Source organism: Neopelma chrysocephalum, unplaced genomic scaffold, assembly GCF_003984885.1.
Source record: "Neopelma chrysocephalum unplaced genomic scaffold, ASM398488v2 Primary Assembly neopelma1_69, whole genome shotgun sequence".
NCBI classification, from domain to species: domain Eukaryota; kingdom Metazoa; phylum Chordata; class Aves; order Passeriformes; family Pipridae; genus Neopelma; species Neopelma chrysocephalum.
This window is the reverse complement of record NW_020897729.1, coordinates 9,916,950-9,989,038: the sequence shown is the minus strand read 5'-3', so window position 1 is coordinate 9,989,038 and position 72,089 is coordinate 9,916,950. Positions and strand designations below refer to the sequence as shown.

General features: G+C 41.4%; 2 long non-coding RNA genes across 4 annotated transcripts; both read left to right on the top strand.

Moving 5' to 3' along the window:
• The first annotated feature begins 16,649 nt into the window (after positions 1–16,649).
• Positions 16,650–37,693, top strand: LOC113968900. 3 transcript variants are annotated; one of them, XR_003534675.1, is made up of 4 exons: positions 16,650–16,696; positions 16,978–17,105; positions 22,459–22,625; positions 37,604–37,693. It is a non-coding gene; the product is annotated as an uncharacterized LOC113968900 (long non-coding RNA). The 3 variants fall into 3 exon arrangements; XR_003534674.1 differs by having other exon boundaries at positions 16,672–16,736; XR_003534673.1 differs by having other exon boundaries at positions 16,693–17,105.
• Positions 37,694–43,035: 5,342 nt separating this feature from the next.
• On the top strand, positions 43,036–61,877 carry LOC113968901. Its single transcript, XR_003534676.1, has 3 exons — positions 43,036–44,647; positions 59,565–59,634; positions 61,485–61,877. It is a non-coding gene; the product is annotated as an uncharacterized LOC113968901 (long non-coding RNA).
• Positions 61,878–72,089: the final 10,212 nt, after the last annotated feature.

Here is a 72,089-nt window from a genome sequence, read left to right as displayed (position 1 = left end):
TTGCTCCTCTAGTGAGCTGGTAATAATGGATAAAGAGATAATGGATAAAGAGATGCTGTGATTCCTGAAGATTTCCTAACAATTTTTGTGGTCACTTGTTCCATGGGATCTTGTTTACCTGATTTCTGCACTTCACAATCAATAAGAGCCATGTCTTGGTATTTTCCTGTCTCCTTTCTGCTGTTTCAGAGCTGTAATTTCTCCCAGTGCACTTAAAAAAAATCGTCTTTTTCAAAAGCCATTTCTTGAAGTGAGAGGTGAGAAGTTGCTATTTAAAAGCAGGTTTAAATTCCAAGTGAAAAACGCTTTACTGGTGTACAGCAACCTGAGATCTTGCAATACCTTCAGCTGCTATTTCAGTCTCTTCTCAGAGACTTTAGGCTTCATCCTGGAACATCCCCGGAGATTTGGGAAAGCAAATACCAGTCTGCTCTTTATAAATGTAGACTAGAAATATATTTCAAACCCAAAAGTTAAGCTGGCAGTATCAGGAAAAGCTACATTTAATACACTCTGGGTGATTTTTTTTCAATGGCAGCTCTTGATCAGATCATTTCACTATTAATTTTGACTGGGCTGAGCAAATATTCTTTAATTTCGGTGAAAACTCTGTATGGTTTCACACATTCCATGACATCTTTCCCAAGGGTTGCAGGTGTTATAAACACCTGATTTCATTCTGGATAGTTTAGATGCTTTATTAGTTCAGAATCAGCTGATTTTAGAACAAGGTAAAGGAAATAAATACACACTCCAATTTCTGCCACTGATTATACTCTCCTTGGCCTCTTGTCATCCTATTTCTCACCCATCAAATGTCAAGGACTTTAAAGCAATGTATTAAAAACCCATGTAAATATGTGTAGAATTGTTCTGTGCTCCAGCAGATCCCTTTGGAAGAGGAATCCACATGTAGGACTCTGAATTTGGGTGTTAAATCACCAGGTTCATATTGAGTTGTGCAGTAAATTTGAGTCTTCCATCACCTTGGAGGATTTCAAAACTTGCTGCAAACAATGAAATAATCACCGTGAGTGGAGTTTCAGGTGCCCCTTGCCCATCCCATCACTTAGATGTGAGTGAATTAAGGACATAAAGAGCTGATTGTCTTTCCCCTTGAGCTGCCTTTGCGAAGGGATTAATCTGATTTCTTTCATTGGATCTCTGAGCTCCACTCAAAGACATCCTGTGTTTGGAGAGGAATGTAAAATTGAGGAATAAATCTCATTCTGGTGTCTCCTCCCAGCAAAATCAACTCCCCAAGTTATATTTAGCAGAGGGAGATGCTGCTGAAGTAGGGAAACAAATCTGTCTGGGCTTTCAGGGGGGCTTGGTAATGATGAAAACTGATGCCTTGAATGCATTTTTGTTTTTGGTTTTGTGCTCTCTGGCTTTATAAACCCTTGAAAATTGCTATAAATACAGCTGGGCACAACGCAGCATAACCAGAGGAAAGCATCAAACTGTCCTCTGTATTTTACAGTCCTATACATTTCTTTGAAATGCTTGTTTAAAACATGGATTTCTCCTTGCATTTCTGTGATCTCCCAAACATGACAGGCAGAAGAACAAGGGACTGTGAGGGATTGTCATTCAGATCTGGAGTGTCACCAGTCTGAGAGAGAGGAGCCCAACGGGGTGAAAACAAACATTCAGCTGCATAAAAAAGAAGTAACGGGGTGAAGACAAATATTCAGCAGCATAAAAAGGAATGTTTTGACCCCTTCATGTGTCAGTCATTCCTGCTGTCCGTGGTACAGGAACACACCTGACAAAAGGCTGAGTTTTATTGTTCCTTTCAGCTGCCCCTAAATAACCTTTGTTGTTGCAGCTGCCAAGATTCACCTGATAAAACATGTTTGGACTCTGTTAATCATCCCTTCTCTGGAGTCAGAGAAGTGAGGAGATAGTTCATCTTTTCTGAAGGGGAGAGAATAGAAATTAAAGCCTTTAAGTGTGTTGTGAGGTTGGGAAGCTGTTCCACGCCCCGTTTGTGTGATATCCCAAATTACAGCATCACAGAATATGCTGAGTTGGAAGGGACCCAAAAAGGTCATGGAACAAGGGACAGGTAGTCTGGAATATTTGATAAACTGGGCAGTCTTCTGGAATTAAGGGGGACATTCAGCCTAGAAAATAAAGGATATAACCCCCTCTGGACATGTAACCCTATGTCTTGATCTTAAAAATTAAGGAGCTCTTTGCCTTCTGTGAGCAGAGCTGTCCTGAGGCCCCACTGAACACAGGGATTTTGAACACAGGCACAGATGAAAAATGTATTCAAATGATGGATTAAAACTTCCTCCCTCATCTCCATCAAGGTTCCCTTTTGTCTCTCTGCTTATTTCCTGAAATTTAAATAAAATTCCATGTCCTGGTCTGTGGGACAATTTGCCCTTTTGAGGCCACTTCTCCTTGGTGGTTTTGACATTCAAGGCAAGAATTGGACCTTTCTGAGGGTTGGAACACATCAGCTGAATTAGATAAAGGTTTTATTAATCCTCTCAGGCAGGTTTCAGGAGCCCCTTCAATTGGCAGAAGAGATGAGGAGGAACAAGCTTTACCTGCAGGTGCAATTTCTGGGATTGGGATGAAGGAAGAAATAAATGACAACCTCTGGTTGTCCTCTGGCAGCGCCAACAAGGAGTGTTTCCATTTTCCTCCACCAGGAAAGACTCAGGAGAAGGATATTTATTAAGTAATATCGACTTATCTCATGAAACCTTTTATTTTCCTTGAGAAACTTCTTTAATCTCACTTTAGCAGTTGGATTATCTAATGCTGGAGCTTGTTTTCCTAGAAAATACAGTTGATATTTATTATGGATTTTAAATTGCATGTGCTGTTATTTCTCCAGATTTCCCTCCTGGCCACCTGCCTTTTTTTTGATTCCACATATCTTTGTGAAATCTTCAGAAAACATTCCCCAAAACAATAATTCTGTAGGTAAGTGATGGCAGTTATTAAAAAATGACTCTGCTTTAGTTCCTGTCAATCCAGGAACACGTTGGATGCTGACACCACCCTTAGATGTGTAGCTGGAATGGTGACATCCACATGGATTCTCCAAACCTTTAACCCACAAACTGATTTCTCCTGTGGTGATTCCCAGTGATTTAAAATACACTTAGGTGTGTTTAATTGGTTTTGGTTAAGACCTGAAATTACGAACTCTTCTGATGCAAAATTTAATTTAATATTGTTGCTGAAAACGGCTTTTATTTTTTAAAATGTCCCTAAAAATTATAATTAGATGCTACAAATGGCCTGAGAAAGGCACAGCCCTGTGCTGGGTGATAAATGAGAGGGAAAATCATTGGCCAAGCACAAATCAGTGTCCCAGGGGCTCGTGTTGGACTCACAGCATCATTCACAGCCACGTGTCCACTTTTCTCCGTGTGAAAATTGCTACTGAGAGTATTTTAATCCTTTCTCCTCTGATCCCTTGGCACACACAAAGGGATTACTGCAGTCCTTTAAAAGACAGCTTTTCCTCTCACTTCCATGTGTTTTCTTTCCACTCCCATGTAAAAAAACCCACTATATTTTAGCAGGGATCAGAGCAGTGTGGAAACACTCCATGGAATTCCCTTCCCTAGTGCTTTGATCTGACTTGCAGATGAGAGAGGGATAAACAGGCATTTCCCAGCCTTTTGCCCACATTCTTACTTGCAAGAATAAGGCATTGTGTGTAAACAGTGGATCTGCTGGTTAGTGGATTATATTTGCATAAATAACACAGAAAAATGACTGTTTATCTGGTTTCCTCCTCCCCTACTTCCACAAAGCCACACTGAATCTCAGTGCATACCTGACTTAAAATATCAATGAATGTTATGGAGCAATTAAAACAATTAGAGTTATTGTTTTAAATAGGAGAAACACTTGTGAATATTGCCTAGGTGTCCATAAATAACAATATTAAGCGAACAACAGCCTGTTTTCCTGTATAATGCTCTGTTTGTTGTCCTGTATCTGCTGTTATAAATCATGCAGGATGTTCCTCCAGCTCCTCAGGTACTCAGAGGCAGCTTTTGCCAGGTCAGGAGTTCAGGAATTTGCTGTTTGCCCAAAACATCTGGTTTACATGCTCACCTTCACCCCAGGTGAGTGATGGCACAAGGGAAAACATCATTATCTTTGGAGCTGTGCTTGGTTATTTGTACAGGAGCCTTGGCCTTATTGAAAAACATGAATATTGCCAACTGCAGGCAGTTGGAAGAGATGGGATGGCAAAAAAAAAAAAGTGTTTGTGGAAATAAAACTTTAAAGAATGAATTCCAATGACTTTTTTCTGTGCAGCAGAAGAGGGAAGGCGAGGGATGGAGTGCAAAGGGTGAGACTGTTGCAGTGGAATAATCCGAGGGCTTTAAAGGAGAGGCTGTAAAAGCAGAATTTGAAGGAAGGGAAAGGAAGGGAAGGATTTCTGTTGTAGAAACCGGTGGAAAATGGGAATATTTCAGCACAGGCACTTGTAGAAAAGGGAAATGTTTGCAGAGGGAAGGGGCTGATGGAACATTTCCAGCATCGTGGTGTGACAGGAGACATGAAGCTGCTGCCCCCACGGAGGGCATCCATGGTGCTCCATCTCCATGGGCAGTGGGAGTCACTTGTAGGGAAGGGATTATGGTGGGAGTAAGGCCAAAGGTCTGGAACTCTGAGAAACCTGCGTTAAAATGTATAATTTTTTCTTAAAAGGACAGTTATTTCCCACAGATTTATCTCGTTTGCATGGTGAGCTGCTCTGCAGGAAGAGCCCAGGCATTGTTATGTTGCTGTGGAACAGAAGAGCTGCCACGTGTCAAAAAAGGTCCTTTTGTTTCCCTTTATGTTCCTAGCAATGGCAATTTGGCCTCTTTGTGTGGGTGTGGCTGTTCAAGCTGATGTAGGGATGGGAATGTTGCTCTGACCACCCCCACATACACCCCCCAAATCAGATTTCTTGGAAGTTTCCTATTCCCTGCATGTGTTGGATCAGCCATGTCCAAAACCTTCCCCATATTTACATTCCTTTGTTCTGGTCTGTGTTGGCTCTGTGAGGCTTCTGTCACGCAAGAGACCTGGCTCTGGGATGTCCAGGAAAACCTCTTTCATCTTGACTTGGGGAGGAAAGGATGGAAGAGAGAATCAGGGCAGGAAGAAGCTTTGATTCAAAGCAAAGGTGAGGCTTCGCTTTCTAATTGCTGAAATAATTTAATTGCATTTATCTTTACAATCAGACCTTCACATTTCATTTTGGCTCGAGCAAAACAACCCAGACTATCAGTACATGTTATCTTTTAAGTCTCATTTCTTGACATCCTTGTGTTTCTTTATTCATTTCCTGTGATTTCATGACACAGCAGAGCAATGGAAAAAGTGCTCTTAATGGCAGCTTTCATCGAGCTTAATGTCTTTGTACTAAATTCAATTTAGGATTTACAACACTTTCAGCATTTTGCAACTAGGCTCTCATATTGTAGCAAACCTGTCCTTTTGGTAGTACAGGTATTTCCCTTGTTAGCTCGAGCCTGTGGTTTTTATGTTTTGATGTAATGAATCGGTCTAAAGGCCAAAAATGCTGTTTTCAGGTTCCCCTTCAGCTGCTGACCGAGGAATAAATTTACTGGTGTGCAAAATGTAAAACAAGACTGCAATAGAAAAGGTCTGAATTCTCAGGAGCCTGGAGAAATGTGGCATTGCAGCCTCGTGCCTGATTTTCACAGGTCTCAGATGATCTGTGGCAAACTCTTAAACGGGGATAATGCAGAAAATGGGCACTTGGATTCTTTTTATTCCAAATTTCTCAGGTTGTAAAATCCAAACTGCTTTTTACACAATATTTGTGCCAGTCTCTGACTCGATATAAAGAAGGAATGGGAGGAAATGGGATCAGCCAGGTTCAAACAGGAGGCTCTGCTGAAGTTCCCAATTATTAGATTAACACAAAGATATATGAAGAATATCTTGAATTCTGCAGTGCATCCATTACTTGTGCCATAGAGTATTTCCTTCAGTATTCCAACTACACCTTTCAGGAGTTGACTTTAAGATGACAATTCATCTCCAAAATTTAGGGAAAAAAAAATCAGAAGAAGATAAACCAGGAGAAGTTTATAATTTGGCAAAGAGGAAAAGAATAGGTTTAGAAAGAATAAATCCCACTTTTCCCCCATTTCCCCCCCCTAAATATCACTTACTCTTCAATAAACAAAAACTAGACTAGGAAAGCCTGTTAGCCTGGTGAATAATTTCAGTATTAAAGTGTAACCGTGCTTTCAATTAATTTTTATTCCATGGTTGGAAAAATCTTGTGGACTGATTCTCATGGGAATTTTCTCGGAGTTCCAGTCTCCAGGATCCTTTATCATGGATTCCTCTCCACTCTTCAGCAGCAGTTGGGCTGCAGTGAGTCAATGTGTTCACAGTTGGATGGGTGTGGGCAGCAGGAATTGCAGGAACTGGGATGTGGGATGGACAGACTGGATGTGAAAACACACACATCAAAAAAAAAAGGGCTGAGAAGGGACTACAGAACTCCACAGTTGCTCCTCGTAGACCAAAACACAGATTTTACACCAAACTTCACAAATATTCCAGCTGGCAGAAACAAAAATTCCCACCAGGAGGGGTTTAATTTGGATATTAGGAAAAATTTCTTCCTGGAAAGGGTTGTCCAGCCCTGGAAGGGGCTGCCCAGGGCAGTGGGGGAGTCTCCATCCCTGAAGGGATCTAAAAGCCATGTGGATGTGGCACTTGGGGACATGGGTTAGTGGTGGCCTTGGCAGTGCTGGGTTAAGGGTTGAATTGATGACCTTGAAGGGCTTTTCCAACCTAAACCCTTCATTTTTTGACATAACATCACTGGGTTGACATCAGTCATTGGTAAAAATCTCTTTTTGGTCTCCTGGTGAGGATATAAATCAGGAATAGAAATTTAAACACTTGAATAAAATGCTTTTCCAAAGGACCTTTTGAAAATTTAATCCTCAATCTGAAATTTAATCCTTCACCTCAGTGAAGGTTTTGGAGGTGGGAGCAGAACCAGGCTGGAAGCAACCACTTACTTTGAACTGGTGGCTTCAAACTCAACCAGTTATTTTGAACTGTGAGTGATGAACAATTCTGGAAATAACCTCTTTCTAAAGTTTCTAAAGAAGTGTGTGAATACAGGATACAGCAGAGATTGTGGGGATTTTTTGACTGTTTCTTTTGGTTTTGTTTTGTTTTTCCAGAAATTTCTACCCCATACATTTGAGGACCAAACTACACCTCTGGGCACTTCAGGTACAATGCACAGAAACAATTAATTTTTTAATGGGAAATAATGTGGAGTAATGCATCATTACTGATTACCCCAGGAAGAGTTTATGGCACTTTCAATTTTAGCCATTAATAAACAGGCTGATCATTAACATTCATTTCCGAGGAGTGCATTCGATATCCTATTATTGAGTTATTATTGCATTATATTATTGAGTTGTTATTCTGAACACACAGCCTGCTAAGTGTGGTATTTAATTGTAAATTACTGCTTCATTGCTCCATGCTCTAAAACCACAGGACAATATTTCACAGTTTTAGTGGTTTATATCTTAAACTTTGGGGTTTGTCACCACCTATTTATGAAAACTTTCTTTTGTTAGGATCTGGGTTGCTGTTCATTGCTTCTCTCTAAATCATGACTTTGATGAAACCTGTAAGAGTTAAAAAATGGGAGGGTGAGAGTTTAATTCTTCTTGAAACAATGTGTAATGCTTGGAAGAATCACTTGTACCAGGAGCCTTCATGCATGTTCCCAGAATGGCTTTTAATATAGGAAAAGTGAGGAATTTAAGAGCTGTTTCAATCCAGCTTTTTGTGGAATGGCAAACTGATTATCTCTTGATTGCTAAAAGCACGATTTTAACCCGCTGAACAAATCTACTGTTAATATTTTACTGCTTATATAAATGTATATCACCTTATAAATGAGGAATTTCCATTTAGGATCACGTTAATGGAAAAGTTCAGCTTCACAGTCAACAGGATGATGAAAGTCACAGGGTTTCAGACTTTGGTTCCATTTAGGTGTTTGTAAAACTCAGTGACTGGGCCCCAAAATGACAACAGAGCCCCTGGAACAGGAGCTGCATTTTTGATTCTTGCAGTCTATGAAAACAGGAAATTTAGTGTGGGGAGATGTTAAATTTCTGAGCTTAAATATTGGTTTTGCATCTGCATAAGGGAATATAGAATTCAGTCTGCCATGTGAAGGTCAGGGCTCTGAGCAGCTCTTGAAATCATTCTGAGGTGGTTGTTGTTCAGCTGGGGGTGTGGAAGGAGTTTGTCCTCTGGGAACAGTTCTTGGCTCTTGAGAGGGGTCTGGGTCACCCAACCACACATCAGCTCTGTGCCTTTGTCTTGGCTGTCATTCCAGCTGGGAAGGATGTCTGTGGAAAGGGAATTTAGGGACTTATATGGGAAGCTGGTGTGATGGGTGAGTCAGGAGAGAGGTTAATCTCAGCCTAACACAAACTGTCTTGTCAAGGGTAGAGAATCACGGGATGGTTTGGGTTAGAAGGACCTTAAAATGCATTTCATTCCATCCCTTCCATGGGCAGGGACACCTTCCACTAATCCCAGGTTGCTCCAACCTGGCCTTGGACACTCCCAGGGATGGAGCAGCCACAGCTTCTCTGGGCAACCTGTGCCAGGGCCTCCCCACCCTCCCAGGGAAAAATTCCTTCCCAGTATCCCACCTAACCCTGTCCTCTGGGAGTGGGAAAAGTCTAGGAAGTTGATACAGTTGACACTTAGATTTCCTCAAAGAATATTCCCAGGACTGGAGATCCCAGGAGAAAGAATCCTGGGATCAGCAGGGAGAAGGAGGAGCTGTTTGTGGAGCTCAGACCTGTATAATCCTCACTTTTTGCTTCTGCCTTCAGTGATTACAGAGCTGAGGGCAGAGGAGGAGCAGGAAGGAATGAAGAGGAAGGGGGGAAGTAGATGGTTCTGGTCATAAAAGTTGCAGGAGAGCCACAACTTGTTTTACTGATGTAAAATTCCCTGGGGCCCTCAGTGACTTCAGTTCTTAAGAGAAACCTTGGAGATGTTTCAGAAAGGGATATTCTTCTAAATGAAGTTATCTGTCTGTGGAGTGCTAAATATAGATTTCCTCTCTGGTGATTTCTTTAACTTTGAGCTTGCTGGCTTTGGTAAATGATGTTTGAAGCTCCTGTTTTCTGCACCACCTCCATGGAAGGTCTGTTACTGAAAAACTTGGGATTAAGAGAACAAGAAATATTTTTCTTGGATTTCCCTTTTTGCAGGAGAGGTTGTTCCTGCTGTTCTGCCACTTCAGGATCTGTTTCCCTGGGAACACAGACATGGAAAAAATCTGCTGACATAGTTCTGCAAGGGAACCAGGCTTTTGTTGCAAAGGTGTCAGTGTTGTGAGACTTTATTGGAAATCTGGGAAGATTTGTGTCGTGCCTGGCAAAGGCCTGTCCCAGGTGGTACGAGGTGGCCCTGAGGTAGAAAATAGAGCACCCAAAAGATGTTCAGAGCATCTCCTGAGGGATTTTCTGCCTTTCTCCAAACACCACAATATTTCAGGATGTAGTTTAAGACATGGGACAACTCTGCTTTTCCCCTCCAGACAAACTGAGCTCCTTCTTCCCAAGGTAAACTTTTGGAAGCCTCTTGTTTGGGTATTCTGTACATAATAAATGCCCCTATATGCCAATGACAACACCCCAAATGGATTAGTGATGCATCAAAGGTTGTTTCTGGCAGTGCAGTGGCACTCACAGAAGCTCCTTCCCTTTTCAGGAGCCTCAATTACTTTTCTGAAACCACTGGGACATCGCAAGGATAATTCTGCCTTTCAAGAAATCTCTCTTCAAGCTTCCCACTGATGGAAACCCCGTGTTGCTGAAAGGTGGCAATTAATCCTTAAACAAAGACAGATTGCTTGTCATAGGTTCCTGCTGGCCCAGTCACACCAGAGCCATTTCTGGCTGCTCAAATCTGACTTTCTGATGATATTGTCTTCCTCCATCTCATAAACATCTGACAGACATTTTCTTCCAAATAGGAATTTCTCTTTCATTTTGCCATTATGGCAGCTCGAGGAGGTGTTTTTCATTTCATAACAACATCCCTGAGGGCAAAGAGCTGATAGTGAGACTAAATTCCCTAAAGCAATTTCCTTTGCTATCCAAACCCTCTCCTCCTTCTATTGGTGCAATCAGAAGTGGGAGATGGATAAAAGCTGCTTGGTTACAAGTTCATCTCCTGTCAGTGCAGGAGTTGTTCTCTGCAGTTTATTTCTAGTGTTTTGACCAATCTGTTATTTCAAAGTTTATTGTATCTGTCTGTTCAGAGATAGAAGTTTCTCCTCTTAGTCAGCCTAAATTATCATCTTCCTTATTTCATCCCTTTTTTTTTCCTTCCTCTCATTTCTACTTTCTTGCAGCTTGAAATTACAGAACCTCACACCTTTAATACTGACAGGAAATAAGTTTTTTTTATTGGAAAGACAACAAATTGAGGAAGTCTCATGCAAAGTTTTTATTTCTATATCTTAAGATAAATCTGGGTATGAGACATAAAAGCTGCTGGAGAAAAGAGCAGGCTTAGGATCCTGGTGTCTCTGGAATTGTTCTAAGATACCACCTCTAGCTGAGCAATGTGTAACAAATTAATTTGGCAACTGTTGGCTTCTCCACGGGTTTTGTAGGGTTATTTTTTGTGTTGTGTGTGATGAACATTTGCTGTCCACTGCTGGCTTTAATGATCCACTGGAAAAGCAAGAAGTGGAGGCGAGTTTTAGGCAATTCTTTCTCCTTTCCCTGTCATTCCCAGTGTTGGCAGCTGTCAAACCCACACACCAGACAGATCCTTGTCAGGAAAGGGAATCAACATTGCTGCCTCTGGAAGAAGGAGTTGTAGGATTTGTCCCCAGCCATGAGCCTTCAGCTGAGTCCTTTTTTGGAGCTGCATCCCGAGGTGCTGGACCCTGGGAGGGAAAGGCAGGGGACAGAGAAGTCCTGGCACGTTGAGAAGCCAAACTTTCTGCACAGACAGCAGTGCTGTGGAGAAGTGGCTGCTTTGGGAGGTAGGAAGAGGTTAATAAGCACTCAGAGAGGGAGGAAGAAGAAATCAAAGCACAAAAAGAAAATCTTGGTCTATCTGCATCAATCCTTTGGTGTTGAGTTGCTGGCTCTGCTTGGCCTGCCCCCTTTTTTCCCCAGTCTATTCATAGGGATGTATTTAACACTTCTGTTTGCTTTAAAAACCAAAAGTACATCAAGGCTAAATATAAGCATCTCTCCAGCTCTTTGTTCTCTCTCACAAAGGCTGTAGCTAAGAGTCTTCACTCCCTTGCACCTTGAGATCCTAATTACACGTCAGATGAGGTGTGGGCTGCTACCACCAACATCAGAGGAGGATTGGCTTTGATGTCTTACACCTGAAATCACTGCCAGAGGTGCAAGACAGACTAATACCTCCCTGTTTATCTCAATGCAAAGCTTTCTGATTAAAATATTTGAGTGAAACAGTGCACTGGTGATACATCCCTTGATTTTTAATATACTGCTTTTATAAAGTTTATAAAGGCAAGTTGATCAATGGTCAGATGTGAGAGCTTAAAGGCAATTTGAAATTTTAGTTCAATAATATTTGTGATAAAGCTTTTTATTCTCATGGAAGAGAAAACTTTATACTTAAGGTAAGTTTAACATTTTTTTCCATCAATTAAGCCAATGTATTTTCCATAAAATTTCTGCAATGATATCCACTTCATTGGAGGCTCTCTCATCAACCTGTTTGTGGGGATTAAAGCTCAGCAAGTCCAGGAACCTTGAGACTTTGTTCTCTGTGAGGAACCTTTCATTTAAAATCCCTTAACGCCCTTCTGCTCTTCTGTGGAAATAATAAATAATAACAGAGATCCTTATAGATGTTATTTTTCCTTTGCACAGAACCTGCAGTACTACAGGATAGTAAAATATGCCACTACAGGGACAAACCCCTTTGTGTCTTGATAAAACATCAGGGTCATCCATGTGGGATACATTTATTGGGCACTGGGGATAAACCCTGGAATGTGTCTTATAAGGAAATGTGTCTTGTAGTAAACAGGTTTCAAAGAGTTGTTCCAGAGCTGCCACAATTTCAGCTTTGAGCAAAGAATGCTGTAAATATCAATTGCTGTTATAAAAAGCAGTAATTGTGATTTCCAGGAGTTTTACTTTCCTATTTTATCCTGCTGCTTGTATCCAACCAAGAGCAGTAGCAATATAAAAATACATGGATTCATTCAAATGCTCACTAATACACTGTTTAATTCAAATTGTTCTTAAATAGCTTCCTAAATTCTATTTCATTTTGTTATTTTGGGATTTATTGCTGCTTTAGTTCATAAAGCTGCTGGATTCCAAAATCTGAATTACAGTCCCTCTGTTTTGCTTTTTTTTTTACTACAAGAAGTTGTACACAAGTATTCTTGATTACTTTCCTTTAGTTCCTCATGAAATAATGAAGTAACAGCTTTTTATGCCCTATTTAAAATTTGAGTGCCAGCCAAACACTGTTTTAGCCTCCATTTCAAGTGAGTTTGCTCATCCTGTATTCCCACCACATCACAAACCTCCCCTCACTATCTTTGCTGATCACTCCAGAGATTCCCAGCCTGGGAAATCAGTGGTCACGCTTCCCTAACTCTGCTTCCCCCAAGAATGTAACCCTTAGGAAATTCATGCCTTGAGCTCCTATTCCCTGATTTCCAGAGATGTATAAAATTCCAGGAGCAGATGGTGTAATTTGGAAGGTCACCACTCAAGGAGGTTGGAAAACTTCAAGTGAATGTTTCCATGCTCTACAACCTCATTGACTTTTGGGTAAATCAAGTAAATTTACTTGATTGATCTTAAGCTTGTTTTCTCTCTGAATGGTCCTCTGAGTTTTCAATGAAAGCCGTAAAAGGACAAGATTTAGTTTTAAGTCCTGATAAATAAGATTCCTGTTGATGTAAAAGGACCCTTCACCCTTTTTGGGGCTCCTCATGATGCCAATGTTTGCTCTTCTGGCAACGTTCAACCGAAGTTGTGCAATGTAGTATCTCCAATTTGAGTCACACGAGGTAAAAATAAGGCTGAGTGACTCTGGAAATCAAAATCTGTCTGTGATGGTTCAAAGGATGGGGAGAAAACTGCAGAACTCAAAGTCACCCTGTTCAAAACCGCTACAAGACTGACAAAACACGTTCTCCCTCCACCATCCTCTCTCATGATGAATTTCTGAGAAATTAAAAGCAAACAAATAAATTGAAAGCTAAAATGCACCTCCACAGATCCTATTTTTTTTTGTTATATTCCCTAATCAGCCATGGGCTGCTGTTGCAAATGAAAAACTTGGGTTATTGCTGTGAAAAGAATCTCTGCAGAGAAAACAGCGAGTTGTTGAGATCCAAGGAACGGTGCTTAACTGGGGCTGTAAAACGAAAAGACAGTCAGCAGCAGGGAGAACATCATTGTGAGCTGGGTTATTATGCTCATATTTGAACATTAGCAAGCCTTGAGATGCAAGATGTGATTTCTAAACACCTCCATAAGCCTGAGCTCTTAAAACTGGATTCACTTTTAGGAGGCACTGCAACATCTCCATCCCCCAATGACTCACTCGGTCTTCTTCAGCCTTTCCCTACTCCTCTCTTATTATGGTTAAATATTATTAAGAGTTTTATTCATAACACCTCTTTTTTTCTTCCTCCTGTGTCTTCTGAGATGCTTCTATATGAAAAATGGCCTAAGGTTTAATACTGTGGTTGGTATTTTGTAGGATATTGTTCCATATTGTGTAATACGTAGTTGGTGTATATTTTGTCTTGTTTCCAAAGTCTGTACTTTAAAGAGCAGCTCAAAAAATTTGTCATCTGGCTCTTGCAATAAAGCTGAATAGATATGAAAATACTCCTACTGATGTCTCTAGCAGTACTTTTAACAATCTTCCTTGATTCTCCAACTTTCAAGGTCAGTTCACTCCTTATTTATTGAACCAAACTTTGTGGAGCTCCTCTGAACAGAGCAGCGACTTGGGATTCTGGTTGATTTTCTCTTTGTTCCAGAACAGTTTTGCCTGGGCTTTAAACCCACCTGAGGATAAGAAATCTATTCTAAGCCACGCCAAGGACAGAATCTCCTCTGCTTGTGCTGCAGGGAGAGGGTTAAAATGCTCTTTGTGCAGTGGGTTTGCTGTGACTCACAGTTCCCACCGACGCTCTGCCGTGGCAGGTTTTCAGTGCCTGCTACAACTCTTTCTCTTGCTTCTGTTGGTTTCATCCTTTCCCTTTTGTGTTTTGTGTTTGAAGGGAAGGTCACAGAGCCTCTCATCTGTGTGGGCTCCCAGCAGAGCAGGAGGGAGCCGAGTGAGAGCCCGGGCTGAGCCGTGCGGGGGGACGGAGGACGCGGGCAGGGAAGTTCTAAGAGGAACAAAGAAAGCTGGAAGGACCCAGAGGTTTAAGCCACAACCCTTTGGAAGCAAGAGGTCAGCCAAAGGTTTAAAATTGTATATAGTTTTCTCCTGGCTTTGATGGAAAGTTCTTTTAAAGCCCAGCTGGAAGAAAGGATTCAAAGCGATGGGAGGGTTTGCAGGAGCACTGATTTTTCTGCCTTATCATCAGTATTGCACACTTTGCAAGACCTGAAGTCTTTTACTTTGCAATACCTGAAGTCTTTTACTTTGCTCCTCAGAAGTCTGTGGAGAGAGGAGAGTAAATTATTCCCTACAATGACAAATTGACTGTGTGAGCAAAGTGCACACACAGGAAATTAATTATAGCAACTTCACCTCCGAAGATTTCCTCCTTCCTTCCTCCGCACAAAGAGAGGCTGGGGAAATGTTGCCTCTCAGAGCTCCCAGCACTGTCAGGCCTCCCTTTGTGCAGCTCCACACTGTGCTTTGAACACAGGGATGTGGAGAGGTGACACTCCCTTTGAGCTGAGAATGTCTCCACAACCCCCAGGGCTGAGGGGACCAGCAGCAATTGGAATTTTTATAAGTAACACAATGTTGGTGAAACACGTTAAATATCTCCCCTTCTCATTTAAAAATTCGAATCATAGAACCATGAGATGGTTTGGGTTGGAAGGGAACTTAAAGCTCATCCAGTTCCATCCCTGCCATGGGCAGGGACACCTTCCACTAGCACAGGTTGCTCCAACCTGGCCTTGGACACTTCCAGGGATCCAGGGGCAGCCACAGCTTCTCTGGGCAACCTGTGCCAGGGCCTCCCCACCCTCCCAGGGAACAATTCCTTTGTAATATCCCATCTAACCCTCCCCTCTGTCATTTTGAGGCCATTCCCCCTTGTTCTGTCATGTACAAAAAACATCTCAGGACTCTTTGCACAAAAGCCTCTGCTTTGGCAATTTCCATTTCTTTACCTTTTCTCCTTTATTTTTTTTGGTAGCGGAGTTGCAAAAGGGTGATACTCTGACATTCTGTAAAGGACAGCAATCTGATTTTTTTCTGGTCCAGAATTAATTTGGGTTTCAAACCTGACCCAACAGACACACAAATCTTACTTAAACTTGTCAGATCCAGGATAAAATATTTCAGTTGATACAGGCTGACATTTTTAACTGAGATGTTTGATTTGCAAAAATGTTCTCGATTCCAGCTTTTTTTTTTCCCCTCATGAACTGTGAAGGGAATAGTTTTAGACATGTCATTGCATATTTGACTGACCAGTGATTCACTTGATTGCTTCACTAGAGCAACACATGACATAACTAAATCATGGGGCTTTAAATGCTTCTGTTTTGTAAATGCGAGGACAAGGCTTTAATTATTAAATTCAGATCAATAAAGCAGAGCATCTGCATCACAAAATTTGTCAGAAGGCTGACAGATTTCCTGGAATCAGCTGGACAAACTCCAGCTCTTCAGATAGAAAACCCAAACCTGTGAAACTTTCACTCCCTCCCTGTTTCTGACCACCCCTTAAATAAGAAAGAAATCCTTCTTTCATGGGAAGTAAATAAATACACAGGCACCTCAGTGGGCTTCAAAGGGATTAAGTAAAGGCTTGCACATAAAATATCTAAATTATAGTATTTTGAGCCTGAATTTCTTGATCTTTTTAATCTTCTGTGAAATAAATCTTGTTTGACATCGGTTGCTCTCATTTAGAAAGCAGATTGCACACCCTTAAATTCCTAAAAAAGTTATATTAATATCCTGATTTAATAGTTTTACCCTTCATAATACACTTTATTATCACTCCATCCAAAACCTGAATTATTTTGCTGATAAAACTTCCATACTCTGTATTGTTTTCCCATTGCTTTTGTGAGCACTGAATTATAATTTATATCTAAAAGCTTTTTGTTTTCCTTCTGAAGTTTAACTATTGGGGGGAAAAATATATATATTGAAAGAGATGCAGTTTTATTTTTTTGGCCTCTCTACAAAATGTCCTCTAAGATTTAAACCAATTGCAGGGAGGAAAAATCCAAGGCATCCAAGCAGACACTTGGTGAGCTCTACACCAAATTATTCCAAGCCACTGAGAATGTTTATAGTGAAAAGGAGAACTGAACCTTGGCCACACCACAGCAAAACTGGAGGTGGTGCTTGGAGAAACCTGAGAGGTTGTATTTTAAACCAAGGAAACCATTTGAATGCTGAACCAAGCAGGAAGGATTTGCAAAGGTTTTACACCCACGAGGTGGAACGTTGTTGGGTTTGGAGAGTTTTTGGCTGGAAATGTGAGGGAGGTTGGGAAGGGAAGTCTTGGCTTTTTCTGGGCAGTGTGTGTGTGTGTGTAACAGGACATTTTGCTCTTGGAATGTGGTTGAACGACTCAAACAAGGCCCTGTTTTGCAAGGTTTTGGTGTTGAATTCTGCTAAAACCAAATTAATCTCCTGAGAGTGAGGCAAAGATTTGGCAGATGAGCTGCTCAGCTGACCTGGGGACTTGACTAAATCAATCCCTTTATACTCTAAAAGCCCAGGCCACTTCCATATCATCAGATTCTTCCAACTTAACCCTCCTTGGAGTGTGTGGAGTTTCTCCCATGTGATGGGGACACTCCTGGAGGTTCAGAGAGAGAGATCTGCTCACAGGCTTTGGTTTGGTGAGTTACATCAACCTCTAATTAATGATTATTTCTTGTTGTCAGCTTTAATATAATTGCTTTGATATAACTGCTTTGACATAATTGCTTTGATATAGTGTACTACCCTATTTTATATTATACTACCAGGAGTTTTAGCTTTTATGCTCTGTGGTAAATAATTCTGATTAAGACCTTTTGTCTGATCATTTGTCATGATAAATAATTCATTTATATTAATATACCCAGCTTGCCATCTTTAACCCTGTGGGACAAAGTTGGACTTAAACTGTTGCCTAAGTCTGAGGCTAAGGCTGGAACCAAGAGGAGTTTAGAAAGCAAGGGGGTCTTTTCTTTAATAAACTTTGTTTAAAGCTCCTCTCACCCAGAACAGTTTGTGCCCCTGGTTTCCAAACACTTCTACACAGAGTCAGAAAGTTCAATTGGCTGTTGATGGAGAACTAATTTGCTGGTCTTTGATGCTCTGCTCAAACTGTTCTTGATAAATAAATTATCGGATGGGTCGAGCCCAGAATTTACATATCACGTCTGATGAGAAGTTGTACATTCATTATTCACAAGTGTTTGATGAACAGCTTCTGAAAAAAGAAGTAAACCCAAACATTAGCCATGTATTTTTTAGGATGATTGACTCAGGTCTAGGGACAAAATGGCTTTTCCATGATTGAGTATCTAACCATAAAAAAAAGGAGGCAGCTCAATCACAGAAGTGTTGAACCCTGTCATGGATAAAAGCCTTTTTTCAAGCAGCTAAAAATATCTATCCCAAGAAAGAACAATTATTAATCACTAATGGAAATAAGAGCTGTGATAACTGTGGCTGTGGAGTTCAGGACCTCTTTAACAGGCTCACACTGAGCAGTGGCTTGGGGCTGGAATATGAGGTTGATGAAAAAAGGCAGCTGAACATGACAGAGAAATCAGAAATAACCATAGAAAACTGGTTATAAACAACATAGAGACCAAGAAATGATTAATTTTGAAAGCAAAGAAGTGTTTGGCTGATCCTCTGGGGCACAGGGTGTGACTCCTGGGCATGGTCCTGTGCAGGGCTCAGGGTTGGACTCCATGATCCTTGTGGGTCCCTCAAACTCAGCATATTCTGGGATTCTGTGATCCTGAGGCTCATCAAACTCCCAAATCCTTTGGTTTTACTGACTCAGACCATGGCAATAGTTTGGGTGGGAAGGGATCTTAAAGATCATCTCATTCCACCCCCTGCCATAGGCAGGGACACCTCCCATGAACAAGGTTGCTCAGAACCTCATCCAACCTTGCCTTGAATGTTCCAGGGATGGGGCAGCCACAGGTTCTCTGGGCATCACATTCCAAATTTTTACCACCCTCAAAGACTCATTTTTCACTATATCCAAAGTCCAAAGACTCATTTTTCGCTTTATCCAAAATCCAAAGACTCCAGGCCTTGGAATCACCATTTTGTGATGGCTTCATGGTCTGCATTTAATTTGTAAATTTAAATTAATAATATAGAAAAATAGTCACAGCAGCACAGATCTATAACTCTGCTAAGGCTGCTCAGTGTCCCAGGGTGTTGGAAGGTGCATGTTTGGTCCTCCATCAGCTTGGGCAAAATAAAATGTAAACCCATGAGACAGCACCAGAAATCTTGAGGAAAACTTTGTGTTATTAATGTCTAAAATGCCCCAAACCATGTGAATAAGCAGCAGTGACCTGGTTATATGAAAAAAAAAACCACCTCACAGAAAAACCTACCCGAGCTGTTTTAATTGATTGTTCAGTCACCTGCAAATGATGCCCCTGGCTATGAAATGCAAATTTACCTCGAAATATTCGTGTTCATCTGATGGTAAAAAGGTCTGTTGTACTTTGAATCTCAATAAGCTTGGCTTGAGAACCCTCTTCTCTGCACACCACAGGTTTTATAGATATATATTTAGATATTTATATATCACACAATTTGTTAGGTTGGAAAAGACCTCTGAGATTGAGTCCAGACTATGACCAAACACCATCATGTTAATCAGACCATGGCACTGAGTGTCATGTCCAGTCTTTCCTTACAGGAATATATGCAAATTGTGTATTTAAATGGAGATGTATCATCTATTTATTGATATATATCTAATAATGTGGATTTGCAGGCAAATCTATCATAATCTTATTCCACAAGCTACTATCTCATGGTCAAGAAGACCCATCCCTTTAAGTTGTACCCCCTTACATCACCCTACAGAATTTTTTTCCTACTTCAGCTCATCCATCAAATATTTATAGGTAGTTCATGCCCCTATTTACTCATTACTCAGCCAAATTTTACACTCTTAGCTCATCCTCCAGTGTTTAAGTATGTTTATTTTAGCTCAAAACGGGATTTGATTGCTAGTCAAAAAGAAAGATGATTTTTTTTCAGATTTATGTCTCCCTAAATACATTAAGACAACATCTGTACTCACTTATACGTTGTCAGTGTAGCCAGGAATACTAAAAAAGGATAGAAATTGGTCTGTGGTGCTTGTGTTGCACTTTAGGTAGAACTTGGTAATCTGAAGTGACATCAGACTTACTGTCACAGAATTCCTGTGCCTTGCAAAGGCATATTCCCTTTGTCCTCTGCTTACTGAAGAGGCAGAGAAGTAACTTTGGTGCAGAAATCAAGGAGTGGTTGTTCCTGTGGATCTCTGGGTACATTTGTGGACATATGAATAGTGAAAGGCAGTGGAGCTGCTTGCTGAGAGAAGGAACCAGCTGAAAATATTAATACTTGGTGTTTTCACACTGTTGAATTAATATTTCCATGCTCCTTTTCCTCAGTTGAGGAAATCCATGCATTCTGCATGGTTCTCTATTTTTCTCCTTACTTATGGTTTTTGCTTTGATTCCTTGTCATCACTCCTGCTCAAACCTTCTGAACTCCGAGACTAATTCACCCTTTTTCCTTGGCTTTTCTTTTTCTTTTTTTTTTTTTCATTTTTCCAACAAATTTATTAATCACGAAAGACCTTCCACATGGGAAACCCTCATTTAATGCACCAGACTAAACTCTTAGATCTCTCTTTTTCTCACTTTCCAGGTGCTCAGAGCGTCGCGTTGCTGTGACTCCCCTGAGCTGGCAGCTGGCTCTGTGCTCCAGCCCTTTTCCAGAGCTATTAGAGGAAATCTTTCCTATCGACTGGAGCTGCCCCGGGGCCGTGCTGAGCAGCCCGATTTATTGATGCTGTCCGTGGTCCTGCACCGGGGGGACCCTCCTGAAGTCGCCCGGCGAAGGAGCCACACGCGATTCTCAGCTCCAGCTGTCTTGGGTTTGATCAGGGAAGTTAAAATACCATTTATTTGGAGCTCTGCAAATCTTTCTTCCTAGTGATGCCTGCTCAGCTGGTGCTAAGAAAAATAACTCAGGAGCAGTTAATTGAGGGTGAGATAAGGAAAGGCTTTAATTGTGCCAAGGCAAGAGATGTTACAGGACGCGCCGTCGCTGTGCTTGAGATGTTACATTTTATAATAATATCTGTCCAATCCCAAGTGTTTCCACCCCGTAGCCTTTGCTCTGGTCCACCCCCTGGCCCACCCCTTAGAATTGAGTCTGGGGTGCATTTTGGGACCCTCTCTTCATCAATCTTCATCTTCTTCGGGGCTCAGAGGGTACACAGTCACCTAGTTCTTGACTCTGTTCTGTTGTTCAGGGTGTTCTCTAAACAGCACAGGCCTTGCCTTGACAAAAGACTGAACATTTCTACTGGATTCGGGAGTAGGACTGATAGAGGGAACATGGAATGGGGGTAAGAGGGTTAAGGAATGTGCAAACTAAAGGGTGCTACAGGGTAGAGGGACAAGGGCTGCTGCTTTTAAAATCTATCTCTACTACTTATAAAACTTATAAGGCTTACAAATATTAGAAAAATAAAAACCATTAGGGGATTAAGGCAGCACTGGCTATGAACAAGTGTTTGGGGGCAGTGGTGTGTGGGCCATCTGCCAGCGTTGGATGTGCTGCTGAACCCCCAGCCCGAGGCTCTGGGGAGGAAGGGAAGAAACTTCCCTTCCCACAACGTGGAAATCAAATGGTGCCAATGGTTCCAGCTCTTGCCAAATGCAGGTGAGACAGTTTCCCTACCATGGAGACCAAAGGGGACAGCAGAAGGTGCCACTCAGGCTCAGGTCCAGATAAGCTGATCTGACCAGCACAAAACGTCCACTTCTTGCACAACAACGGCCCCAGTCTGTAAATACATTTCTTCAACCACAAAATGCCTCCTGACCTCAAAAGAGGGGTTTTTCCTACCCACCACCCAGCAGTGAACATCATTGTCCTTCCTTGGTCCTCCTGTGCAACACATTATCAGAGGCTGAACTGATTTATCATGTCCTTAATGATTTTTCGTCTCCTTTCTATGTGTTTACAAAGGGCAGATTTGCAGTGCTTGCCCTGGGCTAAGGTTCTCACCCAACAGTTATTTCTGATTTTAAATCAATCCTTTTTTTTTCAGTTTTAATGTTTCTCCAATAATATCTTGCAGAAAGAGCTGGAAAGTGCATTATGGGGCACGGAACAGCTTAATTTTCCAGGCAAAGGGAGCCACCACAGATGTTGCTTCTTTGCTGCTCCTGCAGCACCTTTGCCTTCCCAGGTATGTTATCCCACATTCCTGAGCTCTGCCAGAGCCCCAGCAGGTCCTGGAGCCTTTCAAAGCCTCTGCTGGTACCTTCCAAATGCTGCAGCAGCCCAAGACCTTTTGGGTTGTCACAGCTTTCAAAGTGCCAAAACCATCCTCAACCTAGTGCCCACCCCCCATGCAAAGGCACCTTACACTCAAATATAATTATTTCCTTAAATAAACAACCAAGTGAAAAAATGTTTGGAATTCACAAACAAAAAAAAAACCCCAAACAAAATAAATTTTCAATGACAGTTCTCATTAGAGCTCTAAAACTTTGGCAACTTTTTCAACCTTTTATTTTTTCCTCCTCCAGAAATAGCTCTGAAGTGTTGATAATGTCCAGGAGGTTAATTCACGGTGCCTGCCACAAGGTGGGGTTCCTGAAATGATGTGCCTAATCTTTGAAGTATATTTGATGTATATTTGAAGTCTATTTGCTCATTCAGAGGAATGGGAGAGGACACATTGCAGAATGAGGCACCAATGTGATGTAAACCTCTGCTTTGTAGCCAGGACAGGGACTGGTACAAACTACAACATAAAGAAATGTAGGGTCCTTATTTATAATCAGATTCATAAGTATAAAGTGCTCCCACACTGTGTAAAATCACTCCTTTACAAGTTTTTTTTTTTTATGTACATCACTGTTTTGGGTTTATTTGACATGAGACTGCATTTTAGGGACTTAAGCACAACTTTATCTTTCCTTGTCCCAGCTGAACCTGGATTAAAGGAGAATTGATCTGGCAGGAGATTTATTTAAATGCCATCACCTGAATCCTCCTCCCCACACACCTGGGGAAGCCCTGGGGGGACTTGTCTGGAGTTGATGGTTCCTCTTCCACTGCGCTCCCCAAGGAACTGCAGGAATCCACAGAACCAGGTGAGACCCAGGGGGGGTTCTGGGAGTTAAAATTTCTAAATGTATTTTTTTTAACTCTTTAGGTGGTTATTTATCTCTCCTCTAACAGGTTGTGGGGAAAAACCTCTACCTGGGGCTGTCTAAGTGCTCAGCACCAAATTCTTGGAGTGGGAAAGGCTGCACGTGATACAGGGATGAGTATTCCTAAGTTGCACCAGGGGAATGTTTAGATTGGATATTAGGGAAAATTTCTTCCCTAAAAGGGTGGGCAGGCGTTGAAACAGGCTGTCCAGGGACGTGGTGGAGTAGGTAAGTTCTCAGTTTTTGAGTTTTTGGTCCCCTGTAAACCCTGGCTATAAAAGAAAAAAATACAGTCCTTTCAATTTTGAACTGGGAAGGTCACATTAAAAAAGCAACATTAAGCTTTTGACAGTTAAGTTCATAAAAAAGGAAGATAAATAAGAGAGCTGGGGAGTGCAAATCAAAGGGTGAAAGGTTTGTGGTGTTGGAGGCCAGGAAAGCTCAGTGTGTTTGGGTTGGGAGGAAGGGAATGACCATAAAGCAAAAAAAAAAAGGGATTTCGTGGGAAGTTGAGGGACTGATTGTTCTTGTTGGGCTTCAATTTAAAGAAAAGCATTATAGGGATAAATCATGGAATCCTAGAATGATTTGAGTTGGGAGGGACCTTAAAGATCATCCAGGTCCAATCCCTTCCACCAGGTCATGAGACAGCATAAAATGAGACCCCTTTTAAGGTCCCTTCCAAGCCAATCTATTCTGTGATTCTCATTTTCCCACTTTCAATAACAAGTTTAGGTGAAGTTTTAAGGCATAAAACCTCTTTTTTAGAAGCAGTGGTTGCAAGTGTTAAAATGTTTGGGGTTTGTGCATTTAAATGAATTTTTAATGTTCTATCTCTGTAATTAAGAAGGGCAGGAAAATAGGAATTCTTCAGGGGAAAGCAAGAAGATACCGTTTGATATTTTGAAAGTGCTCAGAAGTTTAGGAAGCTTTAATAAAGTAATAAAGCAGGAAAAATGTATTCCCTCTGTCCCCTTTCTCTTATCTTTCTCAATTTTGGGAGCCTTGAAAGATTCCAGGGAAGGTGTACTGACAGTAAACAGGCTTTTCTTGGTTACCTTCAGTGCCTCCAAAGTGATCCATGGCCCCTTGGGATCTGCAAATCATGGACTGAGAGCAGCTCTTGGGGTGATAAAAGCTGCAGGATAACTCATTTAAAAGTTACTTTGCAGAGCTGATGATTACTGAGTCTTGCAGCAATATACACATGAATTGTCTCTTGACTTCGATGGAGTCAATTAGAGCTCCTTAATTAGTGCAGTTAGTAATCATCTGCTGAAATTACAGACGTTCTTTTGTGCTATGATTTGTATTTTAATACCATTTTTAAAAATGACCCTGCCTAGACAAATTTGGTTGAACATTTTCTTTAGTTGCTTTGGCACTGCAGGACTACTTTAAAATAATTTAATATCTGAGACTTCTCTCAGCAACATAATTTCTTGGGTGGTTCTCTATTTTTCTCCTTACTTATGGTTTTTGCTTTGATTCCTTGTAATCACACCTTCTGAACTCTGAGACTAATTCATCCTTTTTCCTTGGCTTCTTTTTAATTTTTTTTTCATTTTTCCAATGAATTTATTAATCATGAAAGACCTTCCATATGGGAAACCCTCATTTAATGCACCAGACTAAACTCTTGGATTGCTCTTTGATTTTGGAATAATCTCGTCTCTCTTTGAAGGAGTTACAGCACAGGGGCACCTGATAGTTCTTCATTAAACATAAATAAAGGGAAAAAGGCAGTGGAATAAGCAGATCCTATAAATCCCCATGGAAGAGCCATGTCAGAGAGACAACAGGCTCATAACTGCCTGGGAAATTGGTGGGGTGGGGAGGGACCTGGAATCATTCCAGGAAACACAATCATGCCACAAAGCTTTTGGATATTGATTCCTCTTAACTTCTACAAGCAGCAAAACCTGTTTTCCCACGTAGCAGGGATCCTGTTCTTGCATTGTCTGAATGTCTCTGCCTAATGTGTCACCTGGAGCATCCCAAATGGGCAATTTTTCTCCTGTTAGGAGCTGATTCCACTCACACAAAGCACCGGGATGGGACGTGGCTCACGTTTAGTTCCCGGATTCGACTCCGCGATGACAAATCCCTTTAATTTTGACTTGCTCGTATTTGTTGGAACGAGCGGGGGCTCCGAGATATTGCAGGAATTATTTTCAAGCAAAGCATTTGTTTTGACAGTATTGAAAAAAGCAGAGAAAAAAAAAAAAAAAGGAGAGATATTATCCTGTGACAATATATCTTTTTGTACCTGAGAGGCATCGATTGGCAGCGGAGGCATTTACGGCTCCAAAATTGTTTACAAGGACAGGAAGCGTCTGCCAGGCTGAGCTGGGAAACTGGGAGGATTTTCTGCTGTAAAAATGACTCCATATTCATGCAGGCAGGAAAGGATGGGGTGGGTAGAAGATTCCAGACCGGATTTACCTGCTGGTTGTACGGATCAGCAAATGGAAGGAAGAGGGAGTGAGATCCCAAGACGTGAAACAGGAGAGGAAGCAGAAGATGCTCCAAAGGGCATGGAGTGATGGGATAAGGGGAAATGGCTTCAAGCTGAAGGAGAGGAGGTTTAGATGGGATATTGGGAAGGAATTCTTGGCTTTGAGGGTGGTGAGGTCCTGGCACAGGTTACCCAGAGAAGCTGTGGCTGCCCCTGGATCCCTGGAAGCGTCCAAGGCCAGGTTGGAGCAACCTGGGATAGTGGAAGGTGTCCCTGGTGGAACTGGATGATCCTTAAGGTCCTTTCCAACCTAAACCATTCTGGGATTCTTTTCTCCCTTCAGAGATAACAGGAGCATCTGTCCCTCATGGAAGAGTTTTGGTTCCCAGAGCTCTCATCGTATCTAGTGTCAATTTGTTCACTTAAAAACTGAGTATGGAATTATCTTCAGGGAAAATTCTCTTCTTAGTTGCCTTGGTGTGTCCAGAAGGGTCAGACTGAAGTCAATAAGACTTTTCAGATATATTTTGGTCTTAATATTCTACGTCTGAATTTAAGTTCAGGTTCCTAGAATAAAAAATAAAATAGAATGTAATAGACACAACCCAAATGAAGTATTATTTAAATGAATATATTTGCTTGATAAATATACTTTGTATTTTAAATATTTTAAATAGTGTAAGACCATATAGAATGTGCTTTATAGTTAATTTCTTTATCCATTCCGTGTGCATGGCCTTGACCTTGTAGAAAATGTTGGTAAATGTGTATTATATCCATGTGACAACCTGAATGGTAAGAATTGTTCCAATACACAGATCAATAACACATTGGAATGCTGTTATTAAACAGAGAGCTGCCTCAGTAATGAAAAAAACACATCAACTTTCTATGAAATGATGTTTTTTTCGAGGCAGAGTGAGCCATAGATCAAGCTTTGACAAATTCTGCTACTCTTGAATAGATTAATTTTTTGCTCCTGGCCTCCTTTCCACCTGGAAGAGAGAAAAGAAAGTAATTCCTGCTTCAGAGACAAAGGGATTTAAAATGAGGGGAAGGAAGGCACAACTCCCATCAGCAGCATTTTGATTCAGAAGCTTAAATACTGGTGCATCATAAACTGTAAAATGTGCTGATTTCCACTTAGTGATAATTCCTGGTTTAGGGGGAAAAAACTCTTTCTTTTATATTTCTGACCCCCCTAAAAAAAATTAGGTCCTGCTGTCTTTTTTCGCATTTATTTTGCAATTCTATGAAATCTCTTTTCTTCACAATAAAAAAAAAAAATCCAACAGCAAAATGTAAAAATTTAAAAACTTCAAGAAGCTTTGTAGCTGCAAAGGGTTTTTTTTTTTATTGAGTTGTCCTAATTTCATAATTGGTTTACCATCGGACAGTTATTAGAGGTTTCATTTCTAAGGAATTTGCTGTGGCTTTCTGATTGTTAATATATGTTGACCTTAAACCTGAACAGCTTCTGCTGTTTATTTCCACTACATTCAAGTTTGAATGTCCTGTTTGCTCCTAAAAATGCAATTGGTTTTGCTTTAGAGCTGAATTCAAAATGAGATTTTTTTAACAGCAAATTCAGTTGTGAAGTGGCCAGTGTCACTTGAACATAAGTAATCAAGGGAAGCAATTTGGTTTCTTATATTTGTGGACCAAATAAGGTTATTTTTTTACTTTATTTATGGGTGGGTTTATGCTGCTGATTTGTTTGTAGACTGACAGTCAGTATCATCATAGAATCCCAGAATGGTTTGGGTTGGGAAGGACCATAAAGGTCATCTCATTCCACCCCCTGCCATGGGCAGGGACACCTTCCACTAGCCCAGGTTGCTCCAACCTGGCCTTGGACGCTTCCAGGGATCCAGGGGCAGCCACAGCTTCTCTGGGCAACCTGTGCCAGGGCCTCCCACCCTCACAGGGAAGAACTTCCTCCAAATATCCCATCTAAACCTTCTCTCTGGCAGTTTGAAGCCATTCCCCCTTGTCCTGTCACTCTACCCCTTGTAAATGGTCTCTCTCCATCTTTTTTGTAGCTCCTTCAGGTCCTGCAAGGCCACAATCAGGTCACCCCAAAGCTTCTCCTCTCCAGGCTGGACAATCCCAGTTCTCCCAGCCTTTCCTCCCAGCAGAGCTGCTCCAGCCCTCTGATCAACTTGGTGCCTCCTCTGGACTCGCTCCAGCAGCTCCATGTCCTTCCTGTGCTGGTGATCCCAGAGCTGGAGGCAGTGCTCCAACTGGGATCTCAGAAATCAATTATCAAATGTGACCAGTTATCAAATCAGATTATCAAAGGATTGTTGAATTTTGGTTGTCCTGCACGATGCCTTCCTGCCCACTTGCCAGAGGAGGGTTTAAGATTTAAACACAGTAGCTGGGTAGTCTCAAACCTGCTGAAAATGATCTCAAACAAAGGAAAATACATTCAAAATGATACCTGATGTTAAATTACTCATCCCTGCCTGGAAAATCAATGTCTGTGTGTGCTGAGAAATCACATTATAAGTGATGTAAGTCTGACTTTGCTCGGCCTGCTCATTTCTGCTGCTCCTCTGCTCTGTCGCTGTGACCCTTCCCACGTGTCTTTAAGGTGTAGAACAGTGAGAAGTGTTCTCTGAATGAGGCAATTTCACTCAACAGATAAAATAATCAGCCTTTTTCTAGTAGTCCCCCTCATCCCCAGTTCAGTTTGAAGTTCTCCTGTCCTGCTGTGGGAGATGGAATTAACTTTGCCTCTCTCATTTGCAAGGTTGGCCATCAGTCTCAGCTCTTTACGTGTCAAAGACATCATCTCAAATCCCCAAACTGCACCAAATGAGCACATGGAGACAAAATATCTTCCAAAATGTGAAATATGATGCTAAGATACCTCTGGATTATGTCAACAAATCCAGTCCAGAGGATAACTCTTCCAATGTAGTAAATGTGCTATATAAGCAACCACGAGAAACTTGAAAACACAAGATATTTGAAATCTCATTTGACAGAGATGCTTCACACTAAAGCAATTTCTCTCAAAGAAATGTGGATCTAATTTGCCAGCTGTGATTTGAAGGAAGAAATATTTATATTGATTTTTTGGGGGCCTTTTTTTCTTGTCCTCCTGGGATGGATTTTACTCCAGAGCAGAGGAGGGAGACAGAGGACAAAAGTACTCAGTTCTTCTCCCAAAATAACACTTCATCCAAGTTCCTTGTGAGTAGAAATGTTCCATTCCAGAGAGGTGACAACCCCATATATCACCAAACAATTTATTTTTAAACCCTGTATAATATTGTCATGAACTACCTCCTAATAAACACTAAATTTGAGAGGAATTCAGGAAATTTGGTTTAAGGTGTTATTAATGCTGAGTCCTCCCTTCAGGACCACCGAGGTTTAATTTGAATTAAGAAGGTATTAATTTGCAGAACAATAGAAATATTTTTAAAAACTCCACATCGAATAACAGTTTTTCCTAATATTTTTTCCTGTATTTTCCAGTTCCATTGAGAGCTGGAGATGGGAACACTTTCAGAGTGGTGATTCCCAAACTTTGCCGCGTGAGGCCACTGAAAATAAAAAGTCCAAATGTTTTTTCACAGGTTTTACGAAGTCAAAAGAAGGTGCAAAACTAAAGTAAGATTTTTTTTTCTTTTAAGGCACTTGGGAGTAGAATTTTCCAGCCTGAATTTTGTAAGGAACTCCTTGCTCAGGTGCCATTCAGGGCCGAGCTTTGTCCTTGTAACCTGTTATTTTAACGAGAGTCCTTTGGAGCCTCACAGGCTTCCCGTTGTCACCAAGTCCAAGGAAGATATGAAAAAGCTGGATGGGAATGACAGGGAGATTAATGGACCAAAGAAACCCCTGGGAAATCTCCAGCTGTTTTATTTCAAGGGCTTAACACTCATTTTGTACCTCCTGGTGTTGTCCACCTTCAACCACGGTGTTTGTTTTTTAATAATGCATTAACGAGAAGGAGAGAGGATTTATTATTTTTCTTGTCTGTAACTTTTACTTATGATATTGTTGTTTCTTCCCCTTGCAAAATCTACTGTTTTCTCTGTAGTTTAGTGCTGAATAAAAAGACAAAATTTTCAGCTCTTACTAGAAAACTCTCTTTAAACTTTGAGTGCTTTTCCCCCACCCATGTTAATCCAGTGACATAAATACTTCATTTTCGTATTTTTCACTTGGATATTTGTTTCAGCTTCGGTTTATACACAAACAGTGGCTTTGTTTGAAATGAGAGTAGAATATTTACGTTTTTAATCTAAATCAAAATGTGTTTTTCTGCTATTCAAAGGAAAAATCCTCTTTACAGGGTTTTGGAGATGCCAGGGAAGGCCGAACCACTCTCTAACTTTGCAGTTGCAAACTCTCCCCGTTTCTCTGTTACAGGACAGATAAACACAGACTGATGGGCTGTTTCTCTGCCACTTTTGTCATGGTATTTTTCCCTGTATTTTGATTCCATAATATGATATATGAAGCAAAATCAATAATTTTCACTGGTAAGGTTAAGAGCTGGCTAAATAATTCATGAGTCATTTGATCAATGTGACTCAGAGAATATCCACCAGCAGAGAACGATTTTTCTCAAATACCCCCATTATTTGAAATTATCTGACCGTTGTCTGGGGGAAATTTTTAAGTCCTTCTATTGACCAGAACTGATTTTAAATAAGCACTTGCTATTTGTGCTCTGCTGCTTCTTTGTGACCTGCCAGCTCTGAGTCACCTTGTGCTGCCTGGCTGATTGGATCTGCAGCAAGTCCTTGATGAACAAGCATGAATAAGCCTTAAAAAAATAAAAAAAAAATAATAATTCTTGGTTCTGGTTGCAGGAGGAAAGCAAAGCAAGTTAAAACTTGCCTGAAGTGATTTCAACAAGAGATTGGGCACAATTCAGCTCTGGGGGAAGGTGCTTTTGTAGAGATTCTCCTCTCCCAAACCTGACTGCAGGGGGGTACTGGAGGCACTTTGGCTGAGGTGGGACTTTCTCTGCCTGCCCTGGGGGAAGAGGGAGAGAAATATTCAGTTTGGCTGCTAAATGCAAAATTATAATGGCAAAGAACAAAGAGCTGTGAGCAAAGTGCTGATAATGGTGTTAATTCTTAAATTTGCTGCACCTCAGGCACAGTATTTTGTCAAATTCCATATAAATTCCATGTGTCACATTTATGTGCAGAACAGCTGTTTAGGGTGTCAGGAAGTGTCTTTTGGGGGGGTTTTCAGAGCATGGAATGACAGAGTGGTTTTGATGGGAAGGGACCTTGAGGACCATCCAATTCCAAACACCTGCCATGGGCAGGGACACCTTCCACTGTTCCACGTAGCTCCAACCTGACCTTGGACACTTCCAGGGATGGGGCAGTTGGAGCTTTTCTGGGCAACCTGTGCTTCTCTGGGTAACAGTGGAGGTTTCCCAGGGCTTTCTTGGTCCATTATTCTCCCTGTCATTCCCAAACAGCTTTTTCATATCTTCCTTGGACTTGGTGACAATGGGAAGCCTGTGAGGCTCCAAAGGACTCTCGTTAAAATAACAGGTTACAAGGACAAAGCTTGGCCCTGAATGGCACCTGAGCAAGGAGTTCCTTACAAAATTCAGGCTGGAAAACTCTGCTCCCAAGTACCACGAAAGAAAAATCTTACTTTTAGTTATGAGGTTTCTTTTGACTTCAGAGAGGGTCACCACCCTCACAGAGAAGAATTTCTTCCCAATATCCCATGATTTTCCTCCTAGTGATGAATCCTCATGGCAAATCCACGTCTGGGGATTGTGGAATCCCAGACTGGTTTGGGTTGGAAGGGACCTTAAAGGTCATCAAATTCCAACCTCCTGCCATGGGCAGGGACACCTTCCTCTATCCCAGGTTGCTCCAAGCCCTGTCCAACCTGACCTTGGACACTTCCAGAGATCCAGGGGCAGCCACAGCTTCTCTGGGCACGTGCCCACTTTCTGGAATGGAGAAAATATCCATGTCCCTGGGATCAGTGCAACCCTTTCCAAGCACTGTGTTTTAAGGATATATTGTTTTGAACCGTAATCCTTTATCCTTCTCATTCTTTATTGGCCCTGTGGAAACAAGGGTTGTAAATGCATTAATCTCCCTGCCCTCTCTTTTTAAACCTTCATTCTGGAGTCTGGAATACATTTATCTCTCAGTCCCAAGGGGCTGATCTGAAGGCCGTGGAAATCAATGGCACAATTGGCTGTGCTTGCAGGGAACAGTGGGAATGGATGAAAAGGATGGTGGGGCACGTTCAGCTTGGAGATATCTCTTGCAATGTCTTGAAATATCTGTGCTGGGGAGTGGCAGAATCCACCATCAAAACATTTTAATTCAGAGATTGAATGCAGAGATGGAAGGGCAGGAAGAAGAGACATTAATCAAAAGTTCTCTAATATTCAGGTTTTACTTGCATAGTTTCCATAGTAGGTTTGTAATATGTGTTTCCATTCATAAGTCTTGTCCATATCACATCTTCTGTTTTCTCCAACTGTGACAAGTCCTGTTTTACCTGCTAAAAAAAAAATCTGATTTTCCCAGTCTATTTCTTGGAGCGTGGAATTTGTTTCTATGAATTTTTTTAGCTAGGTTTTCTATTTTAAATTTTTTCAGCAATTTAAAATAGAAATTTAATTAAATAAATTTAAATACAATTTAAAATAGAAACAAAAGAAATTGTTTCTAGGGTTATTAACAGCTTAAACACCTCTGAAATATTATTTCTCTCCCAAGTCTGATTCCTCCCATGATCACACTGACACAACAGCTCCCATAGATATGTGACCAGGAAATCAGTCATGTGGTTCTTTGCTTGTGTGCAAATTGACTTCTTTACCTTCTCCCCAAACTCTTAAAACCTGTTTTTCCTATAATAAATATAATATAATACAATATAATATAAATATTTATATATATAAAATAAGAGCCAGGGTGCTGCTGAACTCTGAGCACTTTTTTATCATTCTGGCCTCAATTTTCTGGTTTTGCTGGACTTCTGCTTTTTTTGTCTTCAAGTGTGGTGGCAAATTCCTGGCTGGGCAGCTTCCCTAGTAAGAGATGTAATTCCTTGTGTCCCTACTCGCTGAACAAAGCTCCAGGCACTGTATTTATCCAGATTACAGCTGATTTGTCACATGTCCTTATATAATGCATTCTAATAGACTTAAACTGGGGGAGCATTTTGTAAGTCCTGTGTAGGAGCTTCATCATCAAATCCTATTTGTTTTTCGGATTTGGGTTTTAATTCCCCACCAATCCCTTTGTAAATGTCTTTTTCTTCCCAGAATAATGTCAAACAACTTTTCTGATTGCTGGGTATTGTTTCTACTGGAACATGATGGGTTCCTCAGAGGTAGGATTTGTGAAGTTTTTACATCTTTTCTTATCGTGACTGAGAGTATTAGAAGCATTTGGATTTTTTGGATGCTTTGTCCTGCATTTCCTAAGATCTTTCCTTATGAATAAACTCATGGAGTTTTGTTAAGTGGACTGGGATATAAGATAACTAATTTTGAACTCCAGCCTTGGGTGCAGTGAAATCTTGTATATCTGGGGCTTGTTCTAAGCACAAGTAGTTTTGCCAGTTATTTCAAGAGAAAAAAAATGACTTTTTAGAATTATCTGGTTGAGCTTTAAGGCATCCTGATGCAACAACAGAAAGTTCTTTTGGAAGAATGGGGAACTCCCTGATCAAAATAATTAATGACTCCATAAGATAATCAGTTTGCAGCTACACTGGGAAGGCTGTGCTGGTCTGCCCGCACTAGAAATAAGATTTTAGCACTCCTACATCTCCATTTCTAGTCTATAAAGTTGAGATTTCCCGTGGAGGAATGGCATAGTCATCAATAGATTCATTTTATATAATTGGGTACTCTGGTGCTGCAGTTAGAACTGACATTAAACACAACCCAGGCTGCCAAACCACAGAAGTGATGGTGGAGAACAGAATCCTGCAGCATTTACACTTCCCAAAGCACCTCTGTTGCTCTGGTCAGCAGTCAGACAGCAGGAAACACGATTATCCAAAGCTGATCCAGCTGTCCTGTGATGGGAACTCTTCCCCCCTCCACAGGTTTTGGTCTTGCCTTGCTGCCAAGACACTAAAACCGGAGCACTTCCCCATTGCTGATCTGGGGGATGTGGGAATTAGACCCATGGGAGAGCAGGATCTGTAACCACTTAATTTAAACAACTTGTTGGATGGTCAGGATTGAATTTGGAATTCAAAGAATTAATTATTTTTGGTCTGGAGTTTATTCCTAAATCAGGACTTTGTACCTAAAGCAGAATAGTCTAAACAGGGTTTGCTGACTCAGGTCTCTGCTGCTGGGGACATCTGTTGCCTGCAGATGCCTGAACATGTCCTGTGCTTATGGGACTCATCCAGACAATTCTCATCCTTTATTCTCTTTCTTCACTTTATCTGGAATTTTACATATTTTTAACTTTTTCTTCAAATGCCCAAATAGTTCAGGCCATTGAATCTTCTCACTCTGCAACTGCAATGATATTTCAGGGACCATAAATAACCTACATTTTAGAGTTTATGCTTTTCCTCTTGGAAAACACGATTAAAACTATGTTCTTACTGTTCTGAAGGCTTAATTTATTTGTCTTTCACAGGCAGATTATTTAAAGTCTCTAATATTCAAATGTAAATAATCAAATCTAAGTCCTATTTGCCGTAGATCTTAAAAGAAAATCTTCATTCCTTAAATCTTTGCTATCAACAGAGGAAAGCATCTTATGCAAAAAAAGAAAAAAGAAAAAGAAAAAAAAAGCATTTGCAGTTCATCTTTTGGATAAGACTATTACAAAGCTATTGGAAGCAAAAAGCCAGCCAAAAAAATACAAAAATGCATATTGTGTCGTGTTGCCTCAGGTATGGAAGAATGAATTACAGGATTTGAGTCGTATTTATTTTCCACAACAGCTTAAGAACGTTAAAGAACAAGTTAAAAAGTGGTCACTGGCCTCTTTGTTCGTGGTTTTGTTGTTGAGGCACTTGGGGGGGGGGTTTGGGGTGGGTGGTTTTGTTTTTTTTCCTCTTCAACTTTGTGAAAGCAGGATGTGAAAGTAGGTCACTGCAGCAGAGAGAGGGCCTTGGGCGGCTGAGCACAGCCCTGTAGCCCCCAGGGAGGGAGGTGTGGTGGCACCCCGGGCCTTTGGAGCTGGCTCTGCAGGAGCAGAACATTCCAGAACTCTGGAGAAGGGTCATCACCCACCCCCAGGACCTGCTGCCTGAGGTGTGTGCTGCTGTTGGGCCGGGGGGAACAGGGAAGGGCTGGTCTGCTGCAGGATCAGGTCACTGGTGTCACTTCAGGCTTGTAGATTGTTCAAACATTGTCCTTCTGCTCTATGAAATGTTCTCCTCCACCTTAGGCAGCTTTGATCTGAATTCAGGGTTTAGATCCTGATTAGGATCTGAATTTTTGAACTTCTGTATCTGTCTGTCACTGAAAATCGTTGGGAAGAACTGAAACCCTCCAGCCACAACTTTGAAGTGTTGGTGAGCCAGGCACTGCTTTATTCTGGCAGAATTAGGGACTAAATCATTCCAGCCCTTTTTTTATACATTTTAACAAACATAGAAATTAACATTCATTGGTTCTATGTAACACAATTCTCTTCATTAATTAGTATTCTATCCTTAACTGGTGAATTTGGTCCACATTTTTGGTCCTCTTATCCTTCTTCCTCTGACAGAGTCTCCAACTCTCAGGCTGCAATGTCTCTATTGATCCCCTCTGTATCTTCTGGTTGCTCCAACATGTTTTTGAAGGACCATCAGTTTAAGATCCCAGATGTCCAACTTTCAGCTCCCTCAGATTTTGCTGATTGAAGCTCATCAGAGCCAGTCCAGAGAAACTCAAAACTTCTGTAGTTTAAAGATCAAACCAACAAGAGTCTGTGAAGAAATCCACTCACCCACTGCCATCCCTTAAAAATTTGGGGAAGGTGCATAATTTCCAACAGGTCCAGAAATGGCAGGTGTGTGTTGGCCACCATTATTTTGGAGAAGGCCTTGAAGCACACGGTGCTGAATGTTTATTTTCCTTCTTATTTCTTCCTTTTTAAGTGTCTGTTTATCTCCAGAATGGATGAAAACTCTCGGAGAGGATTTAACACCACTTAACCCCGTGACAACACCTCCCTTCCCTACAAACACACCTTGCCTTTGATATCCCTGGGAGGTTGGGAAAGCAGGAGCAGGTGGGACACCGGAGTGGAGCTTCTTCCTTTGGAAGTCTGAATCCATCAAAGAAAACCTTGGGACATTGTTTTAAATGCTGAAAACAAAGCAGAGCCCTGATAGGACCCCGTCGCTTTGTAGAGTTAATTCCTGGAGTTTTCATCTCCTTGGTGGGTGAGTGGAATGAGGAACAGAAATATTTCCTTGGAATATTGTTTTGGAGCTAGATGTTTCACTTTTATACCCTCACAGAGGTGGATTCTTGTCACAAGATTCCACATCCAAGATGTTTGATAAAAGCAGGGAAGCTGTGAGTGCCCACAGAGGAAGAAACTCTGAAATGAGGATTTTGTGGGTGTGAAGAGAGGCCACACTGCAAGAAGTAGGAAAGGAAGACTGAGGTTTTTCCAAATATTGTAGCTATGGATCACAGTGATTAAATTATCAGCAGATCACAGGAATAAAAGTAAAAGCAAGGTAATTGGACACAGAGTTAAGGAACTGGTCTAGGAAACTCATCCAGGTATGGGGGTGTTACCTGTGGAATTTCATTTGAGATCCTAATTTTAGCTGGGATTTTGAACAGCAATGTCAATGGTAACTATAACCACAAACTAATTTCACCAAGGACAAGAGATTTGGCAGCTCTATTTATTCTCTTTTTATCCGGTGCAAAGTGTTTTTTGGAATATTCGTAGAAATTCCTTGTTGTGAAGTAGCTCCTGGAAAATATAAAATAAATGTCCAGTTCTGTTACATTTAACAAGCAGAGAAATTTTTTATGAGTATAAAAAAAAATTAATGAATTTCTTATGTTTTATTTTAAGTGTGTCTGAGTGTTAGGAGAAATAAGAGAACTGACTGACACCTCTCTATTTATTTTAAGTTGATATTTCAGTTTTAAAGATTCATTTTCACGGGAACCAGCTTTAAAATTATGTTTTCATTCTTAGAGTTTGATTTCTACTTTGTGAATATTTGGCCTTAATCAAGTTCAGTAAGTTATTTGTGCATTAGATTTTTGCACAGTTACCTGTGCTCAGACTCACTTCAGGTGCCAGAAGCAGGAGTCATCCTGCATCAAATGTTATTTTTATTAAGATTGAGGAGATGACTCTGAAAGAGGGGGGGAAACCAGCACAGAAGCTTTAACTTTGCACAATAATACTCCTTTCACAAGTTCAGACACATTTGCAGATAATTATTTTCAGCATCTTCCTGTTGCATTTAAATTTATCAGATCAACTGATTCTCAGTTTTTGTAGAACCAGATCATTTGTGCTCAGAGGTGAGGCCTCATTAGCCTTCACAAAACAATATAAATGGGAAATGTCTGGAATGATCCGACTGGAGATATGTAAAACTACTTGTGGAAACACAGATACCTGACAAGCCATTAATGAGATCATTAAAACCAGTCAAAAAATTCAATTTCATCTGAAAATAAGCGACTCCTAAAATGCTTCAAAATATATCAAAAACCTGTTACACAGTTGGAAAATGCTCAGTGAATTTTACTTCCTAATGTGGGGCATTGATTGGCCCTCAAGTGAAGGAAAAATATCAATACTTAAATCAAATTGAATGGCAGGCTGGAACTTCTCCTATCCATGGGAATATTTCAGGTGTAAATTGTACAAGTGTTTGCAATGGTGCTTAGTTCTTCAGGAAGGACAGAAATTACCAAACAACACAGGCAGATCAACAGGAGAAAACAATCAAGGCACCTCTGTCTGGGTAGAAATCGTTCCTGGCATCGGGAGAAGGACAAGGTATGGAAATGTCAAGAACATGGGGGAAAGCTCACACCTCCAGATGTTTATTTACCTTTAAATAATGCCAGGTTTTATAGTAAAAATAGTTTTTGTTTAATTATGAGTTCCTCAGGGCACTTGAAAAAAAATCTGTAATATTTCGTTGCATAACTGATGTGCCTAAATCTATGTCAGATAATGTCTCACTTTTCTATTTATTGAAATGAAGAAAGATGGATTTTTTTTTTATGCCTAAGATGATTTAATGACTTTTTCTTTTACGTTTTCTTAACAGGGATGACATTTAGACAAGGAAAAAAAAAAGTCAGAGCAGCCATCAATAAGTGGTTTTATTGGCTAAATTTTAATGTTATTTTTAAGCAAATAATGAATTGCTTTGACTAATAACTGTAGAGCCAGACATGATTCATTCCATAATTACGTTGACAGTCCCCATCAATCCTGTAGTTTTAGTTCATCTGATTATAACATCTTATCTCCTTTTCCCATAGAACCTCTTTCCAAGCTGCACCCCGTGAAATCCAAAGTGTTTCTGAGCACTCTCCCAGCAAAGCTTTGGCAATTCCAGATCTTCAGCCAAGGTGGATCAACACCCAGCCCTGAGACTCAGCTTGGGGAATATCCACAATTCACCCTTTGCAGATCACAAGTTTTTTTTTCATGGGAAAGTTAAACCTGGGAAGCTTCAGCTGAAAATCAGCCTCTCCCAGAGGAACTGGGCACAGCCAAAGTGCTGGTTGGGTACAAGCCAACAGCTCCGAGGGACTGAGGGGACATCCCAGTCCATTTAGTCCCAGGACATGGGGCTGAAGGCAAGGAATTGCCTCGTGTGAGAAGCCTCCAGATGTTCTAGATCAGCTGGGTGGGAGATTCCTCAAATGCTGAATCAATAGAAAGAAGATTTTTGACTTCTTTTCAGGAAAACGACAGGATAAGAGCACATATCCCCAAGCTGTGCCCAGGGAGGTTCAGGCTGGACATCAGGAGGAATTTCTTCATGGAAAGGTTGGTCAGGTACTGGAAGGGGCTGCCCAGGGGGGTTTGGAGTCCCCACTCCTAGAGGTGTCCAAGGAAGGGCTGGACGTGGCACTCAGTGCTCTGGGCTGGGGGACAAGGTGGGGATGGGGCACAGGGTGGGCTCTGCAATCCTGGAGATCTTTCCCAACCTCAATGATCCTGTGATTCTACAATCCCAGAAGTGTCTGTGTGCCCATCCACAGCTCTCTGGGGTTCCTCCAGCTTTCATTCAAGCCAACAGCAGAGCCCTGAAGAATTCCAATCTCTTAATTCACATGTCCGAGACTGATCTCTGCTCCTGCTGGAGCCACATCACTCTTGTTGAATTCTTGATCCCTCCCAACACCCACATTTCCTCCAGGATGGGTAAATACATGGCAACAACCCCAAAGCCTTTGTGACACCACAGGGGTGACAGTCAGAGCACATTTTGTTGTATGTTTTTTATCTCCCTGACTCCTACACAGAGTTTCCACGGGAAAACTGCAGAATTTCTGCACATGCTCATTTTTAGATCAATACATTCACATTCACTGAGATGTTGTTACTTCTGTAGATAAAAATCCATCATCTGCCTTTGCTCTTGTTTCCATCAGTGAGGGAAGTTATTGGAACCTTCTTGAAGTTTCCCACAGTAGCTGGAAAAATATTTATCATATTGGCATGCCAGAGAATAAGCATTTATTTATCAATAAAAAACAAGGAGTACAAGCTTTTTGGCATGATCTAAGAGTGTCTAACACATCAGCTGGGCAGTGGTGCTGTGGGCTGGCTGTCACACAGCCAGATTTCACTGTTCCCTCTGCAAGAAGCAACACTCCTCTTATAACAACTGGCTCCCAGTCTTAACTGGGTTTTTATACTGTAGTTCACACTTTTGCTTGTTGACAGATTTAGAGCTCTTTGTGAAGGCAGTAATTGGCCTGGGAATATACCTGGCACGATTCCTCAGAAAGGAGCAGGAATTAGATTGCCTGAGGTCTTTCATTAGCTGGGAAAACTAATGGAACGTGCTGCTGCCACCGCCGTGTCCTTCCAGGAGAGCTGAGATCCTGCTGCAGGGACTGGGAGGACAGGACACACCAGTCCCCCTCCCTGGCTGCACTGGAGCTCTTTGGCAGCTCTTGCAAACATTAATTTACAAGAGAATCGAGTGACAGGACAAGGGGGAGTGGCTTCAAAGTGACAGGGGGGAGGTTTAAATGATACATTAGGAAGAAATTGTTCCCTGTGAGGGTGGGGAGGCCCTGGCACAGGTTACCCAGAGAAGCTGTGGCTGCCCATGGATCCCTGGGAGTGTCCAAGGCCAGGTTGGAGCAACCTGGGCTAGAGGAAGGTGTCCCTGCCCATGGCAGGAGGATGGAATTAGATGAGTTTTAAGTTCTCTTCCAACCCAAACCATTCTATGATTCTCTGATAGTTTTTAGCACTTCTGTGGTGATTTCCCTCATTGAAGCTCCTGAGCATCCCCCATGGCAAGGAACTGTGACTCCTGCTTGGCTCAGTGTGGGAGGAGAGAGGTCAGGCAGACCCTTGACATGTGCTCCATCACTCTTGGGTCTGCAGAGCAAAGCTGCAGAGACCTTTCACTCCTCTGAAGATGCAGCACATCACAATCTCAACCCTTGGACCCCTCTGAAGGACCTTCCAGGGGCTCCAAGAGCTGGAGAGGGACTTTGGACACGGGCCTGGAGTGACAGGATGAAGGGGAATGGCTTCCCACTACCAGAGGGCAGGGTTAGGTGGGATATTGGGAAGGAATTCTTGGCTGGGAGGGTGGTGAGGCCCTGGCACAGGTTGCCCAGAGAAGCTGTGGCTGCCCCTGGATCCCTGGGAGTGTCCAAGGCCAGGCTGGATGGGGCTTGGAGTAACCTGGGCTAGTGGAAGGTGATTCTGTGATGGCCTGAGAGACCTGGGATGTCCTTTTGGTGCAGAGGAGAGCCCAGGTGGGATTTGGGTCTCTGGGGGTGTTTGTTGCTGTCAGGACAAGCCCAGAGAAGCTGAGCTGATCCACTTCAAAGAAAAGATCTGAGGGTGGGCAGAGAGGTCTCCTGTCCTGCAGAATTCCTCATTCTTAGTCAGGAAAAATGACAGGATTGGCCAGTGGGAAAGACATTCAGCTGGGTTTGGAGTTCATTTATTTTAGCATTGGAGGTTTGCATTTTTCGGTTGGGTTGTTGTTATTTTTTTTCAGACTGGCTCTTTTATCTACAAAAAAAACCCCATAATCTCTTTTCATAAATTTGTAGAAAGATGCTTCAGGAATTTAATGCCACAGGGTCATATTCTGGCTATTAATATTAATGCCTTAATCCTGGATTTGGAGGCACTTTCTAGAATAAAACTGGAAAACTGTGCACTTTTGGAAGAGTTGTTAATAATACAGGAGGAGTAAAACATATCCCACTTGAGCTATTTTGGATCCAAAAGTATCAAAAGTTCTTGATCTGAATAAGTATTTCTGAGGAGATTCAAAGATACTGAAAAAAATCCTGTATAGGTAATCTTTAAATTAATTGTTGGTTGTATGGAATCTATACCTAAGGAGCTAAAAAGCTTTATCTGTGCAGTCATTGTGTCTTTTCAAAGTGAAGAGAGATTGGATGGAAGTCAGTGGGAGAGTAAAAATAGAATTATTATGTAAAATTGTTTTGGAAAGAAAAGGAAGTGTTTTTCCATCCGAGACATCTCTGTTTGTTCCGTTCACTGTGATTCTCTTTCCTCTGGAAAAAAAAAAATCTGATTATATGTTCCTTATGTTTTCATTCAGCGAAGGTAATTTTAGGAAATTAATTCCCCTCATTAGGTTGTATAACTCAATCCTAATTTACTGAAATGATCTTAGGAAGGAGAGGCAGACTCAGCCTTAGATATGAAGGTGTTTGAGGAAGAAAGACTGCAAGTTTATTATTTCTGTCAGCTTGGAGAATTTTAAGGGGTCTGATTTGAAGGATGGTCTATGAAATCCCTAATAAACCTCTCTCTGCCCTGGAACACTTCAGTGTTTTAAGGCTGCTCTAATATTGCTTCCACAGATGTGCTACTGAATGAATCAAAACTAAGTCTATGCCCTTGGGTTAGGCCCTGTCTCTACCTCAGACAAAAAGTCTTTATTCAGGAAAATCATATATATGAGATATAATTTGTCCTGAAGTGCTTCTGAGACCCTGAAACTGAAGCAACTAAATAACAAAAAGATCATAATTAATCCAAAACGTCTTTTTTGGTTATTTCATATTTTTTCAGAGGGAAATAAAACAAGAGAAATAACACTTTGATCTTCACGTTCGGGAGTGGATTTGTATTCGTGGCAGTTTGCTGAGTAAAATCATCTGTGTTAAGTGATAATGTAATTAATTGTTTGTGGGAAGTATAGATATTCCTGTAGGTGGTCCTGGCAATAAAACTAAAGCAGTAAATTAAAATAAAAGTAGTAATTTATATTTTATTTAAGCCAGTTTTACTACCAGCCCTCTCTACCTAAACACCTGATGTGTGTTAAACGACCCAACCCATCAGTACAGAAGCAGACAATACATGAAATAAAACTTAACAGTTTCAAATCTTATCTGATACAACAGCTGAGATGGTTTCTGCAATTAGGACCCCAGAAAAGTTAATACTTATATTTTATATATCCTTCAAAAACCAATCCAAGCATAAAATAAATATAGTTGGCTAGAAAATTGTCCCAAATTAGTGTTATCTCCAAGAGTTTTGCTGATGTGGGACTCCCAGGGTTTTGCTGCTCTGGGATCTGATTTTAAAACTAATGCACTGGTGCAATGATGTTGATTTTGAGAAGAGATTTGAACAGAATCTGGGGTTTTAAACTTGGGTTCCAGTCAAGCTTTGACTGTAAGGACCTTATTTCCATGTCTGTGTCTCCATTTCTGTTAAAACCCTGCCAGTAGCTCGGAGAGGAGACAGGAGAAATTTGGATTTCCCTGCTCCTGGATAGGAATAAATCCCCCTGTTAACTCCTTTCTGCTGGGGTGACCCTTCACAAGAGCAAGGTTGGTTTTTTTTTTTTTTTTTGGAAAGAACAGGCTGTTCTCTACAGGTATGAGGACCAGGAGTCACTCACAACATGCACAGGCCAAAATTTTCATGGCTGGATGGTGAAAATCAACTACTGAGATCCTAAAGATCATAAAAAACCCCATTGGAACCAACTCCTAAACCCCCCCACCCTAAATTATTTTAGTATAAAACCCTCCTGGTGAAATTCAGATCCTTGGTGCACCTAGACAGGTTTTTAGATGCTCATCCTGGAGGAAAAAAGCCATTCCCTCCTTAAGCTGATGCCTAAAATTCCACTAAAGAGCCAGGTTTTTCTTTATAACAAAAGAAAGTCCCATAAAACCAGATATTCTCACCACTGTAAGGATATGGGAATGACAGGCTAAAACTTGAGGGCCAAAAGTCCACACAGAAGTTGATTAATGATCTTAAATTCCAGTAAATAACGAGGGAGCTTCAAGAAAAAACAGCTTTTGCTGAATGCGCTTTTCAGCATAAGAAATGAAGCCACAAGTTGAGAGCAGGACATTAAATATATATAAATGATGGGAACTGGGAATAGAAAAAAAGTGAAAGACAAGTTGGTGTGTTACATAAAACATGAACAAATGGTTAGCAACATTTTCAGTTGAAAAGAGGAATTTTGTTGAGCATGTCCGGGTCATTTGTGTCTGTCCCTCTGCATTTGAAAATCTGCAGCACATATAGTTGCTAAATTTATGCATTTATTATGCAATATATCTATTATGCATATTATGTAAATGTACACATTCACTTGTATATGGACAAACACACACAAAATCCAACCCATCAGAGAGGGAAAAGACATAAAAACTGATATTTTGGGCTTTTTAAAATCCCACTTTAGTTGGACCATGTTTTTAACCAGGGGTTTTATCAGTGGTACGTTAGAGGAGTCTGTTGCTGCCTCATTCTTAGTCTTCAATCTGGGCTGAAAAACTCAAATAAAAACATTGTCTGGCTTCTTTGCAGTTTTAAGGAAAGCACACAGGTCCCTTCTAATCTATTGCCTTGATTTTGGCTGCTTCATAAATAAATAAAAGGTTGCCTTTAACATTTTAGCAGTTGTTTAAGCAGCAAAAGAGATAAAAGGAAGTTAAAGGACATGCAAAGATTGAATTAAAGCCTTTCCCAGCATTTTGATGACAAAGTTTGACCATTTTGAGGAATAAATCAATTTGCAGTCGCCGTGGACAAATAGCTGAGACTGGAGCTGAAACTGTTCCTTTGGGAAATGTGCTAAAAGATAAAAGGAGTCAGATTTCTTTTGTGTGAAGAAACACAGAAAGGATATTTGGGATCAGGAGATATGCAAAACTCTACTAGGAAAATGAGAAGGGAGAAGATAATGTTTATTATAGTTCTAAAATTTCCCAATTAGTATTCTGGATCTGTTTCACATCATGTAGAATTTCTGGTCCTAAAATTTCCCAATTAATACTTTAGACATGTTTCACATCATGTAAAGTGAAATCTGTATATCCATTACAAAAATCCAGTCATTTAGAAGCTGAACACAGGTTTTATATATATTGTTCTTTTGTAGTTTACTCTTAAAAAATAGTGGGTTCCTAATCAAGAGTCCTGTGGTTTGATTTGATGATCTTGGAGGTCTTTTTCCAGTGTTGATGATTCTAGGAAATAAGTGGCACCATGAGAGGCTGAAGAACATTTTGAGGTGCCACTGGAACCAGGAGAACAATGACAGAAACACAGAAGAGCAATGTAAAGGAACCCTAGTTAGATTTCCAAATAAGTGAATTTTTGTAAATGTTTCGCTTTAAATTCTAAATAATGTGAAATCTACTTAGAATATTCATTGGGAAATTTTAGAACTATAATGTACATCATCTTCTCCCTTCACATTTTCTTTTTTTTGTCTCATGTTTTCTCACTTCCTTTTTATTCCCCAAGAATCCCTAAACAATCACAGACATTCCTCATCCTTCTTAGAGTTGTTTGCTGTCCTTATCAGGATTTTGTCACAAAAATGAAGAGTTCAATCCCCCCTAATCATACATCAAATGGCAAACCACTCCATCTGCTCAACCTTTGCAGTTGGATGAACAGCCCATTGCTGCTGTGCCCTTCTGCAGCCTCGGCAGCCTGGGAGGAGCTGGATGGAAATCCAGCATTTTGGAAGGTTGGGTTGGTCAGTCAGGCCGGGTTTGTTCTGCCCACGTGCTAAAAACTGAGCACAAAGATTTATTTTGTGTGGTGGTTTTATTTTGTGTTGCTTTATGATCATGAACCAAACTTGAAAAAGCCCAAACTCAGGAAGGGCACAAATCAATTGGTGTGGTTTTGATTGTTAAGGAGAGAGAGGAAAAAAAAGGGAGGGGGCCTTTTCCTCTCTACTTTCTTTTTCAGCTGTGTTTGAGCTGCTAATTGAAACCATCTCCTGGGCTCCAGCTGGTGCAGTTCCAGATGGGAGGAGGGAGGAGAGAGGAGGCTCCTTCGGCGTGGCACTGAAGGTAATGTCTGTTTGAATTTGTAAAGCTTTAACCTGCCTCAGCCAGCAGATGAATTCTTTTATGGCTTATGATCCATGGGAACACTTAAAACTGAATTTCCACATGCTGGAAACGCTCTCCCAGCGTATCAAGAGGCTGAGTAAAGCCCTGATTAAAGCAATGTGGGAAGCCCTGGGCACTCCCCTCACTCCAGCCCGGGAGCTGCTTGGCTGCCAAAGCAGAGGGGTGTGAGGCTCTTGCATTTTATCAAGCAAAGGGAAGTGTAACCATCCTTTCACGTGGCTAATGAGCCTTGGGGATTTAAGCTGGGCTCTTCCTCCCTGCCCCCAGCACAAGGAAGGGAAGGAGGTTGATTTCTAAAGTGGGTAGGGCTTGGGAGATGCTCTGGAAGAGAAGAGGGACCACTTTCCACCCAACAAGCAGCCCAGCTTTTCTTCTTTTCTGGGGGTATATCCCTGTAATCCTTTGATAATAATTGACAGGAGTTTGATTCCTATATACTTACATTTCTACTTGCACACTTACAAGATACAGACCATTATCCTTTAAATAATGATGCCTGGAGACAATTAATTAGCTTTATATATGTGTGCATATATATATATTTACATCTGTGATGTATAGGTTGGCTGTTTCTCTCTGATATCATAGAATGGTTTGGGTTGAAGGGACCTTTAAGCTCATCCAGTACCACCTCCTGCCATGGGCAGGGACACCTTCCACTAGCCCAGGTTGCTCCAAGCCTCATCCATCCTCTCCTTGAGCAATTCCAGGGGTGTGGCATCCACAGATTCTCTGGGCAACCTGAGTTATATAGGATATGAACTAATTCAGCCTTGAAGTAGAGAGAGTTTTCAGGGTAAAATGTGGTACTCAGAGTGAGGGATCAGCACATACTGTGAAACCAATATCCCCTGGATCTCCAGCTAAGCACTAACAGCACAAAACATCAAAGTCATACCCAAAAAACTGTCTGGCTACCACTTCTAAAAACACACTGAACCATTCTGACTTCAGTTCCACAGACATTTCCCTCCTGATGTGTACATGGAGTGTATTAGTGACTGGCTGGGAGTGAAGCTCTGACTATTTACACGTAGCCTAAAGCCCAGTAGTCACATCCAGTGAAATCATCTGCTTCACTGGGCACTGCTTGTGGTTGCCTACGTAACTGGGAGAGATGGTAAAATACTTAAGTGCTTCTAGAGAGCTTTGTGTCACAGTTATTTTATAATAAATGTGTCTTCAGAGCTGTTACAGACCAGACTCGCTTCCCTTTTTTAGAGCACAGCCCTAATTTCATCAGAGATGAGGAAATATTCCTGATGTGTAGCCCTCCAAGAGGAGATCTTTTTCTGGGTTAATTGGATAAACAATGCCATCTTGAAAAATTAGAGCTTTAGAGCATTCCAAAAATATTCTGGGTGTATTTTTACTTCCTCCTGACTCAACCACAGCTTGACCTAAAAAGTGCTTAACTTGCTGTGTTGTGATGTCATTTCTTTGGGCTTATTTGATTTGGAGTGCTCTGGGTGTCTGATTCCAGCATGGCCTGTCCATGCTCAAGGAGAGGGGTATTATTTTCTCCTCCCACACCCATTTCAGTTCAATTAAAAGTAAAAAATCTCACATTTCCAGCACGAAAACCATCGATCCTCAAAAATCAGTGAAATTCCTATTCGTGCTCCACATAAGACCTCGGGTGGCACAAAATGACAAAGTTGCCATTTATTCTGGGTAATCTGAGGAATAATCCAGTCAGCATATTTTCCCAAACACCCTTTAAAAAAAAAAAAAAAGGTGATTTCAGAACTAGAGCCCCCTCGTAGCAAAACATTGTTCGGAGCAAAATGATTCCTCTTGTGGGTGTCTCAGAAATGTTACCATGCCAAGATGTTGGCAATGTTTCTATCAGGTGGTTTTAAGGCCTGGAAGAGGAGTGTGACAATTATTTTTAGGTTCTGTCCTTTCCTTCCCCTCCCTCCAGCTCCCCCAGTGTCGGTGTTTCCTTAGAAACCCCGGCTGTCAGCTGGCACCGGAAAAAATATGGAATGACACCCAGCTGCCATTTGAGGGAGGGGATTATTGTGCAAACAACGTGTTTTCTAGCACTGGCAGAAGTCTTGGGTTTGATCCTCTTGCCGAAAACAATAATTTCTTTGAGATTTAGGAGGGGGAGGAGCCTTTTTCTGCTTCCCTTTGCATTCCTGGTTGGAAAGGAGCAGCACTCCGAGGAAGAGCTCATTGCTATGCAGAGATAGAACCCTTTTTTTAAGTCAGGTTGTGCTCCTGGTGCTGGATGGATTTGTTGTCAGGAGAGCTGCATGCTGGGGTTGCATAACTCTTTAGAGGTGTTTATGTACAAGCTCTCCCAGGGGTGATGTTTTATCAAACCTTATTACAAAAGCTCCCTTCTCTGCAAGCCATCAAATTCTTATTGAGCCATTAAAATTCAGTGTGGTGTCTGGTCAAGGATAAGCAGAGGCTGTTTTTCATATTCATGTGAGTAAGATGTAGCACCTGGAAGTTTCCAGAAGATTTGGTATAAGCTGGAGCTGTCCTGTGGTCACTTATGGGGTCGTGCTTTAGAGGCAGAGAATCCCAGAATGGTTTGGGTTGGAAAGGACCTTAAAGCTCATCCCATTCCACCCCCTGCCATGGGCAGGGACACCTTCCCCTATCCCAGGTTGCTCCAAGCCCTGTCCAACCTGGCCTTGGACACTTCCAGGGATGGGGCAGCCACAGTTTCTCTGGGAAACCTATAAGAATGGGTTGGAAGGTTGTTTTCTGTTGTGTTCAGATATTTTCACTTCTTGTCCAAACTGCTTGTTTAGAAGTGCTTTGATTTATCCCTTTCCCTGCCTCCTCTGCCCTCTGTGTCCCCCCCAAACCCCTCTCCTGCATTATGCCTGAACTCCTGACCTCCTTCTTTAACCAGACTGGGGATATGAATTGGGGTTTGTTGCTGAAATGTGCCACTGCTGCTGATTGCATTAAAGAAATTAAGAATTATAATGCTAGCTGGGGGTTGTGGTTCTTATACATTAAGAAGTGATTGTCCCCCTGGTGAGGCCTCACTTGATGATCTTAGAGGTCTTTTCCAACCTAAATGATTCCATGATTCTATAATCCAAATTCTTCCCTGTGTGGGAGGTGAGGGAAGGAAGTGAGGAGAGGAGGTTCCTGGCAGAGAACTTTCCAGCAGAGACAGAGCAGGTGACTTGTGGTGTGGCAGCTGCAGCCTCAGCACTGAAAACCCCTCCCCTCACACCTACAAGCCCCAAACACCTCTGGGGCAGTCAGAGTGGAGCAAATCCTGGATGAATTCCCCAAGAAGGGAACCATCCCAGCCCCCTGAGCTGCCCTGTGCTCTCAGATGGGCTCTTGGGAGGGGATTTTGCTCCAAACTTGGAGGTGTAAAGGTGGATTTGGTTTTGTCTGAAAATCTGCAAACTGCTTCCATCTTTGTCTTTGAGGACTCTGATGATGAGCCAAGGTTAAACCCTTGGGAATGGCAGCACTGGTTGGTTTATTTATGGGCTGACACTTCTCAACTAATAACCAATGCTATAACAGAAAAGACACCAATATATCCGATAAACAGACTTGTATTCAAATATCTAATATTTTTTCTTTGCATTCACATTTAAAGGTAACATTAAGTGCAAAATATCCAGGTATAATTTGTCTTGAAAGCTTGAACCTGTTGCTCTGCAGGGTTTGAACCTGTTGCTCTGCTGGAGGGTTTCTTTTGGGATGTGCCCACGGAAGGTGGGACAAGTGTTGGAGCTCCCACCCAGCTGGGCTTAAACATCTAATAATGAGGGTTAAGCAGCTATTATGTGGTGTACAGGGTATCAGGTGTGATTTACAGCCTGAGAACAGTCTCAGTGCTCGGGAAGGGTTTGCACATCCCAGGAGTTTCTGTTCTGGTGGTGCTTGGCTGCCCCGAGCCCGTGGCTTCCCGAGCATCCATGGGGGTGACGGGGCAGAACGGAGCTGCCAGCGCTGCCCACACAGATTTATGGGGGCACTAAAGTGTGTGGGATTGTCTCCACACGGCCCCAGAGTGTGTGAGGACACAACAGGTGACCTGTGACTGGAAGGAGGGAGCACCTATCCATTTACATTTGCTGGGAAGTCTTGGAGCGCTGGGCTGTGAACACTTTATCAAGTGTTGCCTGACAGCATCTGGGAAGGATGTTCTGCAACGTCTCACACCATTCCCAGGCACCCTCTAGAGGAGAGAGATCTCCCTTTAGAGGAGAGAGATGCTTTCTGGGGCCCTTGCATTGGTTTGTTTGCTGGGATAACACTTCCCCCAGCCAGTGTGGATTTGCTCATTTCGGAGCTTTGATTCCTTTGTGTTTTGGTCCCGTTGCCTCTTGGATTTCAGCCATGCAATTTTCTCCCCAGTGACACTTGGCTACTTCCCCAGCAATTAGTATGGACACCCTGCCTTGTCCTTGTTCCCATGGAGCTCGTGTGTAACCTCAGTCACAGTCCCTTGAGCACTGCCCTGTAAAAGCACCTCCTCAGCCAGACTCAAACAACTGAGGCTTCTCCGCATTTGTTATTTTTAATTTTATTTTTTTCCCCTGCCCAAAATGAGCTGTTGCATCCAAATCAACCCCCATAACTCCTGCTCTGCCATCTGATCTGTCCTCACAGAAGTTGTTATCAAATGGGAGTGATTACTCTGTTTTGATACAGGTCTTTCCTATTCTTGTGCTGCTGGCGTGCTGTGACTGTCACTTAGGATTTTAAATATACATTAGAAACTTCCTTCCTCTATTTTTCTGCTGCTTATACTTAATTTTTAAGAGGTTTGTATCTGTACCTGTGAGGTATTTTCTCTCTTTCTGGAGATATATGTGCCGTTGACAGTCTCTATGTTACATTTTTAATCATTTGTGCATTAGAGTAGTTCATAAAGGGTTGGATTAATAAGATGTGTTTCATATTCAGAGTATAAATGACTGCCATCAAGATGATACTTGAGAGAATAAAATCTCACTGGAAATCATAGTCCTGAATAAACCTGGAAATTCAAATGCCCTGCAGGTGGGAGATGCTGCAGGATCTGGACTCAGGGAAAAAAAAGCACTTTTTCAGGGCTGCAAACATGAACAGTGTGAGAAAGGGTGAAATGAAAACCAGGGAAACTGAGTCATGAGACATGGAAAGAAAAGGGGATGAATTAAATGTTTGCAGCATCTTTCTACTCTATTGCTTGAGCAAGAATTTCTTTAGTCATGTAAATAAGCCAATATTAATTGCATGTAAGTGTGACTTAGGATTTAATGTGCCCTTATGTGACATAATGACATAGACCTGTCCATATGGACTTAAAAATAAATTCACTAACAGAAGGAATTTCTCATTTCATACCTAAATTTACATATAAAAGTACTAGTACATATAAAAACCAGATATCCAAATCACAGAATGATTTGGGTTGGAAAGGACCTTAAAGACCAACCAGTTCCAACCTCCTACTGTGGATGGGGACGCTTTCCACTAGATAAATAAATATACATATATAAATCTATATAATAACTGCATAACTGCTGAAAGGAAAAAAAAATACCCTACCTTTGAAACAGAGGAATTTCCGTGCTGGAGCAGGCTGGGAATGCCCTGATTTTTACCTCTCTTTCTGACAGTTATTCCTTAGGAAGGTGCAAGGAACTCATCACACACAACTGGGGAATGATTTCCTCACCAGGAAATGATTTTTTTTCCTTATTCCATCAGTTTGCAGCTGAGCTGTGACCCGAAGCCCCAGGTTTTGTACCTTTGATACAAATTATTTTTATCTCGGGTAATGCAAAAATCTCAGAGCTCCCGAAACCCCCAGGAAAACAGATACACACCTTGTGATGAGCAGAGAGGGAAAGGAAAGCACATTCCCTTCTCTTTGAGTTCTTCCCCTACAGAAAATTCAGATCAGAAAGAATCAGAGACAAACACTTGAGGAAAGGTCGCTCTGCTGAGGTGCTTTGAAACTCAGATGAGAGAACAATGACAATCCCGTTACAGAGGTGCTTTAATTCAATCCCACGGAACAGAGCCTCTCCAGGGGACTTCCCAGCCCCAGACCACACAGAAGCTTCCCTGCCCTCGTGGAATATTTGTGCTCAGGGAGAAGATGCTGGAGGAGAAGATTTTTGAAGGCACCTTGAGCTGCCTCGTTGGGGAAAAGGGGGCAAAGGAGATGGTGGTGGGGACACACTGCGTGGACACAGTGATGCTGAGGAAGAACATTCCACTCCAGGGGGATACAAAGCCTTACCTAAAGTAAATTACAGCTTAAATAGACTCAAGTTTGGGGGATTTTTTGGCTAATTTGGACAGTGATGCTGTGCCAGCCTCCCCGTGGGTGGGAAGGGGCACTTGGTGCCTTCTCCTGCTGGTTGAACACCGTGAGGCCAAGGGAGAGATTTTTATTCTCAATGTGGGTTGTTAAATTCTTCCCTCTCTTCAATTACAGACCTCAATTATTTTAGGAACCGTGACTTCAGTGCCTGCAGCACAAAAATCTCTGCCCCTGTTACAAGGTCAAATCTGACGTCCTCTATTTATGTTTATTTTACAGCTGAGCTGTTATTTTACAGTTTTGGTCCGTGGCAAAGGTCATTTCTCTGTGATTAGACATTGATAGAATAAGATCCACAGGGTGATAAAGTTATCACTTGGAAAACGTCTCTTTTTATAGTACAAATATTATGAATTCATTCTTTCCTTTTTTTAACTTGAATTAAAACCCACCAAGTGCAGCTATCTTTGCTTCTCTTGTCTGACATGGCTTTGCCAGTCTGTAAATTCTCTTTCAAATTAGGAGACCGAGTTTCCTTATCAACCCTTAGCCAGTTGCAATTACTGTCACTCTTTTCAGCACAGTTAATAGGTTTGTGCCAACCAAACTGAAACTTTTATCATAAATTGTGATTTCACCGAGTGCCCCGAAGTCTCTGATATTGTTTTAAACAGAAGAGCTGTTTGAGACGTGGCAGGCAGAGCTAAACTTTATTCTTTGCCTTCACAAATTCCACTGGACAACTCAACAAAAAGCTGAGGGCATGAAGGATTAGTCTCCCCCTCATTTTTGGGAGGGATTATATTATTTTTTTGTTCTGAGAATAACAATTTAAAGTGGAATAAACAGAAGGCAATGAGCACAAAAACCAGCTTTTGAAAAATGTGGGGTGCAAATGCAGGGGAATCCATGTGATGCCATCTAAAATGCTTTTAAGAGTGTTAATTAGTCACATATATCCAGGAGAAGACACAAATATTTCATAATTTAAAAATATAGAGAACTAAGGAGAAAACACATCCAGATTCCAGGGCAGTCAGGCTTCCCTTGCCATGTTTTCTCATTAATATTTGTGGGAAAAGATCATATATGGGAAAAAATGCCATAGAGGGGTGAGTGTAGGGGTGCTCTGAAAAGAAAGATGGTTTCAGCTCCTCTCTGATGGAAGTATCTGGTTCCACTAAGGACACTTCACATCTCTTCCCAGTGCTGTTTGCCAGTAAATATTTAATTTACCAGTTTTGGGGCTTTGGAGATCGTAGGAAAGGGATGGATAGCACAGCAGCCAGCTGTGTAACCCTGTAAAGTTTGGGATGGTAACTCTGCCAAGAGAGCTGACAACTGCATGGGAATTAAAGCCCTTTTTATAGAAAGTAAGTGTTTTGCAAGGTGGCTTTTAAAAAAAAACAACAGTGGAAGTTTGCCTTGTTTGCCTTGTTTGAGAAGAGCATCCTTGCTGTGGGACAGCTCCTCTTCCTCCCTGCTGGTCTTCTGCATTCAGCTGTGGGAGGGGAAGTCAGCAGAGGGCATTTTAAGTTTATGTATATTTATATATAATATTGGAGGATGGTTTTCCCCAGGTTTTCCAAGCTTTTTGCTCCAGCTGAGCTGAAGCAGCAGTGGGACTCTCGTGCCCAGTCACAGCACTGACAGCAGAGAGAGGGAACAGCCCCAGGACCATCTGCCCTTCACCTCTGGCAGTGACCAGGAGCAGATGTCCAGGGCCACAGTGTAAGAACTGGGCAAACACTGCAGGATAATTCCTCTGGATTCCCTCTCCCAGCTCCTGAGAATCTGCTGTTTAAGGGGCTTAATGGCCAGGAAGTGGCAGCTCCATCACTGCCTCTAACAGCCCTCAGTGGACCTTCCTCCAGCAAATCCTGCCTCGTTATCCCCTTGCACAATGGGGTTAATGATTTGAACAAGCAGCCCTAAATCAGAATTTTTTTTTCCTTTTTAATGCTGGGTTATGCCTGCTCCAAAGCATTCTTTTAACATGATTTATACTGATTTACCAAAAAACTGAGGCACTGCTGCAGTCAGACCTCCTAACTCCTCATTACTGGTGTCTCTCTAAATAGGTGTTGTGCTACCAGTCGAGTATAAAGGGCAATAGTTTCTATAAAGAAAGATGGTCTAAGTTCCTAAAAATACATTGTTTGGGGGTTTTAAGTCACATTCCTGCTTCCAGCAGGGAAATTAATTTGGTTGTCACTGACAGAGCCTTTGCTCCCTGTGGGTGAATCTCCAGAGCTGTTTCTTCAGGGGATAATTAAAACACAGAGTGCTGAGAGTGAGGGAGAAGGGTATGGACACAGTGTAATAATAACAGTGCCCAAAATGGTCCTTTCATTACTTCCTTCTCTTCAGATCTCTTCCCTGGCTTGTCTCTTTATTTGTGTTTGTTTTCCATCAGCAGGATGCAGTTCTCTTCATGAATATATTTCCCCAAGTAACTCCCTGGAAATAACCCACATTTGATCCTACGGAAAATGTGTTCATGGGAACCAAAATCCAACTGAGTGAAGAGCCTTAGATCCAAAATATATGTTTATTAAAACCCAAACCAAATAAACTAAAAAAAACAACCTCCCCCAAACAAACCCAACCCTCAGGAAAAAAAAGTTTCTGCTGATACTCTATTTCTCCTTCTCTTCTTTTACTCTTGGTTGCTTCTAAATGCAAAGTAAACACCAACATAGTTTCAATAAATATTGGATCAGGCTCCTGCTGTTCCTGTAGAACCATCCAGAATTTCCAAAATTTTGCAGGGTAGTTCTAGATTTCCAGCAGGGAAATTTCATTAAACCTTTCCAAGTTAAGAGAGAGGACATTGTGCAGAGAGGGACTGAAGGATCTCAGCCAGGTGTGTCTGTGGAGTTGCAGGCAAGTCCCTCTCAGAGCCTGGGGATGTCAGGACAGAAATATTAGGAAAAATAGTAGGATATTAAGAAAAAATTCTTCCCCATGAAGATTGTCAGGCATTGGGACAGGACATTTTAGTCATGGAGGGATTTAAAGCTGTGTAGATGTGGAAGTTGGGGAAAGGGGTCTGTCCTGGGATAAAAGGTGTGTTTTCCCCTGGAGTTAGAAAAGTGGCTGCCATCAAGGGCAAGAGGAGCCAGGTCAGGCTTCTGGGAGGGGGGCTTGAACTTGGAAATTGGATTTTTGAGGCTCTCAAACTGCAACAGGGTCAGTGGTGGCCTTGGCAGTGCTGGGGAATGGTTGGACTTGATGATCTTGGAGGGCTTTTCCAACCTTAACCATTCTGTGGTTCTCTTCTGGGCTCTCCAAATTGCTTTGAGACCCGTGGAAACTACTCCACCATCCAAGTTCTGCTGAGGTGTGACAAGCCTTGCATTCTGTGACTTAAAAAATACGTGTACAAGACCGATTTGACTGATTTAACATCATCTTCCCCTTAATAAATGCCCATAATTTAGAGGCTCTCTAAACCCCGTGGTTAATAAAAATAAAACACAGAAGAAGATATTGGTGGAAGTCTGAGAGGGACTGGTGGTCACAGGACACTGGAGCCTTGAGCAGGGAGGTGCCAAGCCTTGGCAAAGAGTTTCCATCTTGCTCTGCCACTGTGACTCTTTAAAAGCCCTGTTCTGCTGGCTTTTGAAGCTCTAACTTTAAGCCAGGCCTTGGGTGACCAATTATTAGAGGAAAAAAAGAAATCCCTCCAACCAGAAGCACAAGATTTGTACCCTTGGGGGTTCCTCTTTATCCATCTCACTTAAAACCCTCATGAATTCCCTCCCTGAGCTGTCTGTGGTCCCAAGGACCACTCTCTGTGCAACTCTTTGTCTCCCATCCCAACCAAATTCCTTCCCAGGGTTTGTTGCACACAAACATCAACCACTTGGTTGTTCAGGTTGTTCTTCAGAACTCGGTGGCAGCAGCTCCTCAGGGAGGTTCTCCAGGAAATGGTCTGGTGGTTCCAGGCACTTCATTATTTATTTTTCAGTTGTTTGCACTTCTAGGTAGAAATGCTTGGGTTTGTATCAGGTTTTCTTGGGGTTTTATTGCCAAAATATGATGTCAGTGGCCACATGAAATAAGGCTGATTGAGGTTAGCAAAGCTTGGCTTGCTGTCGACTGCCTTTTAACGGGAATATTCAACGTGCAGATGGGCTCAGAGAGAGGTTACCCGGGGTCAAGTGAGAATTTAAATGTAGATTCATAGATTTTTAAGGCCAGATGGCACCACTATGATCATCTTGTCTGATCTCCTGCATAACACAGGCCGTGGAATTGCACCCATTAATTCCCATGTCAAGCACAATGTTACAGAAACGTGTTTCCTGCAGATGTTTTACTTGTCTTCCCTCAGGGCAACCTTTGAACTGACCTCACGTGGATCTTAGTGCTGTTAATAACCCAGATTATTGTGATATCAAAGAGAAATACTTCCAGGGTGTTCACTGGAAGCTTGGCTTGGTTGCAACTCTTTTTTTTTTCTTCTTTTCTTTAATTATTTTTTGTGAGATCAATAGAGCTGTAGAGTTGTTTTCAGCAGTATTTAGTAAAAACTCCAGAGGGAGGATCTGACAACCTTGCCCTGTGATGTATTGGCGTGTCAGAGCAGCATATGGTGAAAGGAGCAGAAAGACAAGGGGGAAAGCCAAACCAGAGCTTTTTAGAAACATCCTGATAAATGGGTTGGTGACTAAATAAAGGTTTCTTGCTACCAAAAGAGCAGCAACAACCAAAAAAAAAAAAAAGTTTGATCTGAAAATAAATCTGTTTCTTGCAGAAAATCATCATCTTTCACTTGTTCACTTTAGGAGATTGTTATTTTTTTTTCCAGCAGGATTTCTCACTTTCGTGGAGAAACTTTTCCAAAAAAGAGCAAAGCCATTTTTGATGTGGCCTCTCCAAATCCTGGCGTTGCTGTGTCAGCCAGGCAGTCCAAATGTTTCCCAGAGCACTGTGAGCCCAGTCCCTGCTCTTTGTTCACCCAGAAAGGCATTTGTTCTTTGGAATAGTCTTATTTGGTCTGACAGGAGCTCAGCACGTGAATAAAACATCATGAGACATGAAAAATGATTGCAGGATCAGATGCTGTGCTTGTAGCCAGTTTTAAGAAGGAATAAATAAAACAATAAAAGTGCAAGTGTTGTTAATGTTCATTTTGCAGCCTTAGCTGAAGTGAGTTCAGTGGCTCTGGCTCAGAGCTGGGAGTTGCAGCATTTCAAGTGTTCCTGCTCGAGATGGGGGTGTTTCAGCAGGAGGTGCTGAAATAAGGGTGGCAAATGGGGACAGTGATGGGGCAGAGAGTAGAGGATGTATATAAACAGGAAAGTGGATGATACAGAGCTTAAAAAGCCTTTTGGGGCTCAGTTTTCAATGCCTCTCCTCATTTCTCCTCCCAGCAGTGAGAGCTCATGGCTGTCTGGTAACAGAAGGTGTGGAAGGGGGTGTTGTAACCCAGCCCTCTGTGGGGCAGCTTCAGATGAAAAGGGTATAACCAAATTCTGTTGGAATCATGCATCCTATCCCAGTGTCTTTCATATGGAATCATAGAATCCTTAATGTTGGAAAAGATCTCCAAGGTCATTGAGTCCCCCCTGTGCCCCATCCCCACCTTGTCCCCCAGCCCAGGGCACTGATGTCATGTCCAGTCCTTCCTTGGACTGGATGGGGACTCCAGCACCTCCCTGGGCAGCCCATTCCAGTTTTTAACAACCCTTTCCATGAAGAAATTCCATCTGATGTATACATGGATATATGTACAACTGCTGAGTGCAGGCTTCCTTCATTTTCTCATGGCTTTTGGGGAACAAGCACTAAAAGCAATAACTCATTAACAAACTAAAACCCCACAAAGCAAACCCTCAGACATATAACATATGGAATATATAGTCTGGAACAGTGTGGGAAGGGATAGTCTCTCAGTGGAGATCTTCAAACAACAAGCCTTTCCTGACTGTGACCAGAAACACCTTGGCATCCCTCGCTTTCTTCCTGGTCAAAATGACTTTAATTTACAATCCACTGAATAATCTGCACGGTCCATAAGCAGTCTGTGAGCAGAAAGTACATTCCATGGGAAGCAGGAAGCAAATCTTTTGGGTGTTAGCCCACAGTATTTACAGCTCCTGACAGGATGCCTTTTTGAAATGAAGGTTTCAACATGGCTTAGCACACGCACGCTGTAATTTGTCTGTCATTTCTCTCAAAGTTCATTGGCATTGTCAGGTCGTGTTTAACTCAGTAGGGAAATATGGATTTCATCCCTGGTGATTTCACAGAGCATTTTGATAGCCTTAAGGTTTCCTGTTAAGCCCACAGCCTCCCATCTCCTCCCCCCCCCCCCCCCCCCCCCCCCCCCCCCCCCTTGAATTACTGCACCTCTTCATGGGACTTCATCATGCGAATGAGCCAAAAATGAATTGTGAAGGATTCTTTCAAACTGTGATTGTTGTCTTAAAGGATTAAATGTCTGGAAGACCTGGAAGCTCCCTGAATGTGTGTGTGAGGTGTCTCTGCTGACAGAGCCAAAAAATCACCTGTTTCCTCAGTGCAAGACATTCTGAGCATAACAGAGAACTCTACTTCTGGATTTTGGGGAGAAGTATGACAGGAGTATTTTGACCTTCTTCTTTCCCTTGTAATTTTTATGGAAGAGCAGGAAACTCTCTCTGCAGGACTGTGCCTGATGACCTGACAGAAAAATCTCAACTTTGTCTCAAGTTGCCCAGGCCAATGATGGACCCACCTTTACAGAGCTGCTGTTACAAACTCCTGTTTGAGACCGATGTCTGGAGAACATTTAGTTTCCTGTGCTCAACCATTTAGTTAAACGTGTTTACAGGCTCCATTAACAGAAATCAAAGCTGACAGACTAAAAGGAATTTCATTAATTTAGGAGGTGCTCCAAGCTAAAATAGAGCTCAGTGCTGGTCCTCCAACATTCCAACCTGAGTTAAGCAAAGTCTGTGTGGGTCTGGTAAGTAAATATTCCATTGCTGTGTCAAAATAAGGGTGTTTATATCAAAATGTTCTTTATCATTTGTTTTTCACTCTTCTACCATTTTGTGGGGTTTTAACTCTGATTTCATGTGCACATTCACAAGAAGTTCAGAACAGTATCATTTTACCTGATAAGTGCAAAGGCAATTTTTATAAGCAAAGCTCAGTGGTGATAAGGAAACACACGTCTCTTTGTGGTACAAATAACATAATTGCAGCAAAATGCTGCTTTTGAGAATCTTGCCTTCAGCTGCAGCCCCGTGTGACACCCACCAGAGTTGCACACACATTCTCTTCCTGAAAAAAAAAAAAGAGAGGAGAGTTATGTGTCTGTTGGTTACAACTTGAAGACAACTTTTAATCATCGGGAGTCTTTCAAAGCGTAACTTGGTTATTGAGTCGGAGGAGGGGAAGAATGAGCTGACCTTTTCTGCTGACTGCCCCAAATTGACTTTGCCAAACTCCAAGAGTGGATTATCATTGCGTGTTTCTGTCTCATTGTTTGGGCTAGACAGAGCTGGCTGTGGAATATGGGATGTGCCAGAGTGGATTACTGTTAAACTTCAATCTCCGGCGCTGGTTTCGGCTGGAACACGCAGTGCTCTGTAATAGTGGTGCCTCACGTACCCGCTGCTGCTCTGATGAGATGGGAGAGCATCCCACACTGACAGGCTGTCAGGGCATCACTGCAGTGGGAGGAGGAAGGTCTGGGATGATGTGACAGGTCTGAGGACAAGCAGGACCCACGTGGAACCGTGGCAGGGCAGGAGCAGATGCCACAGGTGGGACGTTGGAACCGGATCTTTCCCCCTGGGCTCCTCCAACACCTCAGCAAAGCACTGCAGGGCTTATCTGGGGGGTGTTTGTTCTTCACAGCTCCATCATTCTGCTCTTACTCTTCCAAAATTCAGGAGTGGTCACAGCTCCACTTCATCATTCTGCTCTTACTCTTCCAAAATTCAGGAGTGCAAAGTCGTTGAAGCAACTCATAATGGTAACAATTCTGTAGCTGTTTTGTTAATGCCTCCATAATTAGCATTTGTTCTTACAGATGGAACAACTCCCTGTAATCCAGACATAAGTATTCCATTTTAAATAGGCACCTGAATTCCAGTGGTGAGTGGGGTAAACTTTAATTACATTTCAGAAGTGCATTTCCCTCATAATCCCATACTTTTTATTACACACAAAGTAATATTTCTGCTCATTTTGGCTTGATTTTCTTCTTTGCTTTTGTCTGTTTAAAGACAAAAAATGTGAAGAAGTATAGGAAAGCCTGTTGACTTAGACAAATTAAACATGTACAGAGTAATTCATACACAGGGTTTAATTTTCTTCCTACTTCTTGGTTAAGATATAATAACTTCCTGAATCAAAATCTTAAGCTTCCTAGTGCTATGATCTATTAATGAAAATGAATGCTGGTGCCATATGAAAATTATTATTTAACATATTTCAAAGCTTAATCTCTGTTGTTATTTCAAGCTTATGTTGTTGAGCTTCAGTTATTCAGGGAAAAATACATATAATTTAATTCGATGTAGGTCTCCACTGATGGAATCCACAGACTTTGCTTTCCAACCAGGATTAACCCACTGATCTCATTTTTCCATGCAGGAAACCTGAGCATGTGGCTGACTAAATGCAGAAATGGGGCCTGACACTTTAATTCTGAAGGTGCATCACTGTGAGTAGAAACATCTCGTTACACTTTGGCTCGAGGGCCTGGGATGACAGGACAGGGAGTGGTGGCTTTAAACTGAAAGACAGCAGGGTTAGATGGGATATTGGGAAGGAATTCTTGCCTGGGAGGGTGGGGAGGCCCTGGCACAGGTTGCCCAGAGAAGCTGTGGCTGCCCCTGGATCCCTGGGAGTGTCCAAGGCCAGGTTGGAGCAATCTGGGATTAGTGGAAAGTGTCCCTGCTCATGGCAGGGAGGGGAACAAGTTGATCTTTAAGTTCCCTCCCAACCCAAACCTCTTCATGATTCTGTGGTTAATTTAAATAGTCTAAAATTACAAAAAAGGGTTCAGGCTTAAAGCAAAAATTTCTGTCATTTCTGAAAAGAAACTCAACAGCTTTAACAAGTTGCATTTTTGGTGTTTCCAGTTGACAGGTCCTTTTTCTCTCTATCTATTTATTGAGTATTATCTTTCTACTCTGCTTGTCATGACAATACCTGAAGTTCTGTGATACAGAGGCTTTGGTGACATTATTCACTTCAAAAAGTTCCTCTCTCCTTCACTTTTCATTGTATCCAACTCCCAAGATAAGTTCATGGTAATATTACATAAATCTGATCCAATTTATTTCAAGGTATATTGGTTGGAAGAAAGTACATCCTTCTCTCTATCTTTAGGAATTACCCAAAGGTGTTAAAAGTCCAAGCCTAAATATTTTTCAGAATTAGGCTGATGGGGTTTGATGCCTTTCTGAAGGAATAACATGAGAAATATGCCCGGGATAACAAGATGTTATAAGCCAGGAGGTCCAATTTTCCTGATAATTTTTCTTAATTATCTTTTGGGGGCTTTTCACTCTGGGCTACTTGGTTATATTGGTAATAAAAATAATCCCCCTGTCATAGCTTGGAAATAGCCAACAGCCAAGTAAGTCTTTTGCATCTAGTTCTGCTCATCTCCACAGACCCTGCAAGCTGCCTGCAAGGTATAATTAATTTATATTTTGTACCCCAAGGAGGAAAATTTGAGCGTTCATCAGCCTGTATGTTCTGACACTTCAATGAATTATGATCAGGGATGTTATGAGTGTTTATTTGAATCCCCCATGACAAACAAACCTGTGTTATTTGCCCTTCTTGAATGTAATAAATCAAATTCCAGCACTGATCATATTACATCCACTCATTATTATGATAATTCAGACTGGTAGAGGGCCTGATCTCGGTGCTCCTGGAAGTGGATTTCACCCGAAACAATAAAATCCAAACACAATGCCCAGGAGTTGGCTCTGGTTTGAAAGCAAATCTAAAAAATTTGAGTTCCAGCTTTAAAGTGCTTCATGATGTAGAATTTCTTCACAGGGCAAGAGAAGCTGCACAGTTCTTAGTCCAGCTCATAAATATATTTCACAAAATATCCCAGAATATGCTGAGTTGGAAGGGACTCAAAAGGATCAAAGAGTCCAAACCTTAGCCCTGCACCAGGACCATTTGTGGATGGATTGGGAGCCTGAATTTCAGCTCCTTATCTGAGAGTGGGCAGTGGCAGAGCAAAAATCCCATTGCCAGGAGCTCTTGTTCTAATTATCTGCATTATTTTGGCAATTTCAGGTGAGTTTGTAAGTAATTTTAATTTTACAGGTATGGAAAGGATGCCTTTTTCCAAAATAGTGAGTATTAGTACGAATTTCATCTGGAGATTTTTATTCCCTTTATTCCCTTCTAATTTTGCATTTTATTTTCTCTTCCAGTTCTAAACTGAGCTGTCAGAAAGCCAGGTTTTTGTGTCTAGGGAGTGTGCAGAGAGAAAAGAAAAAAGGCACATTTCTCTGTTCTTTTATGTCCTTAATTTACCAGGAGAACTCAGTCTGACCCAGGACTCCAACAGGGAGAAAATACACCTATAGAACAGCTCATGGAAAGGAAGAAAATAGCAAACAGCAATTAAATGTGGAATTCTGGTGGATTAACATGTGGATGAAGCAAATAAATCTAAAATTATATATATTATCCTTTTCAGAAATATGAATTAAGCGCTGGTGAACCTAATTAAGGTCATGAAGGGATTACATAAATCAACCACTGTTCTTAGGGCGTTGCACCCTTGACATTCCCTGTGTAGGGAATCATGGAATATTGGAATATCCAGCTCTTCTCCTGTCTTCCTTCCTCCTCCTTTAGTTTCTCCCTCTGGAAATTTGTACATGTTGCAAAAGTAACCCTGTCCCCCAGCATGCCTGGGCAAATTTATGGGCCAGTTTTTTTAAATCCAGGCAAAATATTCCCGGGAGATAAGGCAGCTCCACGTTCTTCTTTAAGAACTATCTGGAAATGCTGTTTTCTTCTGAGTCCTGATTTTCTTGCCCTTTCATATTTGCAAATGGCAGAGCCTTCACATCCCTAAATCTCGGGAAAATTCCCTTTAAAGAGGTCATCTGAAGTCACTGGCAAACCCCTGATGTTTACTTTTCACCCTGAAATATGGTATTTATTGACTTTCCCTTCTGAATACCAGGCAACTTTGTTGTCATCATTTGTAATTAATAATGCTTGGCATGTTTTGCTGCACATTTTACTGTCCATATTTATAGAACTTAATTAAATTCAACATCACATTAGGAATACATATATATTAAATCCCCGAGTCATGGTTCTTCCTTTTTTTTTTTTTATTCCTACACACACACTTAGGAAAAGAAACATTTCCAAAATTCCCATCTGTTCCGTGCGTAAATCCAGTTAATTATACACTGATTGACAAGGCTATAAAAGGACATTTTTTGGGAGATGATAGGTTTAGAGGCTGCACTAAAAATTACCATGTGTAGGCATTCTGCAGTTTTCCCATGGAAACTCTGTGTAGGAGTCAGGGAGATACAAATCATACAACAAAATGTGCTCTGACTGTCACCCCTGTGGTGTCACAAAGGCTTTGGGGTTTTTTGGCACGTATTTACCCATCCTGGAGGAAATGTGAGTGTTGGGAGGGACCAATTGGCAATTGGGCACCTTGAACGCAGCACTGAGAGCTGCAAAAATGAATTTGAGGCATTAAAACCTTGGAATTGAACCTTAAATGCTGGACTTTTGTCTAAATGTCCATGATCCAAGATGAGCCACTCAGTTTCTTTTTTAATATTTTTTTAAAAAATGGTGCATTTTATGTTTCTTAGTTCTTTCTGTCCTTTGGGGTTTTTTTGGGGGGGATTGGGTTTTGTTGTTTGTTTTGGGTTTTTTGTTGGGGAGATTTGTTGTCTACATAGACCACTTTCATTCTAGGCCAGGAAGAAGAGAACTTGTATTTTATAGATACATTTATTATGAGCAGGAGTATTTATGAGAAAATCTGGGAGAGACATTATCAGAAACACCACCAGAAAATTTTGACAGAAATGGCAGGAAATCGAAGACGGGAAAAGGTCAAACAGAAATCAGACAATTTCTTAATTGTGTTCTTAACGAGGGTAATTAAGCATTGGAACAGATTAATAATGGATGTGGTTCATGCAGCGTCAATGAGGGTCTTTAAAACAAGGTTGAATCTCCTCCTGAAATGCCTGATCTAATTTCAGAAGGAGTTATTGGGTTAGATGAGGGGACCACGAAATAAAACCCCAATCTCTGGTGCAGAAGAAACATTCCCAGTATTTCTGAGGGCCCCGAAAATGTCCGAATGGGGGAAAATCTGCCAGGAGAAAATTCCATTGTTCCCCTGAGGTGAAAGGTTGGTGTGATCAGGTTAAAATATTAACCCATCATCTAGGAAAGCTGCAGTCACGTCTGTGCTGAAATAATACCCTGAAATATTCATTTTGGGCTGCTGGGTTTGACTTTCTGGGAGGGGAGGGAGAGTTAAACCTCCTCAGCAACGTGTTCTGAGGATCAGGGGCATCACTGAGTTAAAATCTTGCACCGAGTGCCCAGACCTGGCTGTGAGGAGGACCCAGGTTGGATGTTTCTCCTCCACAACATGGTTCAGTATTCACAGAGCAACATTCCCAAGCCACTGCCCTCATTAAACTTTGAAGGTACACCTGGTTTACGAGTCTCCCAATGCTTGTACTCCCATAAATCTCTTTTAGCTAATGTTCTAGTCTAGTCCTTAGAATAATACCGGTTTTGTGGTCTTCTTTTTATTTTTTTAATGTTTTTTTTTTTGAGATGATACATGAAAAGATTCATCCGTATTTTATATTTTCTGGGTTTTTTTTAAGATTATACATAAGAGAAATAATCTATATTTTATATTTTTCTTAGTTGACCACAGTGTTCATGTGATACTCATTGATCACATCTACAAGGGGTTCCTGGCCAGAAATAATATATCCTGGCCAGGATTATATATCCCAGGGGCCTGTAGGGAGTTTTAGGTCAGTTTAAGGGGTTTTTTTGAGGATTTATATTTGATGTGGTGGGGGAAGAGGAGGGAAGGAAAGAACAGAGTTGAATTGCTGCTCAGATGCTTGGCCACAGAACCATGTCACTGCCACCCCCACAGAACCCTGTCACTGCCACCCTGTCCCCCCTTTTCCTTCAGGGAAATCTGGGGGAATCCAGGAGCACCATTTAGCCCTTGTGGGAGAAGCTAAACCTGGAAATTATCTGTTTAATAAATAAAATGCCTTTTCATGACTGGGATGGTTCATCCCCAGCAGGAGACAACTGAGGGCTCAGCTCCAGATGGAGAATGTCAAGCTCCTCATAACCCAATTAATCCCAACCAAACTTGTGCTAATTTAATGAGTTGTAGTTCACAGAACGGTGTCAATGAGGACCAAAAACCTCGGCTGAGATCTGTGGGGAACCTTAAATCACAGAAAAATCATGTTATGAGCACCTCCAGAGCACTTCTGCGGAGCAGAGCAGCAGAGCAACTCCTGGAAGACAATCCAAAGGAATTAGTAGCTGCTCTGAGTTTGTGATTGACAGGACAGCACATAATCCCTGCTCATTCCAGGGGTTTGGAGTAGATGACCTTTAAAAGGTCCCTTCTAACCCAAACTGTTCTCTGATTTCCTGGTACTCACAGGGTTGCACCCTGTTTGCAATTCCACACAATTTGGTGATATTCACGCACTGAAAAAAGGGAAGAATCTTGAAATAGGTGCAAATATTCCAACCCATTGAAAATTTAAAACTGATTTAAGAAAGTCAATAAAAAAAAAAAAGAAATTAGAGAGTGCTGAGAGGAGCAATCCAAGCACTTCTAAACCCAGCTGCTGCCCAGCGAGGGTGTTGTCCAACTTCTTGTGCATAAACTCATTTTACTCTCTATATTTTTGTGTTCAGGTAGCATAAAAAATAAACCTAACAGAGAAGGAGGTTCCAAACACCTCTCACTAATAGAAACAACAACTGTTTCAGGGCTGTATCCTAGAAAAACTCTGCAGGAAGAAATGATTGGCACAGACAATAGCTGTGTCTGGCAACTGTCACTTCAATTTGTTGGTACAATTCATCTTGGTTTGGTGATGGTGATTTACAGTAACTTCCCCCTTCACAACTGAATAAATCCCTGAAATGATTCCATGACAAACAAAGTGTAATGCTTATTCTTTATTTACAGTAGGCTTGTTAGAATATTGAAGCAACCTAGCATCAAGGAAGCATCCAAAATACAGGGCACAGTCAAACCACACATTAGAGAGCACAAAATATATGATAGAACTGTCAAAGAGAGTGTTGGACACTGGGGGCTGAGAAAGGAGAGAGATGAGGGTAAAAGAAAGGGGTTTGTAAGTGATTTTGTCTATATTATTGTGTTATTTTATCTAAAAAAGGCATTTTAATTTAATTTTTATTTTTATTTAGTAACGTGTCCATTCGTCCATTTATTTATTTATTTTAATGTTTCTAGTTCTTAATTGATCTGTTCAGTTGTTCATTTATTTATTATTTCTTTTTATTTATTTATTTTAATATTTATTTATTTATTTATTTTAATAGTAAGGGTTTGCCCCTCCTTTTTATTGAGTTACTTGGCACATTTTCACCCTGGAAAGGCTGAATGCTGAGGTTCATGAGTCCAACATCCCACCCAAGCCAGGGCTGATTCCAAAATTGGACCCTGTTGCTCATCACTGTATTGAAGGAGGCCACAAGAAGGAAGGTTTGGTGTTCCCTGCCTCTCTGCCACATCCCAGAGTGCTCCAGATGGGATGTGGTGGCTCCATGGAAGGAACAACTTCACCCCTTGACCTCGTCCCTGAGCTGACCAGAAGTTCCTGGTCCCGTTGATGGATCTACTCAGGGATGGGTGGGAATTTCAGGAGCTTTGATGCTCTAAAATCACATCAATTAAACTTCAACCTGGATGTTTTCCATCCCTGGCTCCGTGTTAACAGCCAGTTATTTCCCCCTGAACACCACAAGGGTCTCAGTGCAACAACAGGAACCTGTTTCCAAATCATGGAACTTCTAGGGGAACAAGACTTTAATTTTAGTTTGCCTTTCTTAGAACCAGGGCTCCAAAAATATTTTGGTTTTTTTTAATTCCCTCATTGCTTTTAATTTACACCAGAACCCTTAATAACCATTGCTTAGTCACCTGGAGGCTGAATTTATTTAAATCAATATCTAATTAGGTTTCCTAATTTATTACCTTTCACTTCAGAAATTTAAGAAATTTAAGCAATTAAGTGTCTGCACTGATATCCTACCATTGCTTTTTGTTTCTGCTTGACTAAGTTTGTTGTAATTGATTATTTATAGACCCAAATGTAACATTGATTTCTTTAGCCAGTGGATTTTTAAGAAATGAAATCATTACATTTTGGGGTGGAAGATTCTTTCATGTTAATTTTCTTTTTTTTTTTTCCTGCAAGAAGATGAAATTAAAGGGTGTGAAACGTGATTTTATTAAGCCACAACACAACACAAAGGTGTGTTTTCCTCTTACTTCTACCTTGCAATTGCTTTGATTACAAGGGAAAAATTGCTTCCATGAAGAGGAATACTTATAAAGGGTAGAAATCCTTATTCATAGGCAAAGGAGAATCTTTTAGGAACTTTTTAGTGTGATGGGGAAAGGGAAATCCATCATATGATATCTCTTGTAGTACTGCATTTGATATAAAATGCTTAGTGAAACCTTTTATTCCTTTTAGGATTCCCTGTTGGAACAAGATGATCTTTAAGGTCCCTTCCAACCCAAACAATTCCATGATTCCACGATAATACCCAGCACAGATATGGCTGAACAGATTTATTTTTTTGCCAGTTTTCAGGAGCTTTTCCTAAATGAGGGCACTATGGAAATGGTACATTCTGGAGAATAAATATCACTACATTTCATTTTTCCCCTTGACAGGAAAAGTGGCTGTTTGAGGTGTTATAGGACAGAGTCTGGTTTAGACTAAACCAGAAGGTATTTCTAGTTATTACAGCACTGCCAACCTGAAATTGTACCTTCTAGGACTTGGAAATCCTGTTCACACAGAGACATCAACTGTAACAAACAGTGTGTTGACTCATTTTATTCACATTCACCTCATTTAGCCACAGAAATAAAAAAAAATAAAAATAACCCACTCGCTGAATGTTTCTGGATACATATTTACCATTTATGTCACTGTAAAAATAGCTTCATTTTTCTGGTGTGGGTTTTTGGGACTTGGGAACAGAATTTTTGGCTGCCTTGACAGCGAGTTGCATCAGAGATGACATTTCAAAGACACCACCCAACAAATAAAGTCATTGTGCCCGTTTCCCCGTATTTCTGAGCTCATTGTTGGAAACAACAGCTCCCTAATTGTGGCTGCTTGTGCCATTAATGAAGCAACACTATCTGGAGCGTGGATTTTGGAATCTTTTATGCATATGAATAGTCTGAAGTTCAACCTAATGATTAAGACCCACTCGAAGCCTTTGGTTCTGCGAGATGTCGTGTTCGGTGCGCGGCTCTCGGCTCCCTTTGGCTTCCAAGTGGCTGGAATGCTGTGAATCCCAAGGCTGAAAAAAAGGGAAAGAGGAGTAAAAGGCTCAAACATAAAGGAGTGGCTGGACTCTCACTGCTGATATCACAGCTCTGGGCACACGACAGCAACACTCGACTTGAAGAGCTGGAGGGAGAAGCGTCGGGGTTTCCAATGAGCCACAGCGATTCCAAATGTGCCTTTGTGGGATGCAAACATGGACTTGCCAAACATCAGTGCCATGGTTTTTGCAGGCTCCAGGCTTGGCTTTTTTGGGTGTTTGATGCAGAGAACACCCCTAGCACCTGCAGCCACAGATGCACCCTCTGTTCACCCCCCTGATCCCGCGGTTCATCCAAGAGCAGCGAGGTTGAGCCATGCGTGGGATGACCTTGGAGAGCAGGAGGAGCACACACAGGGACTGGTTTGGGATGACCTTGGAGAGCAGGAGGAGCACACACAGGGACTGGTTTGGGATGACCTTGGAGAGCAGGAGGAGCACACAGAGGGACTGGTTTGGTGCTCATAGGAAAAAACAGAAGAATCTGCTGCTGATCAATACCACACACCACCATTTCATATTTTTTTTTCCACTCTTTTCTGCCCAGAGCAGGAGGTTTGGAATTGTGCTTTAATGGCAGCCTGCTACAGAAACTTATCCTGGGAAAGTATCTTTAATAAGGCCGAGCAAACATGAGCCAAATCTAATGTAAACTACTTTTTTTTTCAGCCTAATCTGCCTCAAGAGAAATGGCAGATTCACCTCCAGCACTAATGAATGAATATATTCCAATCTCACTTTATTTTCTAACAACTTGCTATAAGAAAAACACACGGAATATCCCTTATACAAATATATAGGGGTTGAACTTGATGATCCGATGTGTCCCTTCCAATTTGAAGTATCCTATGATTTATGAAATAAAGGCTGCAGGTAAAGACTGAATTTCAAAAGTATTACTGCCACTAGATAGCACTTTTAAGCACCAATATATGTATTTTCTGTCTCATATGGGTAAAGACTGGTTAAAGTAGATTCATGGTTTATCAGCTCCTGGTGGCTTTTCATGATTCCTAGTTTTTGGCTTATCTATATCATGTTGGCCTCCCATGCCAAATTGAAGGCTCCTGGAAGTTACTGGGACAGAGACATAGCTTCTCTCTGGATGGTGGGAACAGGAATTTCAGAGTCTCAGGTTGTTCTTCTTTAATATGGAAAACGTTTAGACATCCCATCTGCTTGGAAAAAAAATCCATTATTTCCAAGTTCCTGAATATGTGTTCCCCAAAATACTTCTGAAGTCCAACTTTTCATCCCGATTTTCAGGTGAAAATAAATATTAGATTTGTCCAACAGGCTGGAAAATCTATTTTTGAACGAGCTTTGGAGCAAACATCTGCAAAACGAGAGGGAAAGCAGTGTGGAGATTTCATTCCCTACCTGGAGGGTAAAACCCAGCTGTTGTTCCACGGTTCAGAGCCATCAGGAACATCATAATTAAAAGGCACTGATGGGACATCTCAGGTGGCACAATAAACTCACCTGTGTCTTATCTCTATGTTTAGCAAAGAGATTTTCTATGAAAATGGTTAAAATGAATGTTAAGGAAGGAAATGTGTCCTATTTGCTGCACAAATTCTCCCCTTTCAGCTTTATTTTCATTTGCAGCTCTGCAAGCTGGGTATAAAATGCAGCTATTTTGACTTTGTAGTATTTTATGCCTGGTTTGAACAGTTGTAAAAATTGCAAGGCAGCCAAGAATTGGACCTTTCCCTTCTTCTTCCATGGTGCTTGGTTTTATGTGGCACCTCTTGCACTAAACCGAAGGCACAGAGGAGCCTAAAGAGTAAAATAAAAGCCTGCCATGCTCTACTAAATCTTATTACCCAAAGCAGAATAATTTTAATGCCTTAAAAGTTTTATCCACTGGGTCCCCACGGGAGGAGAACGTTGGGTTCGTAGCAGATTTATTTTCCCTAAATATCTGAATTTCCATCAGGTTTGCTTTAATAACTGTCAGCTGACCTGATTAAAAACTACCTCTCCTCTAGTTGATTTAAATCAACTTGGCTGCCACACAGGAAGCTGGAGCACAGGCTACTTTAGCTGGCCATCTGCTGCACTAAATTCATTTATTTTGGAGAACTTTGCTTTAATTCAATTACCAGGACCATATTTCACGGCAGGTGTAGGAGAGAAATCTGTATTTTGGGTTCCTATGTGGGATATGGCGTAGGCAAGTGAGGAGTGAGAGGAGGGCCTGGGTGACATAAAAGAGAGGAAGAAAGGGTTTCCCTGAAAGCTTTAATTACAGTTTTAAAGCAGAAAAACTTAAACAGGCTTTAGAACAAGAAATATTGAAAAGAATCATTGTGACCTCGAAAATTACTGCTGGTGATAAACCAGGAGAGGAATTATATAAATACTGTAACTGGGGGAGCATTTGCAGTATCTGACTCACAAATTACCATGAAAATGGTGAATATTTCAGGCTCCAGAGAGGTCTTTACCCGTTGTTTGGCTTGGGGTTGTGGATGTGAAAGCCAAAGCACCAGGGAGGGCTCATGTGTGGCTTTTGTGTGGCATCCAGGAGCCCTCTCTCACATCTGTCAGCTGCTGGGAGGAGCTGCCCGGGATGGAAGAGCTGGCAAAGACCCACCAAGGGGGGGTGGATGTCCCCATCCAACGGGAAAACATGGAATTGTGGTTTAAAAGTACAAACAAGCTCCTCTTGGTCTCATGAGAATGGTTCTGGCTCTTCTTAAAAATAATATAAAAGTCAATTCTGGCCGGCGCTCGGGTTAAGGAAAAGAAGGAGGTTTGTTTTTAATGATGCCAGGGGAGGTGCAGGTTGGACATCAGGAGGAATTTCTTCATGGAAAGGGTGGTCAGGCATTGGAAGGGGCTGCCCAGGGAGGTTTGGAGTCCCCATCCCTGGAAGTGTCCAAGGAAGGGCTGGATGTGGCACTCAGTGCTCTGGGCTGGGGGACAAGGTGGGCTTCGGGCACAAGTTGGACTCGTTGCCCTTGGAAGTCTTTTCCAACCTTAATGATTCTGGGATTCTTTTGATGTGTCTTAAATGAGAAGTAATGTTCTTACATTTCAGCAGCTTCTGGGGTTTATAATTCAGGTAATGTGCACTGAGATAAAACCAAAAACGTCAACACTGAATCAGTTTTGAAGAGAAAGGAAGAAAATATTTTAACAGACTGAGCACAAGAGTGTTTATTGGTTATAATTTCTTGGGAAATTGTTAGGTTTTTATTTGTAATCCTAATTTGAAAGGAAAGCTACTTAGGAAGTGCAACATCCTAAATATCACCACAATAAATCTGTTTTTTGCCCAGTTTTACTCAAACTGCAGATTCATTTCACTACAAACTAGGTTACATTCTACTGAAAGGTCAAATAAAAATGGTCTTTTATTACTGGCCTGACATTTTATTGAAATTCTGGCTGTTTTCTTGTGCATAGGAAGAGAAGTATCGGTGTGGGAGTGGACAAGGGGGGACAGGGAACTTTTGCCAGCTTTGGTTTCAGCCACCTTTGCTTCATTAAGGCACCTTTGCTTCATTAAGGCAATGCCATCCCAATTAAAGTAAGAGTTAGTGCCTGCTTTAAGCCCCTGTAATCAAAATTAATGGTTTTCATCTCTCAAAACCATTAGACAGTTAATCAGGGTGTGTGTGGTCAAACAGATGTGGTTGACAAAGATTTACAGTGCTACCAAAATAGCAGGGGAGAAGAAGAGGGAGAGGAAAAAAAGGAAAGAATATTAGTGGAACTTCACCTTTGCCAACCTACAGCATCTTCCAACACTCCTTGGGCCTGTCCATCCCTGCTTCCCAGCGTTCCCTTTCCATGCAATACTGTGTGAATTGGTAATTGAAGCAAATTCTAATAAAAGGGAAATTTTCCAAGGGCTAAAAGCAATTTTTGCCTTTTGCAAAGTATTCACCAGCCTCCATTAAATATTTTCTCTTTTTAATTGCAAATGTCAGCTCAGAATGGCTCTGTTTTTACTGCACTTGAGAGCATATTAGTTTCTGCCCTCCAGGGGAAGAAATGAATTTTTCCCCTCCAATCTAATGAAATATAGAGCATTTAAATAATTTCTTTCACAAACACATTTTTCAGTCCCGCCTATGAATGAAAACAGATTTATTCTTTGTGCTGGATTTGTAGGTTTATTTTTTTTTCCTTCTACAATTTGGAGCTTATATTTTTTTTTCTTAATATAAATGAAGTGATTACTCAATGCAATTACGAAATTCCAGTTTTCACAGGGCATTGCTGACTAATCTCTCCACATTTATCCACAAGGGGGGAATATAGAACCGACTGAGGACATTAACAGTGATATGTATTCAACTTATTTCCTGACTGATTGATATAATTGCAGCTCTCCAAGGCCTATTGTGATTGCAGGATTGGAGATATACTTTAGTTCAGTTTAGTATTTTGGAGCAATGCCTTCCGAGGAAGAAAGAAACTAATAATTTCTTGTCAGCAGCAAGCTGCAATTATATGTATTTATATTTAACCTTT